Source organism: Schistosoma haematobium, chromosome 2 (assembly GCF_000699445.3).
Source record: "Schistosoma haematobium chromosome 2, whole genome shotgun sequence".
Lineage (NCBI taxonomy): Eukaryota > Metazoa > Platyhelminthes > Trematoda > Strigeidida > Schistosomatidae > Schistosoma > Schistosoma haematobium.
This window is the reverse complement of record NC_067197.1, coordinates 22,863,786-22,935,874: the sequence shown is the minus strand read 5'-3', so window position 1 is coordinate 22,935,874 and position 72,089 is coordinate 22,863,786. Positions and strand designations below refer to the sequence as shown.

The 72,089-nt window shown below is 36.3% G+C and overlaps 1 protein-coding gene across 2 annotated transcripts; it reads left to right on the top strand.

Annotated features, from left to right (window-relative positions):
- Positions 1–28,850: 28,850 nt before the first annotated feature.
- NARS2 (Asparaginyl-tRNA synthetase) lies at positions 28,851–60,830 on the top strand. 2 transcript variants are annotated; one of them, XM_051214649.1, is made up of 6 exons: positions 28,851–35,497; positions 37,838–38,163; positions 38,848–39,282; positions 51,347–51,511; positions 55,586–55,792; positions 60,186–60,830. In XM_051214649.1, the coding sequence occupies exons 2-6, from the start codon at positions 37,864–37,866 to the stop codon at positions 60,774–60,776; spliced, it is 1,698 nt and encodes a 565-aa protein (XP_051067830.1). In that variant the 5' UTR covers positions 28,851–35,497; positions 37,838–37,863; the 3' UTR covers positions 60,777–60,830. The 2 variants fall into 2 exon arrangements, with proteins under 2 accessions (XP_051067830.1, XP_051067829.1); XM_051214650.1 differs by lacking the exons at positions 28,851–35,497; positions 37,838–38,163; positions 38,848–39,282 and adding an exon at positions 53,862–55,447 and having other exon boundaries at positions 43,428–51,511.
- Positions 60,831–72,089: the final 11,259 nt, after the last annotated feature.

Below are 72,089 nucleotides of genomic sequence, written 5' to 3'. Positions count from 1 at the left end.
TAAGTGACCTTGGGGTTGTCCACCTTCTAACTAGGACTGATTGAGGGTTATAAATCAGTGTGAGGAATCCTTATTACGATTTACAGTTGGTAGTTAAATTTGGGAACTAGGTTTTAATTACGAACTGATATTAGCTAAAATTTCAAAACTCTACAAATACCAGAATTATTTCAGACACAATGCCAACATTATATATATGTCCGTTAAGAAATGACATAAATATTTAATGAGGTACCAATCGTCATTCAACTCCATCACAATACTAGGAAAGTTTTTGTTTAAACAAGTTAAGATTCCCGTAAACAGAAGCCATATTTATAGTTCCTAAATAAATAGAATAGAACAATGTTTACTGGTGCATAGATAATTAATGCACGTAATTTTTAAGTATATCTTACACCTTATTATTAACATTTACTATACGTTATGTGAAAGGTAAGTAACTCATTAATAGCTTTGAATTGAGTTGATTTTCAAGGATTATAGTGGTCTGATACATATCTTTGTGTTCCTACTTTAGGTAAATTATTTATTAATACAATTGATCTACAATTTTTATTACCAACTCACTATACCATCTAATTATAAGTTTATCAACCTACTGGAATCAGAGACATAATTAAATTTAGAAGTTTCTGTTTATGCTTGAACCTTGAATGTGTAATTTAATTACTAGGTTTATAGTATCCATATGTAATGTATACCATTCCGTTCTGTTTTCAAAAATACCACTGAATAATGCGACTACATTATAATTATGATGTACGAAGGTGTTTATCTTACTTAGGTGTCTTTAACAGATATATTTAAATATTTGATTATGAATTTTTGGGTGTAATAATTCAAATACAAAACTGAATAATTTAAAATAGTGTGCTTACCCTATACCGTTCCTCAAAAATTTCCTTTGGACGTTTGAAGAAAATGTCGCTCTGTTACGCATAATGTTGACAGCTATAGTAGTATATACGGCGAATCTATTGACTCTGTTATAAATATGGTGTTTGGGACCTTAATTTCCAACAAGGTGTTCTAGGAAAAGTTATTTCGTTTCACATAGCCGTCAGATAAAATTGTTGGTAACTGGAATAAATTTAGGAAGTGATTTGCAACTAAGCTTTATAGTTTAGCAGAGCAGTTTAAAAGCGACTTGGTAGCGGCTTGTTCATATCATGCATTATTTATTCATTATGTAGTGTAGCTAAGGAAATCTATGTTCGCACTTTTCTTATGTATGTCAAGTTCAGATTATAATATTCAGGACTGTAAAACTTTATATATTCACACAAAGTTATATCACGAAAACCGAATCGATCATCATGTGCTATTCATATAAAACGAAATACCTTTAAAGGATCATATCATAAACTATCTGAAGTACTTAAAATCAAAGTTAGCCACAAGAATTATTGTGTAGTACAACTTAATTCTCTGAAAATTGAATAGCACCTGATAGGTACTACATATTTTAGTGCACGTGATCATAGATTACAAAACCACATGACGAAGAAAGTGTTGTTAAAAAGAAACAAATTTGATGATTCTTAAAATATTCAATTGTTTCTCCCTAATGATTACATTACAGTCGAAACTTGTATAATATAGCGTTTATTCGAGTAACCAAGTTTCGAATATTAATAAAGGACAAAATAGGAACTAAAAACTTACAATAATAAACATTTATATGTCAGTATTGATTGTTAACTTACATAAATTATTTCTCTTCTATTACTTTTTTTACACAGTGCAATACACTATAAAGGAGGAAACATATTTTGCATAGATTTCCGAAAAAAGTATTTTCAGTATCGGTATGGTCAAGCTTCCTTTTTAAAAAAAAACATATTCGATATGAGTGTTAATAAATTATCTTTGAGACATTTATATGATGCGATTCACTAAATGCCATTTGTTTATATACCATTTAATTTAAATATCAGCTTGGGAGGAAACTGTTGTGTTTGATAAAAATCTCGCACAACATAGTTTATATATTGCAAGTATTCTTTGTATTTTCCTAGTTGACTTATGAACGTATTAAAGTTTATTTGTACATTCTGTTGATGAACCACTGAATGCCTCGTCTTGCAATGTTGGTTATTAGAATGGTTTGAAAAGTAGCTAGGGAATTCCAAATCAAGATATGGCCACAATTTTTGAAGCTATTGACTACTAGCCTGTCAAGTATCAATCTGTCGATTTCCTGGGGATCGCATGATAATCGTATTCAGTGGTTTGAGACGTGAGATGAAATCTCACAAAATCAGTCTCAATGGAGAAGTTTCATTTATTTTCCATCTTCCTCTAAGTCTTGAGTTAAGTATAATCCCCAAGTTTCCTTCCTTCGATCAAAAAATTTCAACTACATTTATTACATTTAGATACCCAGTAGTTTTGATTTTATTTTTTATCCTATGGTCCTCATATTATTAGTTTCTCGCTGCGTCGATAATAATGTAGCAACTGGGACAAGTGCACGCTACTACCGGTTATGATATTGATAATGACGGACTGATCGTACTTCCCTTCGGTAAATATAAAAACCTATTTAACCTTTATTTTATATTGGTCCAAAAGAATACTGGGGATTCGTTCAGATAACTAGTAGGTAATTATTTTACTTTATAATACGTGAGATCACGGCGAGACTACAATTTATGGACGAACCAAACAGATAATAGATTACACATTCAAGGTTCAAGCATAAACAGAAACTTCTAAATTTAATTATGTCTCTGATTCCAGTAGGTTGATAAACTTATAATTAGATGGTATAGTGAGTTGGTAATAAAAATTGTAGATCAATTGTATTAATAAATAATTTACCTAAAGTAGGAACACAAAGATATGTATCAGACCACTATAATCCTTGAAAATCAACTCAATTCAAAGCTATTAATGAGTTACTTACCTTTCACATAACGTATAGTAAATGTTAATAATAAGATGTAAGATATACTTAAAAATTACGTGCATTAATTATCTATGCACCAGTAAACATTGTTCTATTCTATTTATTTAGGAACTATAAATATGGCTTCTGTTTACGGGAATCTTAACTTGTTTAAACAAAAACTTTCCTAGTATTGTGATGGAGTTGAATGACGATTGGTACCTCATTAAATATTTATGTCATTTCTTAACGGACATATATATAATGTTGGCATTGTGTCTGAAATAATTCTGGTATTTGTAGAGTTTTGAAATTTTAGCTAATATCAGTTCGTAATTAAAACCTAGTTCCCAAATTTAACTACCAACTGTAAATCGTAATAAGGATTCCTCACACTGATTTATAACCCTCAATCAGTCCTAGTTAGAAGGTGGACAACCCCAAGGTCACTTAAACATCGCTCAAAGGTCAAACATAAATTATAGTCTCGTCGAAATCACTTTTACAATGAACCCTTTATGAACGATTAATAACTCACTACTAATCTCAATTACATGTTCAACTTATTGAATGATCCGATTTCCCCTTCTATTGTATTTGAAAGTTAAATTGAATACGAAGTCAGACAAGGCTTTGTTTATTTGATTGGTATGACAACACTATCATGACTTTATTTGCCATATTGAAAGGTTAATCAGTGTTTGTTTTACCGAGCATACAAAATTTGTAAATGAATGAATGCATTTAAGCTAAGTGAATTAATTATTGTGATTATTTCTTGATAGATTTGACTACTTCTGTAAATTTATGTGCATTGAAAATAATTAGTGTTTCTTTACATAGTGTTTACTCAAACAAGTGAAATATTCTGTGATCAATAATACAAGACTTATATCTTATATAGTATATAGTTAATAAATCTACATTGGCTCACGCTAAAAATGATGATACGTAAATAGAAACTTCTAAATTTAATTACATCTCTGATTCCAGTAGGTTGATAAACTTATAATTAGACGGTATAGTGAGTTGGTAATAAAACTTGTAGATCAATTGTATTAATAAATAATTTACCTAAAGTAGGAACGCTTAACTATTGATAAGAGTTTAATTATTGTATTTTATTATTCTCACTATTATCAGTTCACCTGTCTTCCTACTATCAACTTGTACTTTTACCTATTATGTGTAGTGACTTATTCTATTTCATTGTGATTATTGACCCATATTGCCTTGATTGGTTTAAAAATTTTCGTATAAATATTCATGTATATTAGAGTAAAGCCTGATGACGATCTAATTGAAAACAATTGTTCGCTTATATGTGTTGTTCTAATTTTCACAATGGGAATCTTTAATATTACAAAGATATGTATCAGACCACTATAATCCTTGAAAATCAACTCAATTCAAAGCTATTAATGAGTTACTTACCTTTCACATAACGTATAGTAAATGTTAATAATAAGATGTAAGATATACTTAAAAATTACGTGCACTAATTATCTATGCACCAGTAAACATTGTTCTATTCTATTTATTTAGGAACTATAAATATGGCTTCTGTTTACGGGAATCTTAACTTGTTTAAACAAAAACTTTCCTAGTATTGTGATGGAGTTGAATGACGATTGGTACCTCATTAAATATTTATGTCATTTCTTAACGGACATATATATAATGTTGGCATTGTGTCTGAAATAATTCTGGTATTTTTATCAAAATCTGCTAGGAATAGTATTTAAATTATGAGTATGGGGTTTTTGTGGAAATCACTGAATGTTATTGTGAGAAAATGTCCTGATTTCTGGTGAAAAGTCATGATCAGAGGGATCCAATTGTATCTGGTGTAAGGTAGTTATTCACAGAATACAATAGAAGATGATTGAGCACGATTGAGAACTGATGGAACTCAAGCATGAACTGCTAATAACATCGTAACAATGACTTAAACATTTGTGAATATTTTTTAACTTAAATGGCCATCTTGAAAAATATTTCGGTATTGAGTTTTTAATTCGTCCCAAATTTACAGCCTTTTGCTGTTTTGAAATTAGACTTGAATTTTTCACTCGTCATTTGCTCTTTATTAATACATGAAGTAAACAGCGTTTTGTTACATAATGTAGATTATGAATATTATACATTTATAAAAACGACACACTTTTGTGAAAAACATGAACAGGAAATAATCTCATTGTGGTTACTCAATATCTACCCTGTAAACAAACAGGACCTTTAGTTTTCTCCAGATCAATCTTACAAATTCATTGATTCACTTGTTGAATTGATATGTATTGAAGCTATATACAAACTGATATGCTAAATTCCCATAAAGAAGTAGAACTTTAGTCTGCTTTTTTGTTTATACATGGGCAGGTAACAGACACAAAAGAAAGTAAAGGAGAACAGACTACAACAAAGACCTATGCCAGTATTATTATTATTATCAGAAAATCAATAACAGCATATTAAGATATTTTACTTGTCATAAACACTAAATTGGTTCCTGGATTTTATACTTATAATTAAATAGCCTATGATTTTGTGGAAATATACACTCAGAAATTAGTCTATGGAGTTTAGTAATTCATGAGTGATATTCTACATGCGTGACGATTGTTAATGAGCAACAAACATTGTAAGGCGAATGATTATCTGTTGTGTGTTACTAATTAATCCCTGTATAAAGCAGGTGTTTTTCCTCATTTTCGTTTGTGAATTGAAAGAGAGGACGTAAAGATTATTGACTGTTAATGACTTACATCTGAGTAATGGTTCTATGATTGATAGTGTATAATCGTTTAAAAGGAAATCAAAAATATTAAAACAGTAAACTAATCTCAAGCTTAATAAAGTATCTAATATCAGGGTTGAATGACGGCTTGCATGGAATTCCATTATGTTCGTTTCGTCTTCCTGGGGACTCGTCTCGTGGCTTTACCTTCATTGTGAATTCAGTGTTCACTCCGCAACTCGAACCCCGTAACGTCTGTTTTCGCTGCCATTAAGTTAACCACTTAGCTACTGAGTTGAGCTAGCCACTATCTTGTGCAACGTGTGCGAGATTTGCATATAGCAACCAAGAATGATCACGGTTTAGTCAAATTTGTCAATAGTGGAATAAACCGAACTGTTGAAAATTGAATTAGAGCAATAATGTGACTAACATGAGGACTTATTGTTAATTAAAATATACAGATATAATCTATTTTCACTTTCGCTAACATCGTTCCAAATATCGAGTGATGAATGAAAGCAAATGTGTTGAAGAGTTTACCCTGACTTATTGAAGTTAACACTTAGCAATGTACCAATCATTCATTCACAGTGTAATATGAATTATCCTAGTAGAAAGAAGCTTCTAAAACTCTGTCTGTAGCACTTTTATTGATACTGTCGAACGCAAGTCCATGATCTTCAATCTATTATCTGATTGGTTCGTTTATAAATTGTATCTTCGCCGTGATCTCACATAATATAAAGTAAAATAATTAATTACTAGTTATCTGAACGAAACTCCACCTGTAGCTCTTGTAGAATTACTGCCGGTCCCAAGCCCGGGTAAAGGAGGAGGGTTGGGCATGGGGTTAGCGTCCCAATCCCGTAGAAAACTAACTCGCTAAAAAAACGCTTACCAGAAAAAATAATCCAAACCATTTTAACTCTGCTCTGGGAGTTAGAAGGTCTTCATTTAGAAGAATTATGACGCTTCATGGTGAAAGCCGAGCTCCTTCGGAAGCCACGAAGCCGATGCCCCTTCTAACAACCAGAGCAAAAATTTTTATAGGTATATGGAACGTTCGAACAATGTGGGAAACCGGTAAGACCAGTCAAATAGCAATGGAAATGAGGAGATACAACTTAGCAGTACTGGGAATCAGCGAAACCCACTGGACCCAAGCTGGACAGAAAAGGCTAGCTACGGGAGAGATGCTGCTATACTCCGGTCACGAAGAGGACAATGCTCCACACACTCAGGGAGTCGCTCTTATGCTGTCCAACGTAGCACGAAATGCACTTGTAGGATGGGAATCTCACGGATCCAGAATCATCAAAGCATCATTCAAAACAAAGAAGGAAGGGATCTTAATGAATATTATCCAATGTTATGCACCCACCAATGATGGCAACGACGACATTAAAGATCAGTTCTACGAGCGGCTACAGTCAATCATTGAGAAATGCCCAAGGAAGGACCTAACTAATCTGATGGGAGATCTAAATGCCAAAGTCGGAATAGACAACACTGGATATGAAGATATTATGAAACGACATGGACTGGAAGAAAGAAACGAAAATGGAGAAAGATTTGCAAATCTATGTGCATTCAACAAATTGGTCATAGGAGGCACAATATTTCCACACAAGCGTATACACAAGGCTACATGGATCTCACCGGACCACACTACAGAGAACCTGATAGATCATATTTGCATCAACAAAAAATTCCGAAGAACAATGGAAGATGTGAGAACCAGGAGAGGTGCTGACATAGCTTCAGATCACCACCTAGTTGTAGCCAATTTAAAACTGAAGCTAAAAATGAACTGGACAAGTGGACAAACAGCAACCACAAGCATGCTTTATCTTCTATTCAAAAAGATTTGGGAGGAGGAACAAGTGCCGATGGATTGGAAAGAAGGACACCTCGTCAAGATTCCAAAGAAACGAGATCTGAGCAAATGTGAAAACTACAGTGGCATTACACTACTGTCAATACCAGGGAAAGTCTTCAACAGAGTGTTTCTGAACCGGATGAAAGACGCAGCAGACACCCAACTTCGAGATCAACAAGCTGGATTCCGTAAGGATCGGTCGTGCACAGACCAAATTGCAACACTACGGATCATCGTCGAACAATCAGTTGAGTGGAACTCATCACTATACATCAACTTCATTGATTATGAAAAGGCATTCGACAGTGTAGATAGGAGGACATTATGGAAATTTCTTCGACACTACGGAGTTCCTGAGAAGACTGTCAATATTATCCGGAAATCGCACGACAGACTACAGTGCAAAGTCGTGCATGGAGGACGGCTGACAGATGCATTCCAAGTAAGGACCGGAGTCAGACAAGGCTGTTTACTCTCTCCCTTCCTCTTTCTTCTGGTTGTCGACTGGATTATGAAGACCTCGACATCTGAAGGAAAACACGGAATACAGTGGACAGCTCAGAATCAATTAGACGATTTGGACTTCGCAGATGACCTAGCCCTCCTATCACGTACACACGAACAGATGCAGATGAAGACAGCCAGTGTAGCAGCAGTCTCTGCATCAGTAGGCCTCAGCATACACAAAGGGAAAACTAAGGTCCTCAAATTCAAAGCGGAAAACACCGATCAAATCACTCTTGATGGCGAAACTCTGGAAGATGTAGCGTCCTTCATATACCTGGGAAGCATCATCGATGAACAAGGAGGATCCGATGCAGACGTGAAGGCGAGGATTGGCAAAGCAAGGGCCGAATTCCTACAACTGAAGAACATGTGGAACTCAAAGCAACTTTCAACCAATATTAAAGTCAGAATCTTCAATACGAACGTCAATGCAGTTCTACTGTACGGAGCTGAAACTTGAAGAACTACAACAACCACCATCAATAAGGTACAAGTATTTATAAATAGTTGTCTGTGCAAGATACTCAACATCCATTGGTAGGATACCATCAGCAACAGCCTTCTGTGGGAGAGAACAAACCAGCTTCCAGTTGAAGAGGAAATTAGGAAAAGACGATGGAAATGGATAGGACATACATTGTGGAAACCACCAAACTGCATCACGAGGCAAGCGTTAAATTGGAATCCTGGAGGGAAGCGGAAAAGAAGGCCAGAGAGCACACTACGTTGGGAAATAGAATCAGATATGAAAAGGATGAATAACAACTGGAAAGAACTGTTAAGGATTGCCCATGACAGGGTTGGATGGAGAATGGTTGTGAGCGGCCTATGCTCCTTCACGAGGAGTAACAGGCGTAAGTAAGTGAGTAAGTGTCTGAAGGAATTACCAGTATTCTTTTGAACCTATATTAAATAAAGTGTAAATAGGTTTGTATATTTACGAACGGAATTACGATCAGTCAGTCATTATCAATATCATAAGTGGCATCAGTGTACACTTGTCTCAGTTGCTACATTTTATATCGGCGCAGCGAGAAGAAATTTACAAGACAACATGTCGAACATCATGTCAAGACCTCTACATCTCAAGGGAAGCACGAATTGCAATCGACGGCTTGGATGTAACTGGTCGATTTGGAATTTGTAGATCTCATAGTCCTTCTATCCCATACACAGAAGCAAATGAAGGTTAAGACAGTCAGTGTAGCTGCAGGAGGCCTTTATCTGTAGCTCTTCTAGGATTGCTGCCGGTTTTAAGCCTGAATGAAATGGGAGTGTTGGGCATGGCATCAGCAAACACATCTCGTAGTAAACAACCTTGTCAACAAATCCTAACCAGAATAAACAATCCAAACTCTGTCCTGGGAGTTCAAGGATCTTCATTTACATTAATTATGGCGCCTATAGTGAAAGTCAAGAATCTTCGGAAATCACGATGTCGAAGCCCATTCTACCAAGCAGAGCAAGAAGTAGTATATTTGTATACCGTCGGATAAATGTGATTGTTTTAGACATCGATGTGAAATATCAACCATGAATAGCATAACAGCTGTTCGGAATAACGATGCAATAAAGTTTATTTAGATTTAATTAAACTGATGCATAGTAAATATTAAAAGAGAAAGAGAAAATCGGTGAACACAAAATCAAGAAACTCAAATTATTCCTTTTTTTAATTAACAAATCGCTAAGTAATAAATATTGACCTATTTGTTCTAATCAATACTGATAATTTAAGAGAAAAAAACAAACAAACAATTCTCTCTTTGTATTAGTACTCTAACCAATATCTTTGATTTGTATTAGAATTAAAGAAACAAACTATAAAAAAAATAATTATTCACTAATACTTTTAGATTAATTGATTAATTTAATCATATCACCATAAAATAAGGTTTAAACTATCAATAGTTAAGTTGTTGTGTTTTTTTATTGTTAGTACGTATGTTTACTTGTGAGGTCTACTTGTTTATCATGTTCTGTATGGTTGTTGGTTAAACACTTTGATAAACTTATATGATATTTCTATGAATCATTTTATGTTTCATATGTTTAAGTAATATGAATTATGTATGAATCTATCCATTTGGTTACTTTAAAGGTCTGTCAAATCTAATCGCTTCTGTGATTGTAGTACTTTACAGTTCATAAGTAACATGTTTCGAAGTATGGATAGTGTATACCTAATATATAAACAAGATATTATCAGACCTAACCAGTACGTGCTTTAATAGTCACGACTGGTCCAGAGTTAATGACAGAGAATACGAAAACCTTGCTCAAATGTGTTAGATAATAAAATTACAATTAAGCGCATAACACGCTACAAATAAATAATCATTATATAAAAGTATTACACTGTGACCGATATATTTCATTCCTGTTGGAAGTGAAACAGGTATTGCCACGAGTATAAATCAATGGTTAACAAAAACCAGTGATTGAAGCTGGAAGTATAGACCATTTAGATTGGATTAATAAAACTAAAGGTATAATGTTCATCATGAAACCTGTTAAGTAGTGACTCTTTACTTTTCAACGAATAAGACAAACTATACAACACATCTTCACATATCATTCTCGCCTGTTTGTGTGACCCAATAACAGAACTGAATTGTGTTTTCTTTTCATATGACACTTTTGAACTTTAAAGGAATCGTGTATATATCATTATTGTTGCTACTAATATATTCACTGCGATAATACACATTAAGATTTATGATGAGATAAAAGAAAAAGTGTTTCAGACTAGAATAGAAATAAAAATAAGAGAGCATCTCTGAATGCATAAAAAACAAAAATCCAATGACTAAGTGACTAATTTCAAGCTATCCGTTGTAAAATCAATCAGAAACGTTTTAGTGGTTGCCTGTATGATGCTGATGCAAGAAGTAAAACTTCACAAACTATAACAAAATATAACGTACATATCTGTTTGTCTGACAAATAAATTGAAAGTTAAAATGATCTTGTGTATAATGATAACCTTTTAGCAATCCAGACTTCATAGTCATAGAAACGTAGACAAACAAATTTGAAAACTGACTCTTTCAGTTTATTTAGTCCTAGTTTCATATGGCGAAATGAACTTCTATGATGATTAGGAATATTTGAATTATAGTACGAACTAAGAATCCCAGAAATAACGTAATCGGATCAAGAAGTACTAGATAAGTATGAACGAATGTTCTGTATTTGGAATTCGAAATCAAGCATTCAACAAGTACGAAGGAATCATTATTTCATTCAAACACCACAACTTGCCACCCACGTCAAAGAACTACTGAGTCATTCAGTTTTCCACGTACCGATGTTTACTGATTAAGCAAAACAATAGATATTTTTTCAACTTACCATATCTTAAACTATTTTATTCAATGTTCCATGTGTATACATTTTAAGGAATTCTCAATAGAAATTATGATACATTCCAAAAACTTCATTGTTATTATGGATTATATCTGTTAATATTCAAAAAGCCAACTAGAATTTGCTACAACAGTGGTTATCTGATGTTTACTTTCAACCACAGAGATGTTTAATTAGACTTATCATTGAAACATGTTTACATTTCCCTTTGTGAGACCACTTCTAGATGTATTTGTAATTTGATCGTATTTATGGTGGCAAGTAAATGGGAATAACTGCAAAAATGTATTGAAGTATCTCAATATAATGGTCACTAATTGCGTAAAAGTAATCAACAGAAAACATTTCCGGTTAGTTTTCAGATCAAAATTAGTTTTAAACAAAGACGGTTGTAGAGAAATCTATATAAACTGCTTTAATAAATTAAATGTGATTTTGTTGCATTTAATATAACAATAGATTGTAAAAGATTTATAAATTTATATAAGCAAAATAGCATTAAACGAACATAATTAATTTCGATAGATAAAATGTTAGATTATCTACTTACTTGGTTTTTTCTGTTATCCTTCATTGGAGAATCATAAACCACCAACCGGGATTCTTGAATCAACTCTGTCTTGTTCCCTCCTTCCCAGTTATTTCCACTTGTTATTCTTTTTTTAATGTTTGTCTCCGATTCTTAACGCAGTATATTCTTTGGTATTCCTATTTTCCCTGTTTCCTTAAGGACTCCTGGCTAATGTTTGTCACTGAAAGACCTTCTCAACCCTAGAATAAATGACTTTACATGTAACTGTTAATGTTCTTGTTGAATCACTTATCAGTTTTTTGTCTCACCTGAACATAACAATAAACCTCGATCTATGGATACATTCAAACGAAGGTTGAAGATAGACCACCATCACATATATCGTGAATTCATACTGATGATGCTTATCGGTTTCGTGTACAGCTGAGATCTTGCTAGTATTCATCTATGGGACAATTAACAGTTGATAATTGTTGAAACAGAGGATATAATTCGTCAACTTCCATTCAAAAGCTAGTATTACCAATTCTATCGGCAATTTACCGTTGATATAATCTCTGTTTTCAAACCCACAGCACACATTCTCTGCTTTGTCTATAGGAAAATGTCATTGTTGTACTAATAGAGGACTGAGAGGTGTGAAATTTCTAGCGCTCACGGCAATTTAGGTCTTGGCCTACCGAAACATTTGTACTTCATAATTGGCAGAATAAAAACCTGCAGATGTTCGTTTCTTAAAGCATGCCAGAAGTATGTGCTGACATGAATATCTACAATCACTTAAATTTACCAAGTAGAGCAATCCTTGATTCATCGTGAACACCAAATCAGTAGTGTCGTATTTCACGTACACACCGTTTATCTTAAATTTCAGCATTGCTTTCCACTTAATAGATGGAGTTATCTGTTCAAGTAGTAATAGCTTAGATGTTTTTATTTATAGCGGCCAGTCACAGATATGCGATGTTCTTAGCTTTTACTGGAAAATTTCGTGTCATTCGATCTGTGTACATCCAACATGTGTTTGTGAAAGAAATCACTTCACTGCATATATAATTTTAATTGACGTTTCTTGACTCGTCACGATTAGTCGTGCTGTTTTCGAGTGTTATTATGTAGTGTTTGTATGAGTTAATGGTTACTTTGTTCTTGATGACTGTCTGATTTGGAATTCCAAATGCATTTAAGCCAATCCTGTTGTCTTTGGATCTCGAATCAACCACGAACCTACACACGTATTCTGTTATTGCGTATCCATCTTGTTATACAATCACTTGGAACAGGAACGTAGACTCGAGATATCACTTGAGATTTACAGCTCTTATTCCTAATCCATGAGGTTTAAATTTTTGGACTAATATATGTTTGAAAACAACAAACGTTAAGTAAAATTTAGTATCATTTAACGCGCTACATCTTATATGCATACAGTGGGTCTGAGTAGTCTAACACATAAAATCATGTTTCTCCTACATGTTGGAGGTCATTTAACGAAGTTTCCACACAGCTCATGAACTATCTGCTTATTACGATACGTCTAAACTCATCAGTCTGGTTGAACAGCGTATTCTGCGAAAAAGAAACACAAGAAATGGCATCGGGTTGGTACCAAACAAAACAAACAAGTTCTTGTTGAAGAATGCTTATAATAATTGCAGGACAAGAGGTACTATTAGTATCAATGGGAGATGACGCCAGTTCCAAACTCACTGAATGTCAGATATTTTATATATGCTCACGAATAGAAAGATGCGCTACAGATGATCCATCTCTAATTCGTGTGCGATTATTCTTATGTTTGATCCACTTCTGGAAAGCACAACAAACTCTCTAGATGCTCTAAGAAAACCAAAGAGATTTCACCCAATCAGGACTTGATATACCTTTCTATAATATCAAAGTGGCACGCTATGATTGGATAATTGTATACTTTTTTTACATGCAAATTGCCTGGATTATTAAAATGTTATAGCCCATACTGAAAACTGCAAATACCTTTGTATTTTCGCACTCCATAATCGCTTCTTTGCTTCTTCCGTCTTTGATTTGTGATGGTGAGGTGCTTCATACAGGACTGACGATAGCTGTATGCCTTTTTTTTGCCATAATCAAGTAGAGAACATAACGTTTTATTTAGATTGTTTTCTTACTCGGCCTCAATAGATACTACAACAAACTGGAAAGCCTACAGCATTCAGAAAATGGTACACAGAAGCAGCAAATCCAAGGTTTATACTCATAATAGACAGAAAACATGGTTTATTTCATGAATACAAGACAATACATTCATTTGTTCTCATCTTGTCCTAACTGCTTTAAGTTGTGAAAATTTGGGGATTCTATGTTACCACAGTGATACGAATAATTGTAATTATAACTCTGGCGTTGCGGTGGAGCCTATGGTTGAACAGTTGGATAAATATCCAAATTCTGAAGCTTTAGAAGATTACACGGAAAGGTTTGAAATTTAGAGTGTGACCAAGAAATGTGTTAAGTATGATAGCATTGTGGCTCACTTACTCACATTCATCGGAAAGGATGCCTAGAGACTAATAAATAACTTGGCATCTCCAGATAAGCATGTTTGACTTCCATAATCAACCCTCAAAGGACGACTACTAATTCATCTAAAGTGTACTAACTTTCAATACCGTAAAAGAGAAAAGGTGGTTAACAATTCATTCAGGAGTTAGAAAACAGGTTAAAGAGGCGAGCACATGTCCGGTTAGTGTTTGTTCTGTGGTAAACTCCGCCTATGTAATTCAGGAGTCTTTAATCGTGCCAAGTGCTTTATTTGTGGTAAAGTGGGATACATCAAGTCGGCCTGAAAAGCTTCTGTTCGTTTTGACACTAGTGGTGTCAAAACATGTAGTCTGAATTTCATTAAGTTGGGTGTTTCTAATGTTCGTTTGTCTTTATCCACGGTCCCAAAAGGTAATTTCCATGTGTGGAAGCGATTATATACCTATCCTTGGTTCATTCCATGACTGCTCGTGAGGTCTGATAACAAGACCCCTACAATATTTAGTGATTAAAGATTAAAACTGTACTCCCGTTTGTTGAAGCAAACGTGCACTACAATGGTATTTGGAGGTAAGCTTCATCGACTTCATGGTTCCAAGGTGTTCTCGAAAGTTGACTTAATAGGTAGTTATCTTCAAATCCCCTTCGACCAGTTTTCATCTTACATGACATTAATTATTCACTTTGTTTATCCAAATACAACTCCCTTCCATTTAGTTTAAGTTACTATCTATCTATATTTCAGGAAGTGACGAATAATGTAGTCCATGATCCTACAGGTGTTAAGGTTTGTCAAGATAGTATTGTTATTCATGGTTCTGGTAAGGTGGCTTATGACTAGAGACTAAATGCATTATCGTGTCGTTTAATTAAGAATGTTACAGTTTTCATTTTGTGGATCCAGTTTTGAATGTCTTAGATACCTAGTTGATGGTAACGGTTTTAAACCAGATATAAAACAACTAGCTCCACTGACAAATGCACCGTCCCCGGAAAATCCTCCGGATCTACGTTCACTAGTGAGTGCTCTTAAATATTACCCCACTTTTATTTCGTTTTTTTGTCTTGTTAATTGCTTATTTATAATCTTGACATTCAGTTAATTTAAGTGCGATGAGGAACAAGAATCATGCTTAAAAAGTCTAACAAAGTTTCTTCAAAGTTATGCTCTTATTTGACGTTGCTCCAGTAGTTTACCGTCTATACTCATTATTGATGTAGCACGCGTGGATATGTTTGCAGTTTCGGAGCAGGAAGGTAGACCGGTGATCTTCGTAATAAACATTTGGATATTGAGAAGATGAGGTCCTTAGCAAGGCCGACATTTTGGTGCCTGGAGTTAAATGCAAATATATGTCATACAGTGAATGGTTGTAGGAGATGTCATGGGCGGAAAAATTGCCCCACAAAGTAGAGCTCATGGACATTATCATCTAGGACCTTTCAGAAAATTCATATAGAGAATTGTGGTCAGTTCTCGGCAAATACTATGCACCTGTTGTCATTGATTCGAATTCCAAGTGACCTGGATTTTTGTCACGGCTCCACTAAATTCTGTCTACATAATCCAAGCATAAAAATCATTTCTGGTTGGGGACAGGTCTGTTTGGTATTAGTGACTGACAACGGCTCTTATTTTGCTGCAGGCCAACTCACTAACTCGTTGGATGTTATACATGATCTTCGATCAGATAGAGGGATTGTGATGAAGAACGTTGAGAAATTTAAGCTTTGAATTGTATATATTAGTGATTTAAGCACACGAAACCGACATTTTGATCAAATCCAGTTCCAGGAACTAGGTAAGTCTGTTCCAACTCCCGTTGTTAACTCTGATAATAATGTGTACATTCTCAATAACTCAGAATCGATATCCAATACACAGTCGGACAGACACATGACTAACATAAGCAGGGGAAATATAATCGACCACAGAAATTCGGATTCCCATTTAAACTTTGGAGTTTGTGGCATCTGTATCAACTGATGAGTCCTTTGTAACTTGATTGCGTGCCAAGCACAAATTCCAGATATGATGCGTTCATTCGAGCATATTTAATTTGTATAATGATGAAAGAAGGATTCCAAAAGTACGTTTTTAAGTGACTTCCGAGTCGTTGGGAAAATTTTTCATTGCACAAAATGTGTGATATTGTAAAGGAGTATGAAAACGTAGATGATGGAGAGTGAAAAATACCATTTATGAACCTGCGAATGAAAATAAGTTTGAACTTCGTATGCCTGATCCGATCAAGTTCTACTTTGAAATGGTCAAACCTTGGTGATTATAATGACAATCATATATTCTCGTTAATCCTAATTTACTTAAACGTGAGGCTTTTCCTCAATTATTCATTAAAGTATTATTTTAGGACAAGTTGTAAACGTTGTGAACATACAGTGCAGTGCATATACAATTTCCAGTTGGAAGGTAGGCGAAGAGAGTCTTGTTTGAACAAGCGTCTGCAAATACTACCTCACCATTGTAGTGTGGCGTCGAGTCGCGGTTGATTGTGATCAACATTACTGGAAGACTATGTGCCAGTTAACCGATAAGATCCCCAGTAGGCTAGCTACCAGAAGGCAGTTGGTGGCTGTAGTTGAGGTGCATTTGTTGGCGATCTCGTGGTATCGAAGGAATGTCTATATCATGCCAGGTTACAAGTGGGGTTACTGAGCGTAACCGGATCCGTGCAAAGTCACAATCAACGGAAGAATGTATGTATTTTGGTACAGTCAAACAAACAAGTACAGTGAAACAATCCCTAGTACAACTGATTATAATAATAATTGTTTTCATTACACCAATCGCGTTCTCTTGATAAAAGTAGGTCACCATACCATCTGGTCGAAATAGCAGCCAGTGACTTTATCACTTAATCTTCTGCGTCTCAGTATGACTTGGATTGTAGCCTAATTCTTTTGCGACTTGCTGAAGTATTACGTTATTTTCTAGCCATATAAGTAACAACATTGTTTACAGAATACTGCATAACATAATAATAATTTGTCCTCACTAACCATAATTCACATGAGGCATGCCAATTTATTGGCGAGATTAAGTTGCTACAAATGTTGTACTATTCACTGCATTAGACATTTCTCCATGGTTCCAAGTTATTTCCATAGTGGTCTAGCTTCAATTGACTCATGATTTCGACTATTGTCATTTTTAAACGTTTTCATTCATTTCGTTTGGCGCGCTATGACACAAGCCTTACCGCACCGGCAGAATAGAAAAACGTTTACGGATGAATGGATGACTGTTGAATTAAAACTGCGAGTATAGCGTAAAAGATAAGGTGTCATGCTGATACTGCGTTTCAAGGATGAACTGTCGTTAGCATATACGGATAGCGTCATACGGTTTAGTAAAACATGAACTTTTGAGTGTATTTAGGCGTGTTTCGGCGAGATCGTAATTTGTGGACGACCTTTGGACGTATCTTAAGTGACCTTGAGAAATGTTAACAAATTAGAAGACAGCATAGAGTAAAAATATACTGTAAAAAACCAAAGAATTAAAGTGAGTGGACCTTTTTTACATGGTTCAAGAACTTGCCAAGGTTAGAAGGAGGTTCAGAGATTCCATAATCGCAATGCGTACTGTAGAGGAAATCATCCATATGATTCCATAACAGTAGGCTTCTCGAGCCATGGTAAGGTCACAAAAACTTTTTCAGCCTCGACCACGTAGCTTCAATATTGTTTGTGTGCACTCCAGTTGTTGGGTCCACAATACGCTGTTTGTGGATAACGACACAATGCACATAGCCAAGTCAATGTAAGCATACGTTCACTTTCCAATCATCCGTATATATTGAAGTGCCCGGCTGCAACTAATATTACTGGTACTTCTATTACCCATTTCGCAGGGATTGTCATAATTTGCCTTAGTCTCAACCTGGATCGAGCGGAAAGAATCCTTATTCTAGCAGAATTCTTTCTTTAACATATATTACATAGAAAGAAAACATCATCACGGTAGTGTGCACAAAGTTCATAAGTCGTTTGATTATCACAATCACAAATAAAAGAACTTCTTAGTGGTCCCATTTGTTGTAGCCGCCCAGTTAACATGTTTTCTTTAAATTCCGCTGTTAGCCTATCGTATGGGAGCAACATGTGCTGAAATTGCGCCGTGACTTTAAAACCCCTCAACGTTTCTAATTGATTCGTCCATAAATTATAGTATCGCGCCAAGTAGGTGATACATTCAAGTCATATATTTTAGATATGCAATTTAGGTTTTTGTTGATACAGTGAAGCAACTTTAGTGAATCATTTTGAATATCTTCAAATTTCAAGCTTTTATGCCTGCCATTTTCGCAAGCCAAAGTGTTATGTTCAAAGTTAGGTGTGATACACTTTTTGTGTACTAGGATTCAAGATCTATTGTTGTTAACACTTGGCATTAAAAACCTCACTTAATTCCGTCCGTAAAATACTCCAGATGTAATATCATCTGAAAATTTCAAACTTTACCTATACCGTTCACTGAAGTCACGAACAACACTGAGGATCCAGTTCTTGTTTGTGTAGGATAAGATCTCCACGTGATCTAGGTACTATCAGGGCAAAAACACATGCCTTCGACTTCACTTGGTGACAGGTTACATGAGGCGGTCAATTCGCATCGTCAGTTGCTGAACTCTTGGATCACCACCTGAATATAACTTTCCTCGATGGATGGCTAAGATGATAAACTTATTGCACAGTTATAGACTTACCATGACGTAACTATCTGGTGTATCAGACCTTTTGTCGAAGTCACATAGTTATCTATACTAATTCTGTATTTCGTGGCAGTAAAAGGTTACAGTCAAGGACGTCTGAGAAATACATTTGGGCTGGTAAAAGAATAAAATGTTTGATATGTAGAGGAATAAGTTACACAGAGTGACCTCACCTGCAAGACCAGGCTCTAATACACCGATGAGTTGTTCCGCGGTTATTCTTTTCTGACCTTTTCTGTGTGTCAAATGTTGAACGCAAATATTCTCAGTTATTGTGCTTTCGGTCTCAAAGATTGTGCGGTCAAAAACCAATGGCAGTATATACTCAATGATGTTATCCAAAGTAACACAGTGTGGGAAAGTTCGTCTATAAAAGATTTGAATCAACATAAAAAGTAACTCATACACCAAATGAAGGAAAATCCGGTGAAGGTTATTTGAAACACTGTCAATGGCTCTACTTGAATCGGAGCATAGAACTGTTACCAACTGACGTTCTTGCTGAATAACTCGATCGAAATTTTTTTAGGTTTGAAATTATGAGCAGACGATTTTTCACAAAGCCATGTTAAAATGGTTGCTGTTCCTCTCAAACGCCATCAAACGCAACGTCATAGTGTTTTTTCACTGAAGTTATATAGTGTTAGTGTTGGTGGATGTGAATCTGCAAATGGATAGATTCTTGGTGGTCACCCTTGAATGTATTTTTATAGACAATCTTACTTGTTTATTGTAATATTGAGAAAGGTTGCAGCTAAAGTTTACAGGATTAATATCATGGGCTTCCATAACATCCTTGGTAACTCTGGCAAACGTGTTTGTGTTAGAAAAATTAGACGATTTCTATGACGAACGTTTGGATAGGTTTGGGTTGCGTCTTCCTAGAGCTTTATTCTCTACAGTAGGAAGGTACATGAGTCAAGATGAATCATATCCGTGTGTCAGAATGCTCTAAGGTCTATTTAGGTATTAGTATTAGGATAGGAGTGCTTTTGATAAATTCAAAATGGTCACTGTCTAAGATGCATATGATTTCTTCGGGTCGACGCGAAACTTAATAAAACAGCTTTAAGTTAAATGTCTTGGTCGAAATTCGTATCGCGCAAACAATCTCTTAAAATATTCTACAGTTATACGAATATTCGTCAAGATTAGAACGAATAGTTTGACAGTAGTTATATTGATATAGTTCTATTTTGTAAAATATTTACCGAATCTCTCGCCGTATAACGTCGTCTAAGAAATAAGTGACAATGAACCAAGATAATCCGAGATGTGTGACGGTTTACGTCTAGCCAGAAGGTTAATTCAATATTAGGGACGCATGCAGAGTAGTGTCAGTAAGAAGAACTGGAAAGGAGGAGAACAAGAGGAAGGGTAAGCTAGTGCATATACATTTATTCACGGGAGCAACAGACACTAATCTGCAACAACTGACGCCTCAGATCACGATGATCTAGGGAAACTAAAATTTTTGAGTGTCATCACATGAGTCTTTGATAACATCAAGTAAACCAAATGCATTAACATGCAAACCTCTTTCATAACTCTTTCCCTTACCAAGTCTTCATTTCAATCGGAAAACTACATCATATTAAACAATCAAAAAAACACAGAGCATGAAGCTAAATACTGAACAAAGTAATATTTTCGATTGAGAAACGTTCAAGTTAGTTTAAAGGCGTGAAAAATGGAGGAGAGTTTTAATAACACTTTGCTGCAAGTTTTCGAGGTTTTACGTTTTAATAATTAACAAATACGAAAATCATTATGGTCTAATCCGAACATTTTTGTTGGCCCTGTTTGAATCTCTTAATTACATTACATTTGGTGAGAACGAAGTAAGCAGTTAGGATCCTAAAACGGCGGATTCGGGGAATATCGTGTGTTTATTTTTGCTATCAACACTTCCGAACTAAGCGTACGAGTATTTGGTCTCTAAAAAACCCAAAACTTAGATATCGCGCTTTCTGGCTATCCCATACAAGGTGAGTTTTCATTGTTACTCTGTGTGAAACTCACAACTGAATCGTAGCTAAACCTCATCCCCAGTAGAACTAAGACGTTTACCGTGGCTAACTACTGAGCGGTGATCTCAAATAACAGTCTGCTACATGAGGCATGCCAGTTTACAGACAAGATCAAATCCTTACAGATGATAAAGGCTTCATTGTAGTAGGTTACTCAGTTATTTCATACAAATAGTTTCCTTTATCATCTCAAAGAGAGCAAGAACAATCATTGGTGCAGAATAACATTAATTCGTCTTAGTTAGTTAGGTTCTCATCAGCTGCTTAGAGCCTAAAATATTTGAAAATCAACGTTTCTACAAATATTAACATACTTACGTTTAAGAGGGTAATTGGAGATGAATATGCGTATCATGAATTCCGCCTGGATTCCCTCCGGGGGCTACTGCCGGTCCCAAGCCCGGATGAAGGAGGAAGGTTGGGCATGTGGTTAGCGTCCCCATCCCTTAGAAAACTAACTCGCTAAAAAAACGCTAATCAGAAAAAATTATTCAAACCTTTCAAACTTCGCCCTGGAAGTCAGAAGGTCTTCAGTTAGAAGAACTATGACGCCTCATGATGAAAGCCGAAGTTACGAGGCCGAGGCCCCTTCTGACAACCAGAGCAACCATTTATTTAGATACATGGAATGTTCGTACAACGTGGGACACCGGGAGAGCCTTCCAAATCGCTGCAGAAATGAGAAGATACAACCTAGAGGTACTTGGGATCAGTGAAATACATTGGATGCAAGTTGGAAAACAACGACTAGCTTTAGGGAAGCTTCTGTCATACTCTGGCTATGAAGAAGAAAATGCTGCACATGCACAAGGAGTTGCATTGATGCTATCCAAACAATCACAATAAGCACTTATAGGATGGGAATCTCATGAACCAAGGATCATCAAAGCCTCCTTCAAAATAAAAAAGAGGGCATTTCAATGAACGTCATCCAATGCTATGCGCCTACCAACGACTACAATGAAGACAATAAAGATTAATTCTACAATAGGCTGTAGTCAATCGTCGAGAAGTGCCCAACGAAGAACATGACCATCCTGATGGGAGATTTAAACGCCAATGATTTGCAAACCTATGTGCCTTCAAGAAACTGGTCATAGGCGGCACCATATTCCCACATAAGCGCATTCACAAAATAACATGGACTTCACCGGATCACACCACGCAAAACCAAATCCACCATATCTGCATCAACAAAACGTTCAGGAGGACTATAGAGGACGTGAGAACCAAGAGAGGAGGTGATATAGCCTCAGATCATCACTTGCTGGTCGCCAAGATGAAATTGAAACTCAAGAAGCACTGGACAGTGGGGCAGACAATATCACAAAAGTTCAATACGGCCTTTCTTCAGGATAATAACAAACTCAACGAATTCAAGATAGTCCTCAACAACAAGTTCCAGGCCTTTCATGATCTACTCAATGGAGAAGGAACTACTATGGAGAGCAACATACCATTAGGTTCTGGGCCATAAGGAATGGATCACTGTTGATACACTGGATAAGATTCAAGAAAGGAGGAACAAGAAGGCAGCAATCAATACTAGTCAAACAAGAGCAGAAAAAGCCAAGGCACAAGCTGAATACACAGAAGTAAACAAGCAGGTGAGGAGGAACATGAGAACTGACAAACGTAAATATGTGGAAGAATTAGCAATAACGGCGGAAAAGGCTTCAAAAGAAGGAAACATGCGAGAACTGTATGACACGACATAGAAACTCTCTGGAAATCGCCGCAAACCAGAACGACCAGTGAAAAGCAAGGAAGGCGAGGTAATCACCAACATTGAAGAGCAACAAAACAGGTGGGTAGAACACTCCAACGAACTCTTGAATCGACCAGCCCCACTGAACCCACCCAATATCGAAGCAGCACTCACGAACCTCCCAATTGATGTTGGCCCACCAACAATTGAAGAAATCAGCATGGCCATCAGACAAATCAAGAGTGGCAAAGCAGCAGGACCAGACAACATTCCAGCAGAGGCACTGAAAGCAGACGTAGTGGCAACTTCAAGGATACTCCACATTCTCTTCAATAAGATTTGGGATGTCGAACAAGTACCAACAGACTGGAAAGTAGGACTCCTGATCAAAATACCGAAGAAAGGCGATCTCAGCAAGTGTGATAACTACAGGGGCATCACTCTTCTCTCAATACCGGGAAAATTCTACAACAGGGTATTGCTAAACAGGATGAAGGACTTCGTAGACGCCCAACTTTGAGACCAACAGGCAGGATTCCGTAAGGATAGATCGTGTACAGACCAAATCGCATCTCTACGGATCATTGTGGAACAATCAATTGAATGGAATTCATCACTCTACACCAACTTCATTGACTACGAAAAAGCATGTAATAGCGTGGACAGGACTACACTATGGAGGCTTATACGACACTACGGCGTGCCTCAGAAGATAGTCAATATCATACAGAATTCATATGATGGATTACATTGCAAAATCGTGCATGGAGGACAGTTGACAAAGTCGTTCGAAGTGAAGACCGGTGTTAGGCAAGGTTGCTTACTCACACCCTTTCTCTTTCTCCTGGTGATCGACTGGATCATGAAGACGTCAACGTCTGAAGGGAAGCGCGGGATACAATGGACATCTAGGATGCAGTTGGACGATCTAGACTTCGCAGACGATCTGGCCCTTCTATCCCAAACGCAACAACAAATGCAGGAGAAGACGAACAGTGTGGCAGCAGCCTCAGCAGCAGTAGGTCTCAACATACACAAACGGAAAAGCAAGATTCTCCGATACAACACAACATGCAACAGTCAAATCACACTTGACGGAGAAGATTTGGAAGATGTAAAAACCTTTACATATTTGGGCAGCATCATTGATGAACATGGTGGATCTGATGCAGGTGTGAAGGCGCGGATCGGTAAAGCAAGAGCAGCATATTCACAATTGAAGAACATTTGGAACTCAAAACAACTGTCAACCAACACCAAGGTCAGGATTTTCAATACAAATGTCAAGACAGTTCTACTGTATGGGGTGGAAACTTGGAGAACTACGAAAGCCATCATCCAGAAGATACATGTGCTTATTAGCAGTTGTCTACGCAAAATACTTCGGGTCCGTTGACCGGACACTATTAACAATAACGTACTGTGGGAGAGAACAAACCAGATCCCAGTGGAGGAAGAAATCAGGAAGAAGCGCTGGAAGTGGATAGGACACATATTGAGAAGAACACCCAAGACAAGCCCTCACATGGAATTCTCAAGGTGAAAGGAAAAAGGAAACCCCAAAGAACACGTTACGCCGGGAAGTGAAGACAGACATAGGAAAAAGTAACACAAATTGGATAGAAGTGGGAAGGAAGACCCAGGACAGAGTGGGTTTGAGAATGCTGATCGGCGGCCAATGCTTCATTGGAAGTAGCAAGAATACATAGGTAAGTATAAGTATCATGATACAGCCAGTTTTTCAACGGGGTTGATAAGGTCATAAAAATTTGTTTCGGATAAATAAAGTTTGAGAGGAAGAATCTTAGAACATTGATATAGTGATAAGAAATCATAGAGTTAACAAAAATCAGATTATTGTGTAACAAAGCAACTGGAAGTAGATTAATAGTAATAAGAAAGATATAAATTGAAATCGTGAGTGACTGGAAGAAGAAAACAATATGGTATGAATGAACAAAGAACCGCATAGTTGAATGTGTTTCAAAAAGAAGCTGAACGTATAGGATCGTGTTTAGTTTTAGAATATAGTACTGAAAATGATATTCTGAAACACGAGGAGCTATCTTTCTTTTCTCATCAAAGCCAATTTATCTCATTTTTCGTTTTTATGGATTTTACAGGGTCATGAAAGGTCTTCATTTTAGCTAATTGTCCAGCTTTACTTGTAATAAGATTTTTCAGCAGGAAGTGAAATCAATTGAAGTTATCTCACGGCCGTCATATTTGCTTACCAGTTTGCTGGCTGCATGTGGAATATTCTTATGCGATTCACAATGAACAAAGCACTCATGACCTTATTGATTTGTCAGTTAAACACAATAAAACGAAAATGACAGTGAACAAATGATTACAAAACATCTAACTATAGTGAAAGCTAACATAGGAACGACTAAAAGTAAAATCTACGCGTTCGTGTTACAAAGTTTTGTGTCAAAATACTGCTGAAGCACAAAGATGTCAAACTGTGACGACTAGTAAGGTTTCGCCCCGATAGGAATACATCACCGAGAGAAAGGAATGAATTTAGATGAACTTCGTATTATGAACGATTATTGGAAATAAAAGATTGTTACCACAGGAGAAGTTCGCCTACAATTCAAATAAACTGTTTAACAATTACTACGGAGGGATGTGTGGATTGAGTTTCAACGGTCTTCTCAGTGTTATTCCGGCAAAAACTTGGTATGTCTGCAAGAAACTAGCTGTAATCTCCCTACTGAGTTAATAAATTTCCTTTCCTTCCGGCTATTTACATATTCGTACGTCTTCGCATTGTTTCATCGCAGATTTGTGGTGGCATTGGACCATAACCACACAATTCTCAAAGCTGAATACGAGATTACTCGGAAAATGGATATTCAAGATTTAACGCGAAGAAATACCTAACGATGGATAATGCGGGAACAAGGGGTTGAATTAATCGGAGTTGGTCGAATGGCAAGGATTGGCATTGCAGGCGTGGTCCTAGTTGAATGTTATCCTATAGCTTTTATTCATATTAAATATATTGTTCTATCTCTAGCCTAAACTTATTCTACATCATGTATTGGTGATCGTTACGATACGATAAGTTAGTGTAGACGATGGTATGACTTCTACGTAAGATCTTATAGATTAGGCAGTTATATCATGACAAGTCTACAATTTTCACTTAAATTTATCTGAAAATCTTGTGCGCTAAAACTCTCCTTACTCCCGAAACTCTTTGAACATTAGTTTTTCTCGAGAATTCGAAATGAACCCATACGTAAAGACGTTATAGTGAAGCAGTCAATGGTACTGTCACTGATTGGTATACTTTTGCCTGTACCATGAACAATTGAGCTATATGTATATAAATGTGATCTGTAAACATTGATAGCCATCATATTAGGGATCTTTTAGTACGTCACCTGATCAGGTAAGGATTATACTTGTGATTGGTGATCAGAGCCATGTAAGCAGATAAGTAGATTTAAATAAAAATTAAAAAGTCAATAACATTTATTGCAAAAATAAAGGTGAAGTTGGAAAAAGTGTGAATAACAACAAACCTATTTACAAAATAATTTTTTTAACCATCTTCACAAGAAGGCAATTAGGAGACGATAGAGGCAAACGAATGACTTATCATGCTATAAGTTAAAATCAGGATATGCTTCAGGGTGATGTCAAATGCCCTGGTATGGCCGAAAGTGGAGTAGGCACGCACTCCCTCTCGAAACGCCCTCACACGGCCACGCGTATACAGCCTCTGGTTGCAACTAAGTATAAAACCGAGATATTTTCTAGGCTGGCTACCATTCCACCGAAAATTATAGATGAGCATTGGTTGCAATTGCATGACACCATGAAAACGCCGAGTAAAGCCGCTTGTGGCTGTGCGAAACGTCCCGCTTATAAGCACTGGGTTTCTTCAGGCTCCTTACAACTGATCGGAGCCCGTCGGTCTACTCCAGGTGGCCGTGTGTCTGACCACAAACGACGACTGTTACTTAATGAAATCGGGCAAAGCTTGCGTCAGGTCCGAGAAGCCTGGTGGTCGAAGCGTGCTAATGAGCTGGAAGCAGCAGCTGCATCTGGTAACTACCGGAAGCTCTTCCAGCTCATCCGAGCCACTGGCAGCAAGAAGTCTGGTGTGAGTGAAACAATCTGCGAGGATGATGGGATGCCAATCACTAACATCCATCGACGTCTTGGACGGTGGGCAGAATTTTTCGAAGGGCAGTTCAACTGGCCTGCTGCTCCGACAACATCGGTCAGACTGTCCTACCCTCCATGGCCGGTGACGACTGATCCGCCAAATGAGGCGGAAGCCCGCAAGGAACTCCAACTCTCGAAACGCTACAAATCACCTGGCCCAGATGACTTACCTCCGGCCCTTTTTAAAGATCGTGGTGACTTTCTGACTAAGGAACTGACGACGTTGTTTACAAAGGTTTGGGAACTAGAGAATGTTCCAACGTCATGGAATGAGTCGATAGTTGTCCCTATCTTTAAAAAGGGTTCACGTCGTTCCTGTAACAACTATCGGGGGATAAGTTTACTTCCGATTGCGTCCAAGCTATTGGCTTCCGTCATTCTTCGTAGGTTGTTCAAAACCCGAGAAAGATTGACTCGCGAGGAGCAGGCTGGGTTTCGTTCTGGTCGAAGATGTATTGATCATATATTCACCCTCCGCCTAATGTTAGAACACCGCCATACTTTTCAAAGGCCAACAATCGTAGTGTTTCTTGACATCAGGGCTGCCTTCGATTCGTTGGACAGGACTGTTCTCTGGGATTGTCTATTGAAGAAGGGTGTGCCTGAGAAGTTTATTAACATCCTAAAAGCCCTATATACAAACACCTCAGGCAGAGTGAAGCCATACAAATACCTCTCTCCATTGTTCCATTCGAGCAGTGGGGTTAGACAGGGTTGCCCAATCTCACCATTCCTCTTCAACTTTGCCATCGATGACATTCTGGAAACATCTCTGATGGATGTGAGTAATGGTGGTGTGGATCTGTTGCCTGGAGAAAGACTTCTCGACCTCGAGTATGCGGATGATATTTTCTTACAGTGTGATAATGCCCAAGGCATGCAATCCACACTTAATCGGTTGGCAATCAGTGTCCGTAAGTATGGGTATGTGCTTTGCACATTCGAAGTGCAAAGTACTTTTACAAGACTGGCAGGATCGTAATCCTGTACTCACCCTGGATGGTGAGCAGATAGAAGTAGTCGAGATGTTCGTGTATCTGGATAGCTGCATAAGTGTTGCTGGGGGTTTGAGTGATGAGATTAATGCATGTATAGTGAAAGCCAGAGCGGCTTATGCCAATCTGGGCCGTCTTTGGCGCCTTCGTGATTGATGACGTCCACTGGCAACACCATGCTAGTAATGCAGAGGTTCGGTATCGTGTGTTCGGGCACAGAGACGATAATGCAATTGGTGTCACCATCTTGAAACACCGACTTCGGTGGTTTGGACATGTTCTATGAGTGTCGTCCCAGAGAATTCGACGTCGAGCATTATTCGCCGACTCTGGGACTGGTTGGAAAAGCAGAGAGGTGGTCAGTGTATGACATGGTGTCGTGGTATGGAAGAAAACTACAAGATACCCATAGCATACTGATTTTCTAACCGAGTCATCAATACTTGGAACCTGTTACCAGAATCAGTGATGTCTGCACCTTCAGCTGACTCATTCAGTAGAAGACTCTACACACATAGAAGCATACTGGAAGAGGAATAACATAGGCCTTAGGCCTTCCTTACTACACAAATCTGAAATTTGAATCTGAATTTATTTTTAATTCTCAACACTAATTTCTAACCTTATTTAAACATTTACGTCACTTATTGTTTGGTTCCTAATTAGATCGGCAATATAATCTAGTTGCATGGATTTGGTTATTTTAACAAGCTTCATGACATTCTATCAAAACCAACACATTGGTTTTATACTGAGCCAATGGAGCGATTTTCGAGGACTTCTATATCGTGACCTTGGGGGCTTATATAAAATGGTTGGCGATGGGAATGATTTTATTTTTGTCCATCCAGGTTTGCGATGTGCACATAAGTCCTGAATAACAGAACAGACTTCTTGAAAACTTATGAGACCTATGCGTCATCATCTATTTACAGGTGACGACAAAAATGCTCGGTACCGAGGTCCTGGGAGTTCTCGGTCATTTAAAAAACCAGTCCACAACAAACTGGAAATTCTCTCAATGTCACAAATTCCACCAGAATTTCATGAAGTTGGGATTTTATCAGGTTATCGGCAGCCGTCCGCGTCACTTTCATCAGGTGTCTGGTCTGTTTTCCAAATGCACAACGAAACCTTGAATATATGGACGCAAATCATACCAACCATTTATTTTGTTGTTGAACTAGTCCTGAATTTTTTCCACGTTGGCGAGCGTTTTCTTATTATATATCTAATTACCGCCGTTACGTTCCTGTTCACAAGTTCCTGCGCTCACACATTTAGTTGTTTGTCACCTAGAGCTCGACACATATGTTTCTTTCTTGACTATATTGGGATATCACTGTATTCTTATGGCTCCACTGTTTGCTACTATGCGTTTGCCCTGCCAGTCGAGTTTCTGCGTCCTTCACCTTTCTTTATTCTCAATCTTAGTGATATATTCTTGTTTATCTCAGCATTGTTTTGTATCTGTGGTACATACTTATCATGTCGGACCAGATTTTGGAAACCTTCAATTTTTCGTAACATCATTAGAATGGGGGCATTTGGGATTATTTTGTTTTACGTCGGAACTCCGATTCTGTGGCGTTCATATACCTGTAAGTACATGGCAAGTGAATATGAGTCTTCTGAATGCAGTTCACTTTATTATTGGAATTTGCATTTCATGTCAATGTTTTCTGCAGGATTTTTGTTTGTGTCACACTTTCCTGAAAGGCTTTTTCCAGGAAGGTTCGATGTTTTTGGTCATAGCCATCAAATATTTCACATATTAAGTGCCTTCGGTTCTATTACACAATATTATGCACTTAGGATTGATCTCCAGGAGCGTAACGCCAAATTAAGACAAATGTCGCATGCACCTTCAATTCCCTTGTCTCTGTTTTGCCTCGGTCTGGTCGTATTTTGTAACTTCATTATTTTCCTAAGATTTTACAAACGTCTTCGTATCGTCATAGGATGTAAAAAGTTGTAATTATCTTTATGTAGCTGCTTTGTGTTATACTTTTCAGACTTCGTTATCTCAGCTTTTTCACCGTTTCCCATATTCTCATTCTTGACCGATTTGTTTGGTTATGAGAGATTCATTGTTTTCCAGCACATAAACGTCCCACAGCTCCTGCTTTTTACTCTTGTTACGTAAACTGTTGTCTTTTTAGATTAAAATAGCTTATTTCACCGACCAAACCACATGTACATTGCAAATGATAATTGTTTTCAGATAAATTTCCTGTTTTCAATAATTTTCGGTTGGACGTAAGATATTGTTTTAAAGTGTGATTGTTGATGTCTTGATGTATTAGGTTAGCCCAGCTCAAACACGTTTTTCACTGCTTCTCTTAACGCAGTTCAATTTAGCTGGTCCTACTAAACAGACCATCTGAAGTTACCGTACCATTTCCTCACTAAATATGTGGATAGATTCGAGTCGATTACTTCCATCTGAAGTTTTTACTGATCATGTTATCTAGAAAGACTGTTAAAGCTTCTCAGTTAAACCCCACCACTTAAAAGATTCAACTCTGTCAAAGTCAAAAGTAAATTCACTTAATTTTAGTGCAATAACTCTACAGAACATCCTTATCGTTTCACAGGTGACTTATTCTAAACGTAAATTGTTGATTTTCCTATAAATGTTACTAAACATTATCATTGCTATTATGCCTATTGTTCACCTAATACACAGCAGATTGGTATCAGAAAATGCTTTACCGGATGTCATTCAGTTGTTCGCTTAGAATATGAAGTTTTATAAACCAATTATTTAAAATCGCATGACTCAGTTCTCTTCAAGGAATTGAGTCGGAGTCCATTACTTCTGTACATTTATTGATGCTCAGTTATTGAAATCTTCATGAAACTTCCATTTGTTGCAAACTTCCCTAAACATTGTATCATACGTGTACGTATCTCGTCAAAGAGCGTGCTTCTAGTTTACAACAAAATCACTGCTATTTTTAGTCTTCATTCCTACTGTTGTAGTAAGTTTTCAGTCAGCTATGAGAAAATTATAGAACACCATGTTGTTGATTAGTGAACTATCACTCTTTCTCTAGAGCATTCAACAATCTCACATCAATGTTTCCTTGTCTAAGTGAGAGCATTTGGTCAGGATTTGTGCTACATATGGCATGGTTTGAACAGTTGTAAGTAATAATTGTGTTGCATATCTTAGTTTTACCTTACGAGATTCCATGCTATATGGATATCCAATGACTGAGCACCACTGTAGCATTGTCCCGTATTTCTTGAGTGTCTGCACTGAAAATAATGAACCTCTAAGCCCAATATATAGATCTATATTTGGCGAATGAATCGCGTTTAAAATTTGAGTTGTCTGAGTTTTTGATGAATTTGTGGAATGGTTTTGGCAGAACTAAACTGTGCGCTTTATTTCCTAGTCAGTACCCAGTTTCTTTGTGATTAATAAAAATGCGGCGACTGAAAAATGATGTAAAAATGTTACACAAATTAAAAAGCAGTTGATAAAGGTCCATTCTAATATCTTTTACCATATCAATCTTTCAAAGCTTCACATATTAGTTATGATTGCACTCAGTAAATAAATGCTGAGCTATCTATTTTCAGTCTTAAAAATGTTCTGTAGTCACTTATTTTGCCAATAGATGCTAGTTTCCTGTAATTTTGCCACTGTCAAACATAGACAAGCCTTTTTTACCATTTTGATGTATCATGATTCACAGTTTTTTTTCTGTATCTTTCTGCAGTTGATTATTATTAAATCTGTTGTGCACACTTTGATAAAAGAAAAGAATGTATGGGTGGGGTCCTAACTACATGTATTGTAGTCAGTTGCAATTGTACAGTTGGACCATTTTCTTACCTTATGTTCAGTCGTGATTATTTTACTCCATTTTTTTCGATTTGCTTACAGTTATCTCTGTAACACTTTGGTCGTCATCCTTTTCATATGATTTCCTCTCCTGATGGTCGCCTTGTCGTTTTGATACGATATGACAAAAGCGATTGAAACATTTATACCAGATTCTTTATTATTTTCTTACAAACATTCTGAATTTGATATTTCTACACAATGAAGCCCCAATTGATACGCTTTTTTAATTCTGAACTAGGTGCCATCGTAAGTGTAAAATATGAGCTGCTAGTTGTTATCTTAAAAAAAATGCCCCGTACTGCCAAAATTGGTCTCACTAAACAAAAACAGTAAATAAGCGTCGTGTTCTCAATGTCTCGACTTATATCCGACGTCGCTTGAAGTACGTTTCAAACGTGTAAGACATTTCAGCGTTCTGAAATTGGTTTGCTCTGGTAATCAGTTCAACAGCATAAACTGCCTGAGTGCTTTTGAATTGTTATATCACCGTCCGCTATCTTTTACTTCGAATGGTTAAGTAAATAATAAATGCCGAAGTTTACTGTAACTTCTCTGGTCGGTTCTACTTCTCGTTTTTTAGATTCTTCTAGGGTGGATCATAAAAACGTACGTCACTGCAGAACTATATTATCTAATTTATTACTGTTTAGAGTATTTAATGCTTTATGTTATATCAACAGAGCTCTGTTAGTATTTCGTAGTTTTGTCGTCGTGATTTAACTGATGAAGTGCTTAGTATCGTTCAGTTAGTGAAATAGAGTACAAAATGGTTATATAGTTTACTACTGATGATACTCTTCCATGGTGTGAGCGACCGGGAAGTGACATGAGCCCTCATACACGTAACAGCACAAGAGATCAAGTCGGTCACATTCAAATTCTTTCTACACTTCCTCTAAGCATGTACTCCAGAATAAGCGACAGTCTTCTACCGAGCCTCTACATCGGTGGCTGATAGCGATGTGATCTATTTAGGTTCAACGTTGGGATGAATTCGGGGGTCGCCATGTCAAAAGATGTTAATCCTTGTGCCTAAAGTTAGTATTTGTTAGAAACAGGCAGTTATCTGAGCATAGATGCAACAGATGGTCGCCATTATCTGTTATTTGAGACACGACACCATAAGATATACTCAGGTGTCTTTCGTTTTCGCTTAGTTTACCTACTTGAGCATTGAAGTCACTATTACTACGTCAGAGCGTCTAACTCTTTTGAGGAGGTCAGAAAGCTTTCTGTGAAGCTCATCTTTTTTCCTCGTCTGAGCTGCAGTCAGTGGGAGAATAGGCACAGAGGACGAAGAGGCAACGACGAGTGTCCCTATCTTTCTGAGTCCTTACTGTTCCGTTTAGTCGGACAGCGCACAAACGACTGTCTACTGGTATCTGGTCTAAGATAGCTAGTTCTCCCCTAAGGCTCAATGCTATACCTATACCAACGAGGCCACGGGAAGCAGCATCAGGGCTTTCAGATACATGAAGCGTGAATCGAGATGGTTCTCTATTTTGATATGGTGGGGTCAAATGAATGACGCTCCTTGGGTCCAGTATACACGTTTCGGAGGTGCAGTATACATCAACAGTGCGAGATTCTGAAGTCCCAGCTGAGGAAACCTGTTGTCCTATTTGGCACAGTGTTCGAACGTTAAAAGCTAGTACATGTAGTTTAGAGCGTGGTTTCAGGAGATCGGGAATAACGTTCCGCGTACTCGAATCGTTTGCATTAGTGGCGCGAGGTAATAAAGGAATGTAAGAAGGGAGAGTTATTAGGAGATGTAGGAAGGATTTGAATGTAACCAACTTGATCTCGTGTGCTGTTACGGTTATGAGGTTGATGTCACTTCCCGACTGCCCACACCGTGGAAGGGTATTTCTTGAGGAACCTGAAAAGGAAGTTGGATTAGTGTTGGTCTTAACGACCTGGGAGTGTGACCGCAGAGTCCAAGGGACAACTGCTTGAGACCGGTCGCCCAAGGTCTTTTCGTGGAAGGTTTTTGATGTGTTAGCTCCGTTCTTCAAAGGGCCTTGCCGCCGGAGATGGAAATCCGTGAGGTAAGTTGAGATGTGACATTTTTAGGGTCAACCTTTTCTAACCCTTTCCTTCCTTGTGAGAAGACAGCAATGCTGCAGATGCTATTTGTCCGAGAGGAACACCTTACTGCTATCACACCCCTCTACAGTCAGCAGTACGACTTCGCCCTCAGACCTCGAGTTGCTGCTTTTAGTCTTACCGTTCTCCAATCGACCTGCCTGGCATGGTAGAACCTACAGGAACATATGTTCCGGCCAATATAGCTCGGTTGCGTCATCACCATATGGACACGTTTTACGTATGCCCAATCACCGACTGCCTCGACTAGCTATGCTTTATGATGTAAGAGTAGATTGGAAGAAAGCTAGAGCGGCCTGACCAAAAAATGGCACAAATCCATAAAGTCACTAACAAGTGGACTGAGGCATGTTGGTAAGTGTAGACTACCTGGTTGGGATCCGCGAGGTGATAGCAACCGATAGTTAGAAACCCTGAATGACATGGCTCAAAATCGTTTGCGATGGCGCAGGTGTATCATCCACTCTTTGTGTTCTCCCAAATTTTTATCTTCTGAATTCTTCATGTCCCTTTTTTCCTCTTTCCAAATTTATTTCACTGAATTATACTCCTTGATTAACATCTTCAAACCCAAATCTTTCTGAATACTACCTATACTTTTACTACCTCTACCACTATGGGATTTGAATTGATAATTGTATCTCTGTGCTAATGTGGTATGGTAACTTGAATTGATGTATGTACGTACGAAGTTCTACGTTGTTTCTAACTGACTGACCACCATCTGCACCACACTACTTGTGACAATCTGAAAACATAATAAACTTTTAGTTACTGGGGGTTGTTGAGGTTATTTCCCCACTTCTTACTCGTTCACCTTCCAATGTTCTTGCTCATCATGTGCTTTTGAATTTAATTTTTAACAATAAACGCTTTCCCAACACAACTGTTATTTTAGCTTTTGAATATTCTCGTGCAAATCTAAGGCGATACTGATAGTTAGCCCGCTTAGAAATACACAGTTAATTGGTCATCACGTTTTGAAGTCAAAGTGAGGAAATAGCATCAACAAGATATCGACTTATCTGTTCGAGTAGTCTATATCCTGATACGTATATTAAATTTCTACCATGGGGCTAGTTGTTTAGTCTCATCTGATAAAATAAATCCAATCATTGTATACTATTATCTGAAACGGTTAAGTTTGATATGGTGTTATTTTTTTGAATAAAGCCTGGTAAAAATAATTTTGTTGAATCTTGAATTTGGCTTTCTCAATATTATAATCCATCACTTTTCACTTCATTGCTTTGTGTAGTAATTATTTAATTCACCATGAGCAGTAGGTGATTTTTATTAAATTTCAGTAAAAACATCCTTCCTTGTTACTTTTAGCTAAGGATAAATTTTCACGCGATTATGTATAAACTTTGGTTATCGCATTTTGTAAAATCGTATGACGACGTGAAAAAGATAATAACGTGAAGAAGTGGAAGTAATTGAAATTTCTTGTTTCCATATTTATTTTCTGTTTGAAAAAGATAAAGACATATGTTGTGCGATTTTCAGTAACAATACCTAAAATTGCATTATTTAGTTCGCTATCGTTGTTATTCTTTCTTTGTGAAATTACATTTGTCCTATTACTTTACTGCCACTTGTCTTCTTATATATATATCAGTATTGTAATGCTAAACTTCAGTAAATTAGTGGCTGATGTATTAACTGTGTTCAAATGAAGATTACTATCAATGATGATTTTAAAATGCAACGAATTGGTTGTAATGAACAGATAGATTTAAGTTTTTTCCTTGATTTTAGCGATACGCTTTGCGGTCAGACATCTCTTTTTATTGTGTCCTGAAAGGTAGTTAACATCATCAGTCCTCTAGCATACCGTACAAATGACTTACAGCTTCATAGTGTCGTTCGACAAAGTTTGTATTATTACTACGTTTTATGGTGCTTTGGCTAAACTGATCAAGGCGCTGTGATTTCATTCATTTTTATCATAATCTCAAACTTAATTCACTTCTAAGTTCACTTGGTGTTGTTTGATTGTATCTTCCCATTGTTGTTTAGGACTGCAATTAATCAGCCTCTTGTTGACATATTTGCGTTCTGCATGGATTGCCTCAATACTGCCTTAAGTCACAACCTTTATAAGCAAAGATGGATAGTGACTAGGACGAAACGCGCGTCCTGGATACCACTGTTAGCTACCATCCATCTTTGCTTAATTCACTTCTGTCTAAATATATAAGGATTGTTAACTTTTACACTGCACATGTAGCGTATAGCCTCGTACATAATTGTTTAGGAGGTTGAGGGGCCATATAATATTTCGATCAGTTCCATTTGTCAGGTATCTTCTCTACAGTACCTGGTTATTCCCCGATTAGTGGCACACAATAAGTAGACTTTCCATTATCCAAGGCTCGGTTCCATATTGTGCTTACTATACTTGGAAATGTCCTGTGTTTGGAATAGATGTTTTGTCTCAGTGTTTGTTTGTATAAACATTGCTTCTAGAGTTTGAAATCGTCGTGAAAGCATCAATAAATCATTAGTACTGACTGATAATTGTTGGGTTTTTTTGTCCTCAGTTGGCAATATGTTCCTTTCAACAGGTGCAATTTTCGATTGCAACACCGACTTACACGACCTTGGCCCTGTGCCAAACCAATGACGTGTTGACCAGTACGAGCAGCCTAGAGTCAATTCTAAGTCCTTATTGGATCTGCTCACCTAGTCTTGTCCGTTTAAGTTCAGAACACAAATCTCAGTTTCCACTGTATGAACCATATATTTCAGACACACTTGGTTTACATACAAGCAAGTCAGACCGTATCACATCATAAAGTAGAAAATAACAATTATACAAGATCAAGTCAAAAGTGACTGCGAGTGTGAGAGACTGTAACTAATAAAATGGGAAAATCTAAAGAATTGTAAGTCCTATAATAATAGTCAATAGGTCAGATGGAAGCTTATAATAAAAGGAATATATATATATATATATATATATATATATATATATATATATATAATATAGTTACTTAATAGTTATCCAGTAAGAATATATGTAATAATAAATAATTCCTATCAGTTACCACTCATTTATTCTTGGTTAGGATATAACTTTTTTTATTATGTTTTCCTGGGTAAAGTTATTTTAATGAACGTTGAAAAATTGTTAGTAATTTTGAATTCATTAAATATATATTTGGGTATTCATCAAAGTTTCCCACTCTCTTTTCAGTAATAATCTGTTATTAAACATTTTAGGATTAAGTCACATATTTTGAATAAAATATTAATAACGTTTGATTGTAGTTTCATTTGAAACTATGTAACTGTGGGTCTTCTGGATTGAATTACTGTTAACATCTCATTTTGTAAATTTCGCATACATGTACACGCATCAATTGTTAATTATTTTTGAGATAGCTAGAAAATAAAGTACACATTACAAAGAGAACATGTGCTTTCATCTCATTTAATGATAACATTTACACTATGGTGAATCGACGAACAATCAATTCCATGTATGTATTTACTGTGTAATACTGCTTAGGTGTCTAGATTAATAATATTGTCAAAGCCATTACTAAATGTAATTTGTTTAAATTATTTTGACAATTTACTAACTTCTAAATAAAATTAAGTTATTTGGCACTTGTTATTAACGTTATATGCATACCTTTAGTTACGCCGACGATCTTAGTGTATGTGTGTAATATATCATTTATTATTATTATTACTATTATTATTATTATTACTGCTATTATTATTATTATTACTATTATGTGTATTACCACTTACTTTACAATAGGATTACAACTTTTCCATTGTTTCTCAATGTTGATTCATCGAAAATTTAATTTACCAACATCATTGTACAACAATTATCGCTTATATTTCAAATATATTGTCTCAAATCTACATAAACAAGATTTTCTAAATATTCAATGCAGATCTAGTCATTCAGCTAAGGAAAAGGATGCTCACTCAATAGTATCATTGAATAAGACAAAATGTAATGAGAATAAAGCGATATGTAAAAATGTCAAATTAATTGGATGGGTTCAATCTGTTAGAAAGCATAAATCTTGCGTATTTTGCAATATATCAGATGGTTCTTCACCTTATGATTTGCAAGTAAGGTATAATTTCTAATTCATTATCTTTCACTCAAAACTTTCTTGTCTCATATTATCCGGTTGTTGACTTTTTTGTCTAATTGGTATGCATCAGAACTTATGTCAGATAACAACGTAAAGCCAAGTTTCAGATACTTGGTTCTCACTAATGATGTATTCGATTTTCAGTTGTACAGACATGTGTTCAAACTCCATCTTACACACCAAAGTTTGGATACTTGTTTGCCAAGTGCGGATTTGCAAAATCATCTATGGTCTGCGTCATTCAGATTATGGCTGGTGTTATTATCTTGTTGCACAAAATAACGCAGGTGAAGCGTGGTTAGAAAATGTAACCCGCCAAGTGGGAGTTAATTGCACTAATTACTGAGCTATTACTTCAATAGTGTGTATAACATGATCCTATCTTTGTTAGTACCAACTTTCACATAATATTTATGGTCAAGAGACAGTTTATTAGTGTAAATGTGGTTACTGAATTTTGTAATATTTGTAGCGTCATAGTTCATTTATTTCCATTTGTGTATAAATAATATAAATTCATTCGCCAGGTAGTTGAGTGAGAACCTTTTCCTTAATGTTCATTTAATCTTGACAGATTTTTATTTCAAGGTGTTCATTCGGTTTCATTCTACATCTTCACTTTTCTTGTACTTATTGCCTATCTAATATTACATTTCAGGTTGTCACTTCGCCTAGTGAGATTACTGATAAGATAACCGTTGGTTGCGCTTTGTCAGTTGAAGGTGACATCTATCATATTCCAAATGTTCTAAAAACATCTCAATTGTCAATTGATAAACCTACTGTTCAATGTTGTGGAGAATTACGTGCTAAGATTGTTAATATTTTGGATACTGAAAATCAAGCTGGAGAATTACAACTTAAAAAGTCAATTAACAATGTTTCTCTTCCTTTTAATCACAGTGTTCCTACGATAAATCAAATGATAAGTTCACTCGGTCGGCATAGTCCACGGCCTGATTTAGGAGTTTTACGCTCAGTTGAAGCATTATCTATGCGTCATCGACTACCTGAGTTTGGTGCAATGCTTAGAATGCGTTCCCATATTAAGCGAATAGTTAGAAAAGTGATGAGTTCATGTGACTACTTAGAGGTATGTTTACTGATGAATTAATGATAATAAATATTTCATTAGTTATTATGTATTAATTTGATTGGTTGAAGTATGACACTTCTACGTATTGTTAATTGTTTAGTTAAATCAAAATTGCATATTCTTGTATACACTGAAACTCATATTGTTAAGAGATTCTTTAGGCTTCAGGTAATCGAAAGTAAGAAGTAGTTTTGACTTCTAATCCACTACGGTCCATTCAATTTAGCTGGCTATAACATTTATTTCAACGAGAGGAATTATATTAAACTGTTCACTAATAACATTGGTAAATATTCAAAGCAATCACTTTTCTAAAATTTAATTTTAAAACATATGTATGTATCAAAATTCACTTGGTGTTGTTTGCTTGTATCTTCCCATTGTTGTTTAGGACTGCGATTGATCAGTCTCTTGTTGGGATATGTGCGTCCTGCGCGGATCGCCTCGATATTGCCTTAAGTCACAACCTTTATAAGCAAAGATGGATAGTGGCTAAAAGTGGGACCCAGGATGCGCGTTTCGTCCTATCTGGGACTCGTCAGCTGGATGTACCTGCATCCCAGAGTTGACGTATCATATTTGGAAAAGATCTCTCTTAACTTGCACACATAAATTTGTAATATGGTAGTGCCCTACTACATATTGTTAACTAACCTTTTATTCAATAGGATTATCAATCATTTAAGTATATTTTTTATATGGAGTTTTTAACAAGATGGACATTATCTTTGATCGATTTATTTCAGTCTGTTTACTTTTCAATGTGGGGATATTATTCTAGGAAAATTTATGATATAATTTTATACTTCAATCTTAGTTTGTTCATAAATTCTGTCTTAATAATTTAAATGGTATACGTCTTGAGATACGGCTTTATGTGTATTACTTTCATTTATAAAAGACGAAAATGCCTGAACGGTTTCATTCATCCATATATTTTGTTCGATTTTTATCATGAAGCAGTAGTTAAGTGACTAAAGGATTTGAATCTCAACCAATAGGTCCCAGATTCATGCCTCAATTCACCTTCTTTGATTAGGGCGGTCGGGTAATGTTGCAAGTGCTCATACAAATGGTGCGGCTTAAAATCGAGTACATAAATGTGTACTCGGTGAATAAGTCGATCATCATAATAAATGCAACTTATCATGCTTCGGTACATGTTTACAATTTCTGGGTTGTATGAAGAAAAGATACCATTATGGAAAAGTATATAGATGGTATATGACTTTGCAAATCTTTTCATCTCAGCTGTAAAATTTTTTATCAATGGAATTGGTTTCGTAAAGAACTTGACGAAGTAGGTTAATTGAAAATCTCGAGTTGTGTTATTACTGCTACTACAACCAATAATGTATCCAATCAAAATACTATTGAATATGTGAAATGTAATTTTGTTTGTAAATAACAGGCGTGTATCATCGAAAGTTGAAATATATCAAAAATGTTTTACGTTGAATGGTATTATTATTATTATTATTATTATTATTATTATGTTGATCATAATGATGATAATCTATGAAGCTGTTGAGATGAACTTGATACAGAAAATATTAAAAATATATCTGGATAGAAGTTATTTGCATTTTTCTTGCTAAGTTGCTAAATCATACAATCATGTTTCAGGCTTTCTTTCATCAATGGGGGTGTACGGATATTGAGTGAGGTCAACATGTTGATTGAAATATATGGGTACAGTAAAATAAGCTTATTCACTGCACGAGAACATGCCCAGTACTGTTTGGTCCAAACACCATCGCGTTATCCACTTAGCTAGGAAGAAACTCGTATCCCGGATCCCACTATTATCCACCATCCATCTCTAGTTATAACGCTTGTAACTTAATGACATTATCGAGGCGGTTCACGTAGGATGTCCATTTTCCAAAAGAGGTTGATCAATTATAGCCCTAAACATGAATAGGAAGATCCAAATAATCAATATATATGAATCAAAATTAATCCTGTTGCACAAGCCGGTGACTATCCGGACTCAGTAGCTAGGTGAATAACGTGATGGCATCTGATGTGAATGGTACAGGATCGACTCCCAGAATCAGCATCAACTCTGAGATGCAGGTACATTCAGCTGACAAGGGTAGAAATGCTTACTATGTTTTACTTAGTTTACTAACTCCACTTCATGTTTTATTGTTAGGATTCTGTCAATCAGCACGGAACACTAGGTAAGAATGGGTTTCTTCCAGAGAGAGAGTGATCAATGTTCTCAGCTGTTTAGAGTAATATGTGGTTGCCGCCAATTGTGAACGCTGATGTTTGATTTCGTATAATTTCATAAGCATACGTTACCAAATATTCCCAAGTCGAGATAGAAATAGCTGCACTGTTTCCTATAACTTCCAATAGTTCATTGACTAATATCTCGGTTCGAAACAAAAATCATGTTGATATTGCACTTATCCCTACCAAATTACACAACTACAACAGTAATTAATATTAGTAAATGTTACTGTACTTGTTAATTTATCTTAAAGTCTTTCATATTAATAAATTTTATAAATGCTTTGAATTAACGAGACCATTTGTTTTGCTTCTTTGTCATCATGAAGAATTATACAATAATTATTGGAAGTAGGGAATCAGTTCTGTCGCTTATTGACCTCTCTGATTGTCATAAAATTCGATAAATAGTCTTTTCATGTAAACATTTAGTTATTGTCATTGTAATTACATTTGACTGTCGATTCGCTTGGTCTGATGAAAACACTGACTGAGCTTTTCGGGTAGCCGATAACTTAGACGTGTGTCATTGACTGGTCACTGAGTAATGACCATTTTTGTGTGTTGTGCTGTCTGCTGGTCAAATTATAATTTTCTCGACAAAATTTCTTCAGCAATAAAATACTAGACAAACATGACATTGGTCACCATCCAGTGATCAGTCACTTATAGAAATGAAGATTTGAATTCAAACCGTTTAATAATATTACGATTTGATGCATTTTAATTTTTGTTTTCATTAAGAAAATAATAATAGCACAATTCTGAAAACTTATACACATGAATATATATCTATTTCGTAATCAAATTACCCGATCACTCAAATCGTATTAGTTCGATGAATTGGTTTCAAACCATATAAATCATTGGTTTGCTGGAGTTTGAGTACCTAAACCAATGAATCATAAGACAATTATTGTAATTTGTAATAAATAATTTATGCTAATACACAGCAAAACTAATTTCTATAAAATAACCACCTACTAGTTTAAATTCTCTCTTAAAAGTACAAATTTCACATTGTTTTACAAAGTATAATGTTGAGCTAACGTTTTTCTCGTTTCGATGGTTTTTTAGAAGAAAAACTTTTGTATGATATTGTTGATATTTATGTATGCCTCTCAATGGTTGCGTGTGTGTGTGTGTGTTATTGATTTCTTTTATTAAATTCTATTTGAAGTTGACTATTAGTTGTCAATAAAAATAGTTGAGTTCCGTTCTTCCAAGTAGCAAACAATATAGATTTAAATGAAGATATATTATCATGACATACTGAGAAACAATTACGACATCCCAAAGTTCTCAATGCACTCTATGCAATTACAGACCATTTTATATTGCTGTCAGTATTAGTTGTATTATTATTATTATTATTATTATTATTACTATTATTATTATTATTATTATTATTATTATTATTATTATTATTATTATTATTATTAGTAGTAGTAGTAGTAGTAGTAGTAGTAGTAGTAGTAGTAGTAGTAGTAGTAGTAGTTGGATGACCAATATCCTAATTGAAAATTCAGTTCAGATGTTTTTGGGAGCATTGAATCCAATTAAGAATATAAATTAGTTAGATCAGTGAGTCAGTCAGTAACAACGTAGGACTTCGTACGTACGTACATCAGTTCGAGTTGCCACACCACCTTAGCACAGAGATGCAGTGGTCGATTCAAATCCCGTAGTGGTAGAGGTAGCAAGAGTATAAGCAGTAATCGGGAAGATTAGGGTTTGGAGGTGTTATTCAAAGAGTATAATCCAGTGAAACAAATTTGGAAAGAGGAAAAAAGGGACATGAAGAATTCAGAAGATTAGAATTTGGGAGAACACAAAGAGTGGATGCACCTGCGCCATTGCAAACGATTTTGAGCCATGTCATTCAGGGTTTCTAACCATCGGTTGCTATCATCTCGTGGTCCCCAACCAGGTAGTCTACACTTACCAACATGCCTCAGTCCACTTGTCAGTGACTTCATGGACTTGTGCCGTGTTTTGGTTTGGCCGCCTCTAGCTTTCTTCCAACCTACTCCTATACCACTGAACATCGCACGTCGAGGTAGTCGGTGATTGGGCATACGTAACACGTGTCCCAGCCATCTCAACTGATGAAGTTTCACTACGTCATCAATTGATTTGCCATCCTTACCTAGTACCCGTTTTCTAACAACTGTGTTACTTACTCGATGGTCCCATGATATACGAGCAATGTTTCGAAGACACCTATGATCGAATACTAGTAACCTACGAATATCCTCTACTCTTACCGGCCATGTTTCACTGCCATAAAGTAGGACGGAACGAACTGCTGCGCAGTAAACACGTCCTTTGGTTGATAGACGGATATCTCGCTGTTGGGATACTCAGAAGAATATCCCAAAAACAATTATCCGGTTAAGTCTAACGCTACCCTTGAACGTTAAATGGTGTCATTTCCCTATTGGTCGTTTCCCTACTGATCAATATTTATTTCGCGTGTCATTTTCCTATTGGTCAATATTATTGAACGTGTCATCTTTCTGTTGGTCAATATTTATAGTAATCCTAACTGTATAAATATGCATTTGTTTGTAAATCATTATTCTGCTGCTCCTGACCCCATAAACGATTTTTCATCTACGGTTCGTGTTCTGATATATTGGAGATTGGGAACAGTATTGGGGTCGAACTGGGATATCTGAAGCTAGTCAATCGGTAGAATTTAGAGTAGCCAACTCACGATTCATAATAAATTTGGCGACGGAGATTGAGCAACAAGTTGGTGATTAACTATGGATCCAGCCAAATTAGAAAAATTGTTCGAACAGCAGCTGAAGCTGATGGAGATGATTACTCAGACGCATATATCTTCTCGAGTCCCAACTGCACCGACAATTCCTGAATCAGTTGATGGTATTACCAGTGGTATTTCAGAATTTCTTTATGATCCTGATGCCAACATTACATTTGATACCTGGTTCAGACGTTATGAAGACCTTTTCAAAGTTGACTTTGCTGACAGAGATGATTCGTGGAAGGTGCGTCTTCTTCTCCGTAAACTTGGTCCATCCGAGCTGGATAAGTATTGCAACTTCATTCTACCGCAGAACCCACGCGACCGTTCATTCGACGCCACTATTCAGTCCCTTAGCCAACTTTTTGGTGATCATCACTCACTCTTCAGTACCCGATATCGCTGCTTAAAACTGGTCATGAATGAGTCCGATGACTTCCTGACCCACGTCGGCGTTGTTAACCGTGAGTGCGAACGGTTCAAGCTCAGATCCCTCACTGAAGACCAATTCAAGTCCCTAATACTCATATGCAGTCTTCAGTCACCCAAATTCTCCGACATCAGAACTCGGTTGCTCAACCGCCTTGAACAAGATCCAACACTGACACTTAATGCGATCATAGACGAATGCCAGCGTATCATCAATCTGCAGCGTGACACCACTTTGGTTCAATCTGGGGGCCAGGGTGGTTCCGAAGTTCATGCTGTTCAGCACCAGAAAAATCTTCGAGATCGACAAACTCGAGTCCTTCGAACGCCAGCGCTGTTTCTATCTCTAATCACTCTAAACCGGTTCAGAAGAAGCCCCCCTCGCCATGTTGGCACTGTGGAGCCTGGCATTATGTGAAGTTCTGTCCATTCAAACAGCATGTGTGCGATCGCTGTCAGAAAGTTGGTCACAAAAGCGGCCTTTGCAAATCCAACCGATTCAATAACCGTCGAAATGCACAGACGCAGCGTCGTTTTCACAAAAAGCCGATTACCTCATCAAGGAGTTTAGCAGCAGTCTTCCATACTCATGCCGCGACTCGACGCAAATTTCTGACCCTCTCAATCAATGGTCAGCCTGTTCGTTTGCAGTTGGACACTGCATCAGATATCACCATTCTGTCGAAAAAGACTTGGCGAACCTTGGGTCAACCTCCCATCAAACCATCCTCTCAAACAGCCGTCAGTGCCTGTGGGGGTCATCTCCGCCTTCATGGTGAACTCTATTGCTGTATTTCATTCAGAGGTACAACCTTCAATGGGACATGCTACATCACCAATTCTCCGCTCAACCTTTTAGGTTTAGACTGGTTCGAAGAACTTGGTCTCGCTGATCTTCCTATTAGCGCTGTCTGCAATCAAGTCCAAACTACTGCTTCTACACAACAGCATGCTGAAGACCTTCGAAAACGATTTATTGAACTATTTAGGCCTGGTCTCGGACTTTGTTCCACAACTGAAGCTGTCTTAAAACTGCAGCCAGAAGCTACGCCAGTTTTTCGCCCAAAGCGTCCAGTCCCATACGCATCTTTACCTCTGGTTGACGCTGAACTTCAACGTTTGGAAACTGAAGGTGTCCTAGTACCTGTTTCTTATTCATCATGGGCTGCACCAATTGTGGTTGTAAAAAAATCCAACGGCTCCATACGCATCTGTGCAGACTTTTCTACAGGACTCAACGCGGCTCTACAACAGCATCACTATCCGCTGCCGATCCCAGATGACTTATTTACTATTTTAAATGGTGGTACCTACTTTGCTAAGCTGGATCCGGCAGATGCTTACCTTCAAATCCCAGTCGCTCTCGAATCGAGAGAGTTGTTGACAATCAACACTCACCGAGGACTTTTTCAGTATACCCGGTTACCCTTCGGTATCAAAACTGCTCCAGCGATCTTCCAGCAGATCATGGACACTATTCTGGCAGATGTTCCTGGCGTTGCTACATACCTTGACGATGTGCTCATTGTCGGCTCAACTGCTGATGAATTGCATACCAGAACCCACTTAGTTCTGCAACGCCTCCAGGATAATGGTTCTCGCCTTCGCCCAGAAAAATGCCAATTCTTCTTACGTTTCATTAAGTACCTGGGGTTTATCTTTGATGCTTCCGGATGACACCCTGATCCTCAAAATACTTACGCAATCCAACAAATGCCTGCTCCCACTGATGTCTCCTCACTGCGATCATTTTTGGGGATGATTAGCTACTATTCAGCATTTCTTCCATCACTGCATGACGTACGATATCCATTAAATCGTCTGCTAGAAAAGAATGCTACTTGGAATTGGTCAATGCAATGTGAATCAGCTTTTTCAAAACTTAAAGCCATGCTAAGTTCCAATCTTCTGCTAACCCACTACAATCCGAAACTACCCATTGTGGTTGCTGCTGACGCTTCAACACATGGACTGGGTGCCGTAATCTCACATGTCTTTCCCGACGGGTCAGAGAAAGCGGTGATGCACGCTTCGAGAACACTAACACCTGCTGAGAAACGCTACGGCCAGATAGAGAAGGAAGCGTTAGCCCTAATTTTGCTGTCCGGCGATTCCACAAATTCATTTATGGGCGCCGTTTCACCTTGCTCACAGACCACAAACCTTTGTTATCAATCTTTGGATCAAAGAAAGGCATTCCTGCTCATTCTGCTAATCGTCTTCAACGTTGGGCGTTGGCGTTATTGGGGTACGACTTCGACATCCAGTATCGACGTTCCGAAGATTTTGGTCAAGCGGATGCACTGTCCAGACTTATCAGTAACCATTCTACCACTGATGAGGACACACTCATAGCCATAGTATCAACCGAAGAGGATTCCGGTGCTACACTATTGGCGAATGCCGTTCGAGCAATGCCTGTTACCGCTGAAGATGTTCGGGAAGCTACCAGAGAAGACCCGATTATCCAAGAAGCGATCACCTATGTTCATAGCAGATGGCCAGTTAAGCAGCTGAGTGGTGATATGCAACAACTAGCGAATCGTCGCAGCGCTCTCTGTATTGTTAACGATTGTCTGATGTTCGGTGATCGCGTAGTAATTCCAACAACCCTACGTTCCAAAGTCCTACGCCAATTCCACTCTGGACACCCAGGGATAAACCGTATGAAATCCATCTCTCGAAGCTATGCATATTGGCCAAATATGGACAAGCAGATTGTCTACTTCGTCAAAAGATGTTCACATTGCCAAAAAGCTGCGAAAAATCCTCCTAAGTTGCCTCCAGTGCCCTGGCCGAAGTCAGAAAAACCCTGGTCGCGAGTGCATATTGACTTCACCGGACCCCTAGATGGTACCACATATCTGATACTGGTTGACTCATACTCCAAATGGCCGGAGATATTGCCGATTGCGCCACCCTCTACAACTCGAACCATCAAACTCCTTAATCGGATCTTCGCTCAGCATGGTCTTCCAGAAACAATAGTAACAGACAATGGTTCACAATTCACATCTAGCCAATTCCGAGAATTTTGCCTGCAAAATTCGATCAACCATGTTCGTTCTCCGCCATATCACCCGCAATCTAATGGACAAGCTGAAAGGTTCGTTGATACATTTAAACGAGCCATGCTTAAAGCACGAGGGGAGTGGACCACAGAAGATATCATAGAACGATTTCTAGTTGCGTACCGGACGACCCCGCATGACTTATTGCCAAACTCCAAATCCCCTGCTGAGATGCTTATGGGGCGAAAACTACGGACAGTTCATGGTGCGATGAAACCCAAGCAAGTGGCCCGGCAAAGCCTCCAGATGAAGAATACTCGAATTCCCTACGAAGTTGGTACAAAAGTGTATGCGCGAGATTATAGACATGGATGTGATAAATGGGTGGAGGGTGAAATCACACAAAAACATGGGGGCGTCATGTATGATGTCAAAGTGAACCAAGAAATCTGGACCAGGCACCACAATCAACTCAGGTCAAGGGAAGCGAAGGAGAAAGAAGCAATTACAAAACACGTCCCACTCGACTTGCTGTTGGATACGTTTCAACTTCCGCCAATACCTCCAACAGAGACGACTAAGTCATCTACTCAAGTAGAACATCCTTCTGGTTCTGTGTGGTTGCCTCGGAGGTCGGATCGCAAAAGAAGACACCCAAAGAAACTTCAAGTAAACCCTCGGTTACGTCGCTATTAACTTTTCCAAAGGGGAGGTGTTGGGATACTCAGAAGAATATCCCAAAAACAATTATCCGGTTAAGTCTAACGCTACCCTTGAACGTTAAATGGTGTCATTTCCCTATTGGTCGTTTCCCTACTGATCAATATTTATTTCGCGTGTCATTTTCCTATTGGTCAATATTATTGAACGTGTCATCTTTCTGTTGGTCAATATTTATAGTAATCCTAACTGTATAAATATGCATTTGTTTGTAAATCATTATTCTGCTGCTCCTGACCCCATAAACGATTTTTCATCTACGGTTCGTGTTCTGATATATTGGAGATTGGGAACAGTATTGGGGTCGAACTGGGATATCTGAAGCTAGTCAATCGGTAGAATTTAGAGTAGCCAACTCGCGATCCATAATACTCGCCTACGCCATAAATGACGCAAGTTGGCAAAAGCTAGTCGAGCCTTCTGTATCCGTGCTGACATTTCGTCACACACCAGACCACAAGGGCTGATGAGACTTTCAAGATAAGTGAAGCGGTCGACACAATCAACTACTTCACTCCCTATCACTAGTTCGGGTGTCGATGTAACCTAATCCTGAAGCAACATTTTGCATTTCGAGGGAGGGAATCGCATCCCGAAAATCACATCCCCTCATTCTTTGTTTTGAAGGTTACTTTGATGATTCTGGATTCATGAGATTTTCATCTTATAGGTGGTTCTTCATGACCGGAGTACAACACCTCTCGCGAATCTAATTCTTTCTGTCCAGCTTGTGTTTAATGGGCTGTACTTATTCCGAGAACTGCCAAGTTGTATCTTATCATTTCCGTAGCTATTTGACTTGTCCTCTCTGTCTCCCACATTGTCCATGTAACCATATTAATAGTTTTTCTGTTTCTCAGAAGGAGCATCGGCCTCGTGACTTCCGAGGAATCTTGGCTTTTACCATGGGCCATCGTCGTAGTTCCTTTTAAAATATGAAACTTCTACTTATTATGCGTTCTAATCCATGTAACTGTAGAGTTAGTAATTTTAAACCGATTACCTTATTTTATGATTTGAAAATTTCAAGTATTGGGTTGTGGAGATTGTTGGATTTTATTGAAATCATGAGCCGATCAATGCTAAACCACCACTGAAAAACTGGGAGCACTGGACGGTCTCTTCGTCCTAGTATAGGACTCTTCAGCAGTACTCACCCACGACCCCATACGCGGGAATTGAACTTTGGACTTTCGGTCTCGAGCACAAACGCTTAACCTATAGACTACTGAACCTGTATACAACGGTGTTCAAGTTTAAGCTCAATAAATTCAAGATGTCGCGCGACCTCGCGTACATGGTCGCCGATGTTCACTGTTTGGGAGTTCCATATTAGAACGAAACGGATGTTAATAAGGCAATCCTTAAGGTTTTCATTGGTGGTCTAACATTGATCGGCTGATGATTTCATTAAAATTGAATAAATATGATTACTGTCAACATGTCAATCATAAAATTGTTGAAAACGTATAGGGTTTTTCTTAGATGAGATAATAGGGTTGTTATGGCAATTGTAGTGTATATGTTTTGTCCATGTGTACATTCGTTCTTGATTTAAAGAAAAACATCGATCGTAGTTAAACAAGGTTTCTTGGGACTAAAAAAACACAAGTTGAGAATTCAATGGATACACCTAATTATATACAAATATTTAATAGTTCAGTGTAAGTTTTGTAACCACAATAATAATTAGCTTGTATTTGTGATGAATAAAAGTGACTGGTAAATAATAAATAGCATGACATTTATAAGCTTCCTTAGATCTGTTCTGCTGATGAACGTTTTTAGAGCAATTTTTATATCGGTGTCCGATAATGTTAAGTTATATGTATTGCTTGGATAACCGTAATCAGTAGTTGAAGATGTTGGTTAACATGACTCAGAATCGTTCACTGTGGCGGAGATGCATCCACTGTATGTCTTCTTTTAGGTATTCAGTTTCACAAGTTACTCTACACATAAGTATTTGCATTCCTTCTCGAACAATATTCTCAGTGTTTTTCTTCATTATGACTGATATTACATTTATTTAGAAAACTTTGGTATTTATCTTGTTAATTTTGCGTTCTTGTGGTGACTTGATACTGGTATGTAAAATAAACACAAATTTGTTCCAGATTGTACGTAGATTATAACCAATGTGATTGATAAACTAAATTATTCAAGGCTGGATAGACTCAGTGAACACTGAGTGTTTGTAATCAACTTAAAAATGAAATTCATGTCAACATTGTATCACTCATTGAGCATTTTCTTACTATTAGTTCCGATCGTCCTATTTTCTTACTTTGATATTTATTTGTTTATCCTCAGTAATTTGCTTTCTGTGTTTCCTCTCCCTTTTTCTTAGTTACTTAGCTTTAATGTTGATCAGTTGTTATTATTATTTAAACATTAATTAATGATGCGTGGTGCTTGCTAACCGACTCGGGGATTTATAAACCAATCATTTTATACGTTTAATAATTTTTAGAGAGCACCATTTTAGTCACTTTTTGTCTACACACTAACCTATGTAAATTTCTATATTTAATGATGAGACTTACTATTCTTTCATGTAGATTGACATTCAGACTTAGTGAATAATTCATTTGTTCATCAGATAAATTTCTTATTGCAAAATTACATAAACTCAGTATTTGGGAAGGATAAATTTGTCAAGTTCTTTCCAGTTAGTGCAGTATAACACTTGTGTTGATATGCTTAGTTGTCAAAATCTATCTTGATATTGTAAATTTCTTGTCATGTTTTGTGGTGGGATTTCTGTGTGGCCCCTTGAAAATGTTAAATCAGTGTATGAAGTCATTAATTATCAAGTCTGAAATGTACAGAAAAGTTCAGGTTTTTTGCTCAGTATCTTTTCGTTCTTTTTAAAATAACATTTCAGGTTGATACTCCGATCCTCACTTCAACAGATTGTGAAGGCACTGGTCAGATGTTCCAAGTTCAAGCACCTGCGCTTAATGAGACTAGAGAATCCGATAGTTCAAGTATATATTTAACCGGTAGTGCTCAGATGCATTTGGAATCTCTTGCTCTGGGTTTAAGTAAGGTGAATAAAACTCACACGTTCTATTTCGTGACATTTTAATCTTGCAGTTATACGTTCTTGTTGGTATAATTTTCTTTGTTAATGATTACTGTGATAAATTCCCCTTTACTTGCGGTTTAAACTGTTTTATCTCTGTTTTGGTTCTATCAGCCTTAATGCTATGAGTGATAACCTTAATGGGAATATTCTTTACTGCTTTTTATCAAATATCTGGATGCCAGCTCATACCGTAGAGAAAGCTTATGACCGCATTTATTTTACTATTCGTAAATTATCTTTTAAAACTCGTCTCGATTGGATATTTGATTAGTTATCTCTTTATATTACTTTTGCATCGCTTGCTGATGAATATAAGTTTGAAGAATCATTAAATTTTCTTTACTAAAATTTGATCCAACTTGCTGATTTTAAGTCGACTTTTGCTATAATGTTGTTCAGTACATGATATAAAAGTGGTAAATCATTGGATTATTAATTTAAGGTATGGGCTTTGCTGTTGATCGTGTCCCAACCAGTGATTTACGGAGTATTAACTTGATACTCTGTCAATCAAGCTGTTATCAAATTTCTAAAGAAGTTAAAATTTTACATTATTAATCTTGCTTTACCATATTGACTTTGATGTTAAACGAGTAGCATCATAGTAACAAACCAGTTTGGAATTTCACCAAGTTATTACTATTTTTTAGGTGTAAGATTTCATTTGTTGTAGATCTTGTAGTTTATGTTATTCAATAACAAACCGGTTAGTTGAAGCTTGCTATCTAATTCCGTTTCAACATTGTGCTCCATGTTTTTACCAAGCCACATTTTGTTTACTTAAATATGTCTGCCTAATTGATTATATTCTAATAGTTTAGTTTATAAGTTAATTCGTTGTTTACTCATGGAACTATGAGATTATAAGTGTTTCTAATATTGTTATGTACTTCTTGGTCTTAAAATATCAGACCATTTTGTGATTATGGAGAAGATTTTGAGCTTAGGGAGAGGATTTTAAGTGAATTTTGTTCTCTGATCTGGATGTTTTATCCTTGAAGTTTTCATTACCTTTCTAGACAGTTTAATCCGGATATAATTTAAAAATAACCATTTATCATAAACGACACAATTTCGTCTATAAACTACCAAGGGTATTACTGTCATCGGAATGCGGCTCAACCTAAGTGTCCATCCGTTCCATCCGTAACCTTGAAGTTATATTAATAGACTGTACACACCCACTGAATTTGTATATGATAATCTGAACTGTTTGTGTCTATTTATCTTAATTTCTTTCAAGTGCTTTTCGCAAAGGTTTCATTAATTCGGAAGTATATAAATCATCTAGAACAGACGATGAGCAATAAATTAGTTTCCCCCTTTTTCTAACTACTCAACAGCTTTCGCGGGAAATGCATTATGATGTCGAATCTAATCACTGATACTACTTCAAACTTGTTATTCATCTTAATAACTTTATCTCGCTCTACTGATATAATGCGACAACACTGGTCGACCTATATTAATATCAGTTGAGTGGACTAATAATTGCCTAATAGTTACTTTATATGGATGCTGTCCATATATTTTACCGTAGGCTTTTTTGCGTGAACACTGAAAGGGTGTTTTTCAACTCATGTTAAACTTTTCACCATTTAGGTTATGTAGATAAATAACAACTGTCGTATTTTTGAAAAAAAACCTGGGTGACCAGTACTAGAGATCCCCTCTTTTTATTTCATGACTCTTTAGTATAAGTCTTTTTTGATTTTATATTTGTCCGAATCTGGTATCATTGTCTCATTTGACCAGCAATTTATTAATTAAATAATCTGTGACGACGGACCACCGGTGAACTCGAGGAAGCTGTAAGAGGCTCAGAAGGAGCCGAAGACGTCCCATCCAATCACCTTTCGGAAGAATGTTCTAGAATTCCAACATGTAGCTTCCAGATTGGATAATGCTAATAACCCCCTGTATGCGGATTGGAAGACTGTAATGATGATTTCCTTCTCACTAAAAACTATAAATACCTGACACTTTTGTACTATGATTGACACTTTGGAATAATATTCCTTTCGTTAGTCTTCTGTCTTATTATTGCGACTTGGAAGGGTTTTGGTGTTCTGGTGCTCTGTTATACGCGGTAGTATCAAGAAAAATCAACTTTTCAAGATATAACATCTGGCGACGGGGTAGAGAAAATTTTGAACCCTGTAATTGGACGAGATTCAGCCTAGTTGTTTCGACCAATCAGTATCCAGATTTGTCATCGGTGTTCTTGGAAGTCATTGGTTGTTAATTGATTACAGTATTTCTCATTACCCTTCTGATTCAGAAAATGACTATCCTTCCCGATCAATTGCAGCTACTACTTGATCGCCAGCAGCAGCGTTTCAGAGAGAGCCAGTTGAATGTTTTGGACTATTTACGCATGCGACTGCTAAATCTCCCATGTTTCGGAGATGTGAAAGGAATTGGTGAATTGATTTCTCACTTGCATACTGAACTCGAAAATGACTGCAGGACGTATGAATATGAAAACAAAAGCCTCTATGAATCCCTGATGATCAGTAATGCAAACGAGGCAGTTGCTCATGATCCGTCCAGCGATTCAGAAATGTCCAGTCCAGAATCATGCCCTGTCGTGGGTTCAAATCCCACTGTGCCCGAAAGATGTACAGACAGTGAGTCATCCAGCTCACAAGAAGAACCTCTCGTGCCAGAAAATGTGTCCCGTGCATCAAATAATGGTCAGAAATCTAATACGAGTTTCAAAGATGCTGTTTATTTTAGTGATCTATTATCCACTAATGGAATTTTGAAGAGGTCTGATGAATATGTTTCACAAAAATCAAACCTTAATGACCTCATATCTAGTGTCGCTGATCCTCATCATCTAGTCAGTTCTAGTGGACCCTTTACTCAATGCGGGAAATATGCTTTAAATAGAATCAGACTAACTGTTACTTGGGTATATGAGGACCCAACATTGTTTCGCGGGGGGAGGACGGACGCAGAAAATTTTAGAATCCGGATATCAACTCCGGAATTTCAAAAAAAGGGGGAGGTGTTATGGATGCAGAATAATATACCAATAATTATCGTGTTAAGTCTATGGTGGCCTTGGATTTTAAATGTACATCCCCTATTGGTTGTTATTTAATTCATTCGTTACATATTGTATAAATGTTGTTTTCTGTTTTATGGTATGATGTGGTTTGTTTGTTTGGTATATAAATAGAGTATGTCTGAAATACAATGATTCATAACTCAGAAGCTGTGACTTGCGTTCTAGACTCAACTGGCTGGGCTAGACAGGGAAGCGGGACCAATCGGGACTCTAGGTCGTCCGTACGTGTTTACGTGTCATTGTCACCGAATCGGTCAATAAAACGCTGCTTATCAAACCTGCAGTCACCCGTTACAACATAATCAATTAAAATTTAATTGATTGGGTTTTCAAGTTTGAGTTAGTTTGCAAGCAAAGTCGACGTGTTGTTGATGAAGATTTGTCCTCATTCATGATTCGACTGAACTGACAAGTTACTATTATTAAAAAAATTAGAGTATCTATAGTGAATTAATCCGTAGATGGAATCTTATCTAGCCATTAAACTGCTATGAAAACTACTAGTTGCCAAACTTCACTATCAGGATCCTTAACAACACAAGGAATTCTTTCATAATATACAATTTTTAAATCTGAAGAACCCCACTTATTACTAACTGACTGAAAACTCCTATCAGTACGTACTTTTGAAGATCTTTTTAAATGCACCATTTTAACACTATACAACCTTCTCCAACTATCATGATCGCAAATATATAATTATTAATAAAACACATACCATACAAGCTTTTGACAAAATTTAAAATCTTCATATGAAAATAAGAAGAGAAGAAATCAACTAAAGCATAAAGTGATGATCTATGTTGAAAGCGAACTAAAATGTAAACAAACTTCAAAACCATTTATTGCTACCTGTTACGTTATCTAGAATTACAGATATTTCAAAAATAAGTACTTTTTCTTTATTATACACTCAATGATTGTTTTATTTTATTTTTCTTTATATTCAAAACAAATAGGTTTATACATTGAATCCAACATTTCGAGCTGAGAATTCAAGTACAAGACATCATCTTGCAGAATTTTACATGCTTGAAGCAGAGTCAATTTACTTAGATAATATTAATTCATTATGTAGAGAAATTGAAATGTTAATTAAAAAGATATTAAATGAATGTTTAGAAATTTATCCTATCTCAGGATGTAATGAACTCAATGCATTACAGGTAAGTTGATTTCATCCAATATGTATTATTTATTAAATGAATAAATAAAAATATTTGGCGGTTATATTAAAAAATTTTCCAACTGTTCTAAAGTAATTGCTTTCTTATAAACTTTTATAGTTAAATGATTATCTTTTTCAATTTAAGTTGTTTAAGATTAAAAATTAATAGTTTTGCTTTACTGATAGCAATTTTGTTTAAATCATGAATTGTCTTCGATTTTGATTGTTTAATTTCATCTTAATCTAGGACATTCTAACGAAAATTCTTGATCATGACACAAATGAGAATCACTGACACTATTGATTAACCGTTCAGTTACTAAAACCATTCTTTTTTTGTTCAATAAATTAATATACATACATTTGTTTCCCCTTCAATAGAAAAGGATTATATTATTACTGTATATTTTCCATTGTTTTTAGTACAAAAACACCTTTGAATATTTCTTTGTTTCTTTATTGTTCTCAACTCAAGGAATTTACGACAATTCTTAAGTTCTATCTGGTCAATTCATTTTTATTATGTATAAAACCTATTTTAATTTGTAATTAATAATTATATATACATATATGTATTCTTTGTTTCTCATTATGTTCCTTCTTTTATTATTGCTAGTAATAGGTTATGTTTTTTTAAAGGGGAGATTTATTAGTAGCGCTATGCTTTATTGGTTTCAGCTAAGTCAAAAGTTAATAATTCAGCACTTCCTACTTTTGCTGTTTTCCACACATAATAAATAAAAATTGCAGCCTAGTATCAAAACACGTAGTTAAATAGTTTAAAGAAATCTTTTTCAAAGAATTATTGTTCGATTTCCTGGGTAGTTTAAATTATTGAGTTCAATCTTATTATTCAGTGATTAAAACTAAATATTTGTTTATTATTAACAATTGAGAATAAAATACAAGCCAACAATATTACAAGACTTATCTGTAACTGCTACCTTGATACAGCAGCTGAAGTTGTATTTTATGACTTTTCGATTGAGTTACTTATTTCTAGTATACTTGTTATTTATGCTCCAACTAGGTCAAATAAGTGGTTTGTAGAATGGTAGTATGAGACTCAGCAAATCTTAGAACGTATTGCATTGTTTCGGTAATGTACAGCCCTTTAAGTTAATGATTTTTTTAAAAAATCGTTTTCAAATCAAAACACTTTTGATATCCAACATTCCTACTGTCCGGCAATCCTATCAAAATCTTTAGTTCAATGAAGATTAATTATACAATGGTTACACAGAAAAGCACTTCCTTGTCAGATCACATAATCTTTTCTGGATGTGCAGTTTTAAGTGAACTAATTAATTTCCGATCATTTATTCTGGTCACCACTTTTGATTGGATCTGTTGATAACAGTTTCTGTTACCAAATACGTAGAAGTAGATCTATTTCTATTTTTTTTTACTAATTGGATAATTCTGATTCATGCAGTGAACCTGTGAACATACTCTGATTAACCATAAAGTGCCGTTCTCTAATAGAATTTGCATTGCTGTGATGGACATTTCAAAATGTTGAACAATTCTATTGAATGAAGTGAACGTGAATTTGTTTATTCTTCTATGATTATTTAGTTAACTTAATCGTGAACGGAGTAAGACTTATTCTATAATGTTCGGCTTCAGTCTGTACAACAGCATCTTCAAATGGTTTGAATTTCGTAAAAAAATAGAGATTCCACACTTCACATGGTTTTCTCGTTTCATATCTCAGAAAGTGTTTAGCATGTATACAACAATTTCTGTGTAAATTACTTACCAGAAACTAATTATTTCGTTACATACTTTACCAGTTTGCATTTATCTATTAATTGTTCATTCACCTTTATTGTTCTTCGTTTCTGTGAATAACCTTGAGTGTTATTATTGTTAGTGCGACCTTCACTAACCATAAACGTGTATACTATAAGAAGTAAAAGCCTTTTTTTAATCTTTATTCGATCTCTGATGGATTTGTTCTAATGAAGCTTAAATGATATTCTAATTCCTTTATTATTATTATTATTATTGTTAAGTTAATCCATATAATTAAATGTTTAAACTTTATTTCTGATCATTTTCAATCGTTCAATAGTGAAGTAGTTTTTCTTTCCTACTAAGCTTTTTGTATATTCTAATCATTTGTATAGAAATCTATTATTTACACTTATGAAATTCATCCTTCCTCATTATTACATTAGTCAATAATTAATTTTTTGTTTATCCAATACACATATACATACTTGTGTATATTTGTACTTAAAGTTGTAGGTATTTGTAAATATTTGCATGTAAGTTTCTAATGGGAATAGGTAGTATTTCTTTGTTTCATGCTTTAGAATAATTTCTCTATTCAAGTAACAATACTATTAATAGTAGTATTTTATTCTCATAGAGCAGATGTTTAAAGTATCTCACATGCTTCATAGTAATTCTGTAATAATTAAGACAAATGGGATGAAAAGAGCAAGAGAATTCACTTGATCCAATTGTAGATTATATGTTTTACAATTTCACATGATTGTATAGTCTAATTATCCTACTACTCAAAGCTTATTATCAATTATTTACATGATAAGATATAGTTTTTATTTCTTTTGTAAAAATTAAAAAAAAAATATTTTGGTTATTTTATGCATTTTGTAGAAAACAACTAAATTCACATGGTTTCATTTTTTGTAACAATGGAATTTATAGTATGTTTTGAAATTGACGTTCATTTTAATGAAAGAGTATTTGTTTTGTTGGGGTTTTTTTTCAATTCCATGATTAATAGTGACAGTTAATTACCAATTTATAAAATGTGTAATTTTAATGGATTTATGCATATTTAAGGTTAGTTTTTATATGAAATTCAATATTGCAAGTTTATATTCAATGAATAAGTACTAAAATTAATTTTTACAACTCGTAGCTTGGAGATAAAAATCATTCAATTATCGTCTAGAACTTTGCAACTTCGAATTGTGTAAATTTTTTGTTTGGATAGCTTAGTAATACTTCTTTCTAACTTTTATACTTACGGTATGACTCAAATCTCAATACGAACAACCTGTACTCCGCTTGAAAAAAATGTTATTGTCTAGATTTTTACTGTGTTGTATATATAGTTCTTCAATAGTACGCGTTAAATATCAGTCCTACTCGACAAACAGGTTTGTCTTTGCATTATCAGAATGAATGTGATACTATTCAGTAGAAGTGATGATTTTCATAGTGCAGAATAATCTCAGGCTATAATTTATGGATCACCTTTGAACGAAGCTAGAGTGATCTTGAGAGTGTTCATCTACTTAATAGAGCTAAATAATTGTTATAAACCGATATGAGGTCTAAGGATTATGATTTACCGTTGATAATTAGGGTTAGGAATTAGATTTAGGGTTTTCATCATGAACTGACATCAGCTAAAATGACAAAATGCCATTTAGCCAAATTTATGAATCGATTCTCACCAAAATCTAATACTTGTTATCCTAAGTTTGACTGGTTTCGTCCTTAAATTGTAATCTCTCCAAATAATCTATACTTAATCAGAGTTTGGTTTTCAAACTGCTTGATTATTATGTATTTTAATCCGAATGAAATATATACGAATAAGTTTACTATCGATATGTCTTTTGCTTCTATTATTTATGCAGTCATATTTTATATAAATTTCTCTTACATAGCTTTTATTGTCTTTTTCGTATAAAATGTAACGATTTAGTTCATCTTCAGGAATCTAATAGTACACTTTTAAATTTAATATTATTTTTCGATGACCTCTTAACGGAAAAATCTAAATGTATGAATATATTTACTTTAAAGTGTAAATTTGAGTGAACCAATTACATGAAACTGACTTTAGCATAATACAAATGTAAGATATAGAGAAACCTAAAAACCGGTTAATCTGGCTGCAGGATATACATATATATGCATTACGTAATAGTAAAACTTCGTCTCTTGATTATGGAATTGTTATTGTAAGAAATTGTGTACTCTTCCTTTATTTCATGCTATTCTTCTCTAGATAGAAAGATTAAGCCATAAATTGTGAATTATATGTAAGAAACTAAATGTTGATTTCCTTCTCCGGTTATCTTTGATAATAGTCAATAGTTGCGTTAACCATAGGAACATCGACTAAATTTTCATTGCTACATCTATCATTTATTTTTTTCTAATTTGAAACGTTTCTGTTCCTGAAATAAGGATCTACTCATATCAGTTTCTAATTTTGTGCATGCTTTGTACTAATCAGTTAAATATGTGTAAAACATTATTGCAATTTTTCATCAATTTATACTAATATACACACTTTACTCAAAAGGTATATACAGTTCACAAAGAGGACTTTAAGGTCTTTCCAATGCTGATTTTTTATTGATTCCTATCTTCTATCCTTTGATTTTCTTACTTTTCAGAATGATTTAGTGTTGATTCGAACATTCCTTGGAAGTCAATCTGAATCTGATAGCCATTCCCAAAGTTTTCTAGTTGATTCTGCTCTGGAGCTCAGAAATGTTTTGGAAACAATGCTGAAACAACCGTTTGTTTGCATTTCATATTCTGAAGCCATAGAGTACTTGAATAAAGAAATGGGTACAGCTGATCTTACTACTTCGAAACCTCGGGATTTGAACAAAAAAGAGGAGTACAAAATCCTAGATTGGGTTGGCGGGAATCGTCCTGTCTTCATTACTCATTTTCCCATGGAACTTAAACCATTTTACTGTCAGTCAATTAATGGTATTGAAGCTGAGTGTGCTGATTTGTTATTTCCAGGGATCGGCGAACTAGTTGGCGCCAGTGTCCGTGAGAATGTTGCTTCTCGTTTACAAACACGCATGAAATCCAATCAATCACAGTGGTACATTAATTTACGTGGTACTGGTAGTACTCCCCATGCTGGTTTTGGTCTTGGCTTTGAGCGTCTTATGCAATTTGTTTTGGGAATAGCTAACATTCGAGATGCAATAGCATTCCCAAGAAATGCCAATAAAATTATTTTCTAAAAAAGTCTTTTACTTTGAAAGCTACATATTGATGAATGTTAGGTGTTAAAGTCGCTTCCAGTTCCATATTCAGTTAAACCAGACGGTTATTATTCGCTATTGTCAGACAAAGTTCAAATCATTTTTCTATGTATAATAATATTGTGCCTAAATTTTGCTAGGTACTTCAACCGAACGCATCGAGCCGATTATTTAGTTCCAAAGAGGTAAGTATAATTTAACTCATATCCGAGACATTGTGGGAGTTTCAGTGCTGCAATTCATCATAAGGAGAAAACACCGATGTGTTTTTAATCAGTTTGTCCCAATCCTTATGCTCTTATTTATTCAAAGCTACAATATTCAAATGTTTTGACGTAGAATGTCGTTTAATTTTATAGGATACTATATAAAAGTACGCTTTATCAATAGGATTTGAACTATAGTAACCACCTAGGTTAATATTTATCACTATTAAGGAATTGGGTCCACTCGAAACCCTAAAACCTCAGTGAAGTGTGTTTTTAAGTCTTTTATGGAATGTGTGGCACTTCAGAGTTGTCGATGTTTCGTTCCTGGGTAGAAATTTTAAAACCAGAACTTTCATTCGATTGCGCTCATCAGCCCAACACTTCAAATATTATAGTTAGTTATTAAAAGGTATAAAATTATTGGTGCAAAGAACGTTTTGAGGTGTGATGCTGTGTTTACATTTTGGATATCCAAGTAACTAAGATACACAACTTTCTGCTGGGTCACAGGTCAAGTCATATCGGTCAGCTTTGGTTCGAACGACCCTCATAAAAACAGTGTAACTTAAAACTGAGTACATAAACATCTACTAGGTACATAAATGATATGATAAATAGCACTTAGTGGCTAGTCGTCATTTATCTTAAATAAATACAGTGCACAGTTCCATTACGACCGAATAGACACTCAAGACATTAAACGTTAAGGCTGCGCTCCTTACTTTCAAGCCATGTCATTCTGACCTGATAATATCTAAGCCTGGTTTTGTTACTCAGAAGCTGACTCCCATAACTTCCATGACAAACCCAGTCGCATGATTCCCCGCAGTAGTGATCGTACTACCGCGCTGTTTAACAGGTACGCTACACTTAATATATTTGTAGTGAAGGAGAACACAGGTGAGGATAACTGAATTATATTTAGCACAACATTACAGAGTTACTTGGTAAAATAGAGAAACCATACTATAATACCTAATTTGCAAAATGTTCAATGGTTGTCTCGGACTTCATTGTTCTTGCATTTCTATACTAATTGCTTTCTATTACCGTTCTTCATTTCTTGATCTTCCCAATCTTCTGCTGCCAGACATTACATTCCTGACTCGCGTTATCTAATACTTATGTCAATATAAGTAGCACGAACCCAGTCGCATAATTTCTCACAGCAGCGACCGTACTACCGCGCTGTTTAGCAGGTACGCTACACTTAATATATTTACTAGTGAGATTTCTGAAGCTCACAGTAGCTTGAAAAGGGCTATGCCGAAATGCGGAGACCTGGCCAGTCGACAAAACAAAGATGAATAGTAGCTAACAGCGTGGGTCTCGTCCCATTTGGAACTCGTCAGTTGGCTGTACCTGCATCCCAGAGTTGATGTTCACTCCGGGACTCGAGCCCAGTACTGTTCACCTCCAACGCCATCGCATTATCCACTTAGCTACTGATTCCTGATAACTACCTGCTTGTGCAATGGGGTGAAGTTTGAATTCGCTTGGTGTTGTTTTACTTGTATCTTCCCATTATTATTTAGGACTGTAATTGATCAGTCTCACGTCGGTATATGTGCATCCTGTGCGGATTGCCTCGATATAGCCAATACACTATGAACTCAACTCTGGGATGCAGACACATCCAGTTGACGAGTCCCAAAAAGGACGAATCGTGCATCCTGGATTCCAATGTTAGCCACCATCCATCTTTTCTCAAAAAGCTTGTGACTTAAGGCAATATCGAGGCAATCCGCACAGGACGCACATATGCCAACATGAGACTGATCAATTGCAATCCTAAATAACAATGGGAAGATATAAGTAAAAGAACACCAATCGGCAAAGTTTATAACAGCTACTCCACAATAGACGGTTGCAACACAACTCGGTGACAGCGATGTTGCCACGTATGAGAGAGTTCATTAGCCAAGAAAAGTTTGACAAGGACTTCTTTAGATAACTTCTTACCAAAGCTTTCTCAACAGATGTAAACGTTCTCGTTTCATTCCGAAGTAACGCTGTAGACGAACTGGCTTCATCTGAAAATCGTATTGTAGAGATCATTAGATGACCGCAGCATTAATGTTTATTTTGTCAAAGAAAAGCTTAAGACGATATAAAAGAATATAGCAAATCTCGGCAATACTGTAACTTATTATCGCGATATTCTTTATAATCACACGCTCCAAATCTCTCCAAAGACGTCCGTCGCAAAACAAACGAATCGTTGAGAACGTTGAAAAAGCAGCATGTCATCTTACTAAGTGACTGGAAATTCTATTCCTAAATTACAATACGGTTTCTTAACGGATTGGTCGTGCATGATGTGGCATTTTGAGTTTACATGAAGGTCTTATACTCAAGAAGCGTATAACTCTTCTTACTGTATGCATCAGGAATTAAACAAGGCTGCAGTATGGTGTGGAAAGTACCGACGTCAATTTAATATTCATAAATGCAGCTGGATTAACGTCGGATGGAGCAATATGGGACCTCGTTTTGAAGTTGATGGTATGCCAGTTTACAAATGTATTACTATCTTAGACCTTGGCTCAAGGTACTCAAATGACCTAAATTCCTAGGAACGAAAAACGTCAATCGGCTTAGAGGCACGTAAACATATGGGCTGTATAAATCACAATATCCACTAGTCTAGGCCAACGCTGTATTAAGTCTTTGTCCGCCCAGTGCCCGGATATTGTCCGTTTTTACTGAATGGTCTTCGTATAAGCTGGAAACTACAGAGGTTCTTCTCAAAAACGACTTTAGTAATGAATTACGATCAGAGTTACTTTGCACAGGGTGACACATTAGGACTGGAGCCTTTTCGAAAAAGACAGTTAAGCTTATTGTTTATATTTTAATCCAAGCTCGCCCACTAATCGCCACAACCTTCAAAAACAATCATAGGCTAACCGATACGCTCAACTATAAACTAAGTAACCATACTAGGTTAGTCAAAAATCAGCAATGTAGATCTAATGTACAATGGAAACTCTTCCCACATAAGTTTTCTATCGTTTGGAATAAACTCAGTTGGATCATGCGTATACATACAGTAAGCCACTTTATTCATAATTTTAACTTATAGAGGAAACCAAGTTAATTGGTTAGCTAGTAGTGCACTCGAATTCTAGCGCTCACATGATGTGCAAAATAACCCTAGAAAACTTCGACACATTAATCAGTGCCACTAATCACCTCTTTAAGAGAGTTTTAAGTAACTGATTCATACTTCGCCCAAAAACCATATGAATAAGCACCATACCTATGATTAAGATATCAATACCGAAACGTCAGGCTAAGCAAGTAAATATATACTTCATAAACAAAAAGTCAGAGGGGTATGAAAAAAATATATGTTGTTCTAAATTTACAATATGGGAATATTTCAAATTTTAAAAGTATATTTCATGGGGTATACCAAAATACTTTGGCTATGTTCGTACTGGACTATACAATAACCTTGAGTTTTGGGGAGACTACAAGCTGTATGTTACGTTTAATGATCCTGGTCTCCCAAGTCTAAAAGAATTTCGAGAAGTTTCCAAATGTTTATGCTCTCTATGCTTCGTCAGCAACACTCCTGACCCTTTGTACCGGTTATTCCTGCAGAAATCATAGATATTAGCACCAACTTTGCCCATCGCAACTACGGACCATGTGTCAGCAGTGATCCTGTCAAATCCATGCAAGTAACTGAACTTAAAAAACCATGTACATAATATCACGTCTGACAAATGAGTACACGATCTAAATTACATATCCAGAACACGACTCAAAAATACTCATTACTTCATTCCCTCGGTAGAAATCCTTTATACAACTAAGGCTGTTATAGCAGCTGCCTGGGGCTTGGCAGAAACATAAACTGCTTGAAAAATGTTTTCTGTTTTATGAATTGTATAACATTTGAATTATATATTACCGAAATTTCATTTTTCCAACACAGCGCCCACATGACGCTCAATCTCTTACGCTATACACTTCAGTCCTATTTCAACAATATCTGTGTATCACCATTTATATACAGCATGAGGAAAAATAGAGAATAGCATATCAGCTCATTGCTCACAAATAATCGCGGCTGAAATATTTTACGACCGAAACATTTGGCAAAAAACCAAACGAAATACATTGTTATATTGTGTAGGTTTAACATACCGTGATTCTATGTGAGTTAACGTTACGTACATAGTCCACCACCTCGATCGTATTAACGAGGCTGTGAGCGTAGATCACTTATTAGTTACACATCTTGTGGTCAGTGAAGATGGTATACACTGTGTTACAGCCTATTTTAATCTTTGGCTAATATCAGGGGCGGCGAGCATGTTTTGTTATGAATGCGATTTGCGACTGAATGGTTCGCAGATTTCTTGCTGTCTGATATTTTGCCAAATAAAAAAGGAACATCAGTGAACATAATTATACCAGGGTAGCCGTTGATTACAAAACGTTTACAAGGTCCTCTTACTTATTCTGTTGCATGATTTTGAGTGTGGAAAGCAAGATGGTGTCTTAGGGCTGTTAAAGCTGATAGACAACTGATTATCCATTTCATGTTGCAAAAACATTACTGGATAAGGTTGGTTTTGTCCGTGAAAGACGACTGTCGGCATAACTGACCCACTAGTAATTGACCCCTACTTGGTTGAATTAAAATTTTATTTACTGGAGCGATACAATAAGCAGTACGCATTGTATGTCACCCTATATGACGTTTTAATAACCTGTCTGTTGATGAGAATCTTTTATTTCTGGTGTCTCCAGAAAATAGCCGTTTACAGTTTGATGTCGTTTCTAAAACCACACTTCCTAGCAAGTGAAATGTTTGGTGTTCCTTAAGGAATTGTAGAGGACTACGTAATATCCTGTGCTCATCAGTAAGTTATTTTATTCTTACTTTAATCAGTCCCTATTCCTTCTGGTTCGGTCCCGTTTTCTAATGTGATCAGTTTTCTGGATGATTAAAATGGCAGTTTTGACCTTGGGTTGAACTGACTAGGGACCACTGTTGCGCCATTAAAGCAGTCGACTACATTTCTAGACACCAGCTCACCTATGTATCTACGGTTACATATCGCTGAATAGGATACTTAAATATCCACCAGCCGATAAAAATTAACCTAAAAGAACGCACGCCGACCCATATAGTCGACATAAGGTTTGTATTGTTAGTGTTGACATGCCTGATAATTCGTACGGTAAGTGCGATAGAAACTATAAACATCATCTAACGGTTGAGAGTGCTACTATCCTTTGATAGATCGCTCTAAGAGATGAGGTCTATGTACGTAGCTGGACAGTGCAACAATGAAGAAGCAAGCGTAATTAATTGTGAACTTTTGCCACCATGTGAAATTTATGACGAAGTAAGAAGGATACTGAGACAGAGGTTCGATATATTTTTTATGGTTGTCAATGGACTATGTGAAGTGACCAATAATTATTGTCACCAAATGAGGAAAGACAATTGCGTTATTTCATTTTTCGACTATCTCTTAAAACGTGAAAAGAACTTACAGTTTGTGACCATGAGATAGAAGTCGAACCGTCAACAATATTGTTACTATTGTTGTACACGAGCAGCTTATTGATACATAAGTATTATAGAGAAACAATTATATACAAGTTTCAAAAACGTTTACACATTATATGCCATATTTAAACGGATTCTGTGAAATTTAAAAGAATACTAAGTTGACTTTAATTTAAAAAATGTAGGAAATGAGAGTGAAAACTGCAAACATATTAATGAGTATTTTTGCGAAACTGTATAAGAATAGACGGTAATCTATGTATTAGAAAATGAACAGACAAAATAAATCGTTCATACAGTAAAATTTAGTGGTGGACTAGGAGTTATACAGTAATATATTAGAAAAATGCAATAAAGATAGTCAAGAGCTTGTCTATCCGGCCGTTCGCAAAATCTGTGAAAATAAGCACTTCCTTGGGAGATGGAGACAATAAGCTGAGATTAGTTGACATTTCGAATCTTGCGAAATATACTGTGAACTGGTCTCTGAGTCAACTTGTTGGAGTAATATGTCACTATTCTTCAACAATTAATAAAGTCTCTCTTATGAGGACACTTATACATAATATAGAACCAAAACACTCTCAGTAAGCAGAACGCTTGTGTCGGATGTGTGACAAGCCACTTGTTGTGTGGGAAAACGTCTTGTTATGAAATTAAAAGTGTGTGTATGAAGATGTTTGGTTAAGCACCTATATTTACCAGTAAAGTATGTGTAAGGAATAACGTAACGCGCTCATTGTTGGGCTGGATTTGGTTTAATTTGCGTCATTGATCTTAAAGGTTCAATTACAATTGCTCCCGGAAAACATCTACGTTGGATCAATATGTTTTCAGAAACGGTGCTAACGTAGAAATATTCTTCAACCTGGAAGTTATCCATAAATTATGTTAGTAATGACAGTTGAATCTATTTGTTGTAATCAAAGCAAAGATACCAAAACAATAAAACTGTGGAATTTAATGTTGTTATTACTTTCGCGCTTATTTCAGTGTTAATGTTACACTTTGTAAAGCCGGTAAAATTTTAGTTAGTAATGTGAATGCATATTCAACAAAGAATTCTTTGTTGAACGTTACCTTGAGGTAGCGTTAACAGAGAGACTAGGAATTTTTCGTTTACGTACATTAAGACTAATGTGTATTGTATCGGATATTATTGTGTTATTATTATGATATTATGTTGTACGATATTTTATTTCATTTTGGACCATACATTGAGTCATGTAAATATCCGTAAATTAGTGACTATTTTATAAGGGTGCGTGACTCTACCTTTGTATCCATAGCTTCGTTATTCGGAATAACAAGAGAATGCTGTACACTTGAATATGTTAAATCAAAACATCTTGAATAGAGTAAAGATGACCTTCATACGATACATTTTACTATGGTTAATTACTAGTTGTAAGAAATGCTAGAAGAACCATTAGATTTTGAGGCTGATGTTGAGTCGACGACTGGTATGGCACGTCCTGGTAGTTATATGCTACTGCGTAAAGATTTCCATAGACAGTTCTCATGGACTTCTCCATAGTATGGTTTGCTTCATGAAATACCTAGTGGCTGACTTGCTTTCTTAGACAGTGTGTATTTTTCTGTGATATTAGCGAAACATTCTCATCAAGAAATATAACTGCCTTGCCCAAAGGGTAATCTTTGGACTGTAATGAAATACAATTCGCTTAAAGGGGGTCTGGTCGTCTGTCAAAGTCCACTCGACCTGATCAAGAAAACCTGAATACAACGTATATCTGAATCAAATTAAGACATTCTCTGTAGTGTGTTAGCCTGCCTTTAAGTGGTATTTTTTTAGGTTCACTTACGGGTGCTCAAATGATGTTGAGTAGTGTCAAGACAGACAGATGCAATTCGATAGTCACCACAGCAAGTAAATTTGGACCAAGACATCAACTCCGTCTATTTAGTTTTAATTTTTTGTTCTTTGTTATTGTTAGCTTGCACAATTTTTCGTCTTTATTTTTCAGCTTTATTTGCGAGTTGAAAGCTTCAGGTGTGTATATAACGAAGCCTTAAGACTGGGGATACCTTAAGCTTCTATCGATCAGCAGCCTGTCTCCCGCCCCACATGTTATGACTGATTCGAGAGGATTAATTATAAAAGCCAGAAGTGGACGATACGATGAAGTCCATCAAATTAAGAACCACGGTTACTTATACAACCAGATTAGTGTGCTTGGCTTAGAATTGTTGACTAACTGTGGTGTGACTTTCTAATACATGTGATCTTGCGGCGGTCATACCATATTTTTTCTTGACTAACCTCTTGTCGATTGTCGGGACGTCATATTACTTGAAGAATCTTTGGAGAACGAGTGGAACCCGGATAACGGAACAATGTATTTAATTAAAATATTGGGGAGGTATTTGAAATCACGATTATGTTCCCGCGTGACACTTTTAATTTCAGTATTTTTAGCCAACCTTCTAACGTCTGATGGCAAGTATTTTTAACTCGATATACGCCATGCTTGGACAGTAGGTCGGCTAGTTTCCTGTGTTTTCTGCAGAGGATGGTCATGGTACGCCAAAGATAAGGTGAGTACAAAAGTTTCACAGTTGTTACTGATGTAATAGGCATGCTGAAAACAGTTCACAGGTATCTGCCAACTAAGATCACCTTACGTTTTTAGCTTCTTTGCTTTAAATTCCGGGTGTTATTGAAGGTATGACGATGAGCGCCACTTCTCCGTGGCCTGTTATCACTTATCAATAATGGTAATAACTGAAGTAAAAATAATTTACTCTCAGACGACAATAGGCTACTCGAAGCGTATAAATTTGCAGACAAAATGAATTTGTAGCAAATCATACAGGTTTTATTGCAGAAAGTCTTCAGATAGATTGATACGTGAAAACATGCATTCGTCATGGTAACAGGGAAATGAACTTTGGTTCATTAAAATAATATTAGTGGTAGTATGACTGGAATATATAATATTACGTCAGCGCGCTTGTGAATGCTGTTTCTTGATTAGCAGATTTTAGTCCGTAAATAGTACCTTAAGTATGCTTCAGGCGTAAGAAGCTCCATAGCTTCACACTGGTAACGCAATTCTGAAAGACAAACAATGAAGGAGTACGGTATTCGAATATTAATTCTATAAATTGTTAGTAGCTTGTAGTTGAATAACCAGATATATGGCAAATGAGTAAATGAAATTCATACTGACTGCTCTTACCAGAATAAGAATGAAGAACTAAATACTAATAAGTTGTGATGTGTAAGGGGGTGAAATAGGTCCAAATGATAGAGAACACGTCGAACTTAGAGTCGGTAAGGCTGTTTATTAGAGTCGACCGTGTATAAAAAGCGAGTGGAGTGCTCAAAAAATTTAGTAAGTATAGCTTTCTAGTTATATTTTTTCGTCAAATGCCAGCCACTAGTTCATAATGTTAGTCTGAGTTAGCATGTTACTTATCATTTTAATAGAGCAGCGAACTCTGTATAAAATAGGGAACATGATAATTTGTACCCGGTGTGAAAAAACAACTTCATTATTACTGACTGAGTGCCTCATCTCTAGTGATAAAGATCCTAAAACGAACAAAATCTTCTGCCCCACAAACATGGGTGGATAACCACCAATGATTACTAGATGTTAACTCCATCCTCCCTTCTTTTGTAATGTTAGACTCATTTGTGTTTATTTTTAGACGAACTGTTGTCTCACACGATTTTCTATGTATCACATATTGTTGAAAGACAACATTTTGACAATTACCGTTTCATAAGTTTATCAAAATAGTTGAAATTATGGACTACTGACAAGGCATCGTTTCAGTGCTTTAGGTGGCTGAAACATATATTGTAGGTTTCTAAACAATTTTCAAACATTTATGGGCATACAAAGGCGGACAAATGTTCGCCGAGTTAGGCAAATAAGTGTAGTAATAAAATAGCGGCGAATATCTTTTATCGCACGGTTATCTTTTTACTTTTGACGACAGGTTTTCCATCTCACTTTGTCAAGTGAAATGACTGTTTTTAAATAGTAATTATTAGTTAGTGATTTCCGAAATGTGATTTGAAACGTAAATATTCATCTGCTGATCATCTTCTCTTTAGACTATGAAAGTAAATTAATTCAAAAATACTAATCATATCGCTTCGAATGTTATCAGTATACTAATAACGCGTTCTTGAGTACGTTGTATCTGATAGTCACTTGAGGCCTCAAATGGAGCCGCCAGAAATTATGAAAGGGAGACGTATCGTCGTTATGCGGTTCGTGATCCCCATTTTCATGGTTATCAGAAGCCGTTTACAAAATTAGTATCTTGAAGTAATGTTCGTAGAACACCTGACGGATCCTAAGAATCTGTTGGACGATGGAGGTCACGTTTTCGTATTGTTTATGATGGGCTACAATGAATACTCAATATTCGGACTTCACGTATTGTAGGTTACAAAACTATTGCCCGTGGTAGTGCGCATCGAAATTGTGAGTGCACATTGATATGGTGACTAGTAGGTGATTATGATTCTATTGATCACATTGTGAAGACCGATAGATGGTGACGCTTGTATGACCTTCAGTTTAGGCGATGCTAAATCCTGCCAACTGAAACTAATAAAAATGGTAAACTTATTACAGTCTTCTAGTGCATGTAGTACATATTATTATTTGAACGTGATTTCGTTAGACATGCATCATATCCATTCCACAGAGGGTGGAAAATGGCTACACATTTTCTTCATCTTATATATGAACTAAACGATCTCCTTGATATATGAAAACACAAAAATACGTTCAGTCTCAAAACTGCAAAGCCCTTATTATCTTTCTCCAGTCTAATTTATATTAGCATTAGTAAACAAGCGATTTCTATTACCTTACGTGTTGAGTTCATCAAGGAAATTTCTCGGAAAAGACAAGCAAGGATCAGGAAACACTGAGGAGCATTTCATCCAATCATCGTTCACTTAAAGTTTTGGCCAGTAACATCAAGGAAGTGAAACGCCACATGTAGAGGTTGCTATACTACTACTTTGTTCAGTAGCATCCCAAAATCTTCGAGCAACTCAAGGTCACTTAAAATATTATAAAAACCCTATATTTCCTGTAGCAAAATGAACCTTTAGAATAAAGCACTTCTCGTATACTTTGCGCCTTCTCTCTAGTGTTCAGGTCACTGTATAGTTCTAGCTTGGGGGTTACAGAATAGCTTAGGAAACGAATATAGCGTTCAATTTTCAAGACTTATCATTGGGATATACCAATATTTTGAGTGTGAGTGCCTGTGAACCCTGACCCTACGAAATGCGATTGGTTACTAAAACTTAGCAAGGTTAAGTTTTGGTTTTTAGTGGCCCTTCCCTTTGACATCAATTAGACTGCACGATGTTGCCGACGGACTCACCACTTTAGTGGCCCAGGATACGACTCTTATTTGATTGTATGAATGTTCGTTATTGAAGGATTTCCGTAGAAACGTATATGTCGTTTATCCTCGTATATTTCATCGACCTAAATAGCGTTAGTTAATAACGGAATTAAATGAGTCAAATACGAGAATGAATTT

Coding starts and splice junctions, on each gene's coding strand:
- NARS2 (XM_051214649.1), top strand. CDS start 37,864: ATGTTGATTCATCGAAAATTTAATTTACCAACATCATTGTACAACAAT. Junction 38,164..38,847: donor CTTCACCTTATGATTTGCAA/GTAAGGTATAAT, acceptor ATTACATTTCAG/GTTGTCACTTCGCCTAGTGA. Junction 51,512..55,585: donor TTGCTCTGGGTTTAAGTAAG/GTGAATAAAACT, acceptor CAAAACAAATAG/GTTTATACATTGAATCCAAC.